The 59,594-nt window shown below is 47.7% G+C and overlaps 1 protein-coding gene, 1 long non-coding RNA gene and 1 pseudogene across 6 annotated transcripts; 1 reads left to right on the top strand and 2 right to left on the bottom strand.

The window, feature by feature from the left end:
* The first annotated feature begins 10,257 nt into the window (after positions 1–10,257).
* On the top strand, positions 10,258–24,225 carry LOC142435562 (uncharacterized). Of its 5 annotated transcripts, none has more exons than XM_075539795.1 (6): positions 10,258–10,477; positions 11,836–11,990; positions 13,361–13,593; positions 16,041–16,173; positions 17,152–17,299; positions 17,998–24,223. In XM_075539795.1, exons 3-6 carry the CDS (start codon positions 13,576–13,578, stop codon positions 19,598–19,600), a joined length of 1,902 nt encoding a protein of 633 aa, XP_075395910.1. In that variant the 5' UTR covers positions 10,258–10,477; positions 11,836–11,990; positions 13,361–13,575; the 3' UTR covers positions 19,601–24,223. The 5 variants fall into 5 exon arrangements, with proteins under 5 accessions (XP_075395910.1, XP_075395909.1, XP_075395908.1 ...); XM_075539794.1 differs by lacking the exon at positions 10,258–10,477 and adding an exon at positions 10,614–11,456; XM_075539796.1 differs by lacking the exon at positions 10,258–10,477 and adding an exon at positions 11,476–11,668.
* Positions 24,226–32,781: 8,556 nt separating this feature from the next.
* Positions 32,782–50,496, bottom strand: LOC142435572 (uncharacterized). Its single transcript, XR_012781577.1, has 5 exons — positions 47,922–50,496; positions 41,380–41,506; positions 40,240–40,429; positions 38,609–38,885; positions 32,782–36,702 (listed from the first exon to the last, which is right to left on the bottom strand). It is a non-coding gene; the product is annotated as an uncharacterized LOC142435572 (long non-coding RNA).
* On the bottom strand, positions 36,721–38,571 carry LOC142435571 (uncharacterized; annotated as a pseudogene).
* Positions 50,497–59,594: the final 9,098 nt, after the last annotated feature.

Genomic DNA, 59,594 nt, shown 5'->3' with positions numbered 1-59,594 from the left:
TAAGGCCCCTTCTGACATCTCTTTCTGATACGGATCCTAGATCATTCCCTTGTGGGGGACTAAGGGGGCTTGAGGTCAGCGAGCACTAGGTCAGGAGACCGAGTCAGTTAATGGCCTACTTATGATACAACCTGTGTATGACATTGCTCATTAGTTGTGTTCTGCTTTAATTGAATGGCGTGTGTGCCTTTTGAAAGACCTGTGATGTACACCCATTGGAAAGTACATTCATGCTCTTGGTTCCGGGAAGGATGCCTTGTGCCTCGCTATCTACATATTTTTAAACATTTTATTAGGGACTCATACAACTCTTATCACAATCCACACATATACATACATCAGTTGTGTAAAGCACATCCATACATTCCCTGCCCCAATCATTCTCAAAGCATTTGCTCTCCACGTAAGCCCTTTGCATCAGGTCCTCTTTTATTCTGCCCCCCCCCTCCCCACGCTATCTATTGTTTTGCACAAACCCTAAGTCGCTCTGGAAGACCTGTTTGAGTTTGGGACCTGTTTGAGTTTGAGACGTGTTTGAGTTTGGGACGTGTTTGAGTTTGGGACGTGTTTGAGTTTGGGACGTGTTTGAGTTTGGGACGTGTTTGAGTTTGGGACGTGTTTGAGTTTGGGACGTGTTTGGGTTTGGGACCTGTTTGAGTTTGGGACGTGTTTGAGTTTGGGACGTGTTTGAGTTTGGGACCTGTTTGAGTTTGGGACGTGTTTGAGTTTGGGACGTGTTTGAGTTTGGGACGTGTTTGAGTTTGGGACGTGTTTGAGAAATTCTACCATGTTCTTAGCGAGAGACTGTGCTCCTTGTATACGTCTTTCCCCGTCTTACAGAACGTTGAACTCTCTGGATGGCCTTTGTTAAGTGGTTTGTCACCTCTTGCGTCTCTGGTCTTGTTCTCGATGCGGAAGGTACAGGCTGTGCTGACCCAGTCTTGTAAGCTAACGTAGGGACAAGCCCTTATCTAACGAATCTCAAACGGGTTCGAGAGGGTACCATCTGCAAGGGAAAACATCGATACAAAGAGAAATGAAATATACAAAGAGATACAAGAGAGATAGACAAGAATTAGGGCACCTGGGTCCCTGCAGAAAGTCACTCCAGGGCCCAGAGGTGGGGGCTGATTTTAGGAATTTTAAGAGCTGCTTTTCAGGAGAAAGAGCTCATATTTATTCGTGAAAATTCAGAAGAAAACATGGGGCTTGCCAGGAGGGGGTTGGACTAAGTCAAGATGCAATTACCTTGATAATGGGTTATGTCAGAGCTGAACATGTGCACTTAAAAAAATCATTTTATTGGGGTTACATGTGGCCGTTTGTGGGACATCTCCAGGATCTGCCTTCAAGTGCCTCTAGGGACGGTGGAGCGCTTACCCACCACCCCAAGGAGGTTATGTACCTGTCAAATCTGCCCTTACTGTACATGTATGGGAACTCGTGTTGGGCAACGTAACCTACGCAAAGGATACCAAAATCCAGAAGGTAAACTCACTGCGGCAGGGGATTCAAAGTCCATCCGTACTTGTCTAGCACCAAGTTCCTTAGGCGTCATTGCTAAAAAACTCTCTGATTATGAATCGATTCCGACTCCTTGCTACCGTGTTGGGCACAGACCTGTCCCTGTGGGTTTGTAAGATTGTAAAATTTTCACCAGAGAAGAAAACCTCCTTTAACTAAGGGTGGTTAAAACCCCTCAAGTCAGATGCAGCTTTTAGCCCCATCCCTGCCTTCCTCAATATAAGTGGGATGTGATGGTTGAGTGTGTCAACTTGGCAGGGCGAGGAATCTCAGTGGTGTTTGCATGGACTCTATAGTCGCCCCCCATGATGACCACCTGCCTAATGGAATCACTCTCCTGATGAGATCTTCCCCGAGGAGGAAATGAAAGGTGGCCTCCTCACGCTTGTGACCTATATCTAACATATCCAGGCATTCTAGCGAATCTCTCCTGCAATTTTCCGAACCTGGGTCTTACATCTGGACATCACCTGATCTCATTTTTAGGGCCTTGAGCCTGGGCCTTCTGGTTTGGGAGCCTTAGACTCTAGGACATCAGTCAGCTGTCTGCAATCTTACCTGCCGACCCTGGGTCCATCCACATGCACATCCTGCAGCCTGTCATTTGATTGGTTGATTATGACTTCGTGCACATGGAAACCTAGCAGCATGACATCTGATTGGTTGATTTTGGCTTCATGCATAAATCTAAGCAAGTCTCCAACTTTACACCTCACTCAAGGAACAGAAAACTGATCAGACTCTACAACTGTAAATCCATTTCTTTCTGCAGACACATAAGCTTCTGTTAATTTGTTCATCTAGAGAATCTACCCTAAGACACGGGATGTCACAGTATTTTTCCTGTTGTTACTGAATATTATCTCTTGGAAGTTTCCTAGCACAGCGCATAATGTGACCAAGCAGAACACTTTAGTGAGAGATGTAGCTGCCGTCAATCAAAAGCAGAACCAGCTTTATGGTAGGGGCATAATTGGTCGTCTTGAGGATGTAAAAGTGTAGGCTGGCATCAAGCCTGTCAATCATCTCATTGCCTGAGGGGGCCTTCTGGTCTGGGAACCTCATCCCCTCTCTCAGCTGTCACCTTCCTGCTGTTGAGTCACAGCGACACCTACCAGAGCCTGAAGATGCTTCCACCACCATGGAGTCCACAAGACTCTGCACCCACTGGCCGGTGAACTTCCTGCATTTTGAATCATTTCATTTGACTGCATGAGTCTGTACAGGGATTTATGGACTCGCCTTAGACTTGGGGATTGTAATCGGACTGAACTGGGATGCTGTCTTGATACACCATTTTTCTTGATAGAAAGCTCTTTCTGATACATGAGCGTCACCTGATTACATAGGTGAGGAACCTGCTCTGTATGAGACAGGTATACACTGGCGGGTATTGTGGAGAAGACATTGCCCCTGAGAATGTGCATCTGGGCAGGGTGCACCATCTCGGGGCTGTGGAGGAGCTCCCCATCACTCGTGGTCGTGTGCCAAGTACAGTTGGCATGACTGGACAGATCAGCACCACATACACTGTCTTCCAGGTCCTGAGTTCCTGTGTGAGTCCAGGTTAAGGAGAGAAACACATCCAGAGACACTCATATGTGTATAAGAAAGAACTTTATAGACGAGAGCAATTGAATATTGAAGAAACATCACAGACCGGTCCAGATCAACCCTTAAGTCTGATATTAGATCATATGTCCAATATCAATCTATAAAAGTCTTGTTCAGGCTCAAGAAACACATGCAATGACGCCGGATGCAGGAAGATCACAGGCCAGTCGGTGGGAAGTCTTGTGGATGCAGTGGCGGTGTAAACATCTGAGCACGGACAGGGGTCTCCATGTGGCTCTTCCAGGCCAGGGCACTGGTGTAGCTCCATGTGTTTGTCAGCTGCAATGTCTCCCAGGGAGTGAGCCTGTGCCCCACCTCCAGTGAGCTCTTTGTCTCCATGACGCCTCCAAATGAGGTCATCAAGCTGCAACCTGATTGACAGGCTAGACTCCACCCCTTCACTCCTAAGAATCAAAGCAACAACAGATGATGTAACTATCACAGTTCCCCAAAGAAACCTAACACAAAAGTTGATTGCATGAGAAGAAGCATCCATTAAAATCTTAAATAAAAAACAGCAGTTTATAAAGGCTACTTCAAAAAATTTTTATGGAATTGTCAGATTTTATTCTTTAATAGTTAATTGGCAGGATGTGGGAAATAGATTTCTCCCAAGTCGTCTCCCCCACAAATATATTAGATTTAAGACACTGCTTGCAGCTAATGGTAAATGGTTGTCAAATTACCTCCCTGAAGGCAGTCAGCTGCCAGACTACTGTCTGGTCCCACCACAGGTAGGCCCCACTCCCTGATGTTAATGACAATGGACTATTTCCCCCTAAAGGCTTAAGGCCCTTAGTCTGGTTCCTGTAGGTGGGATTTACACCCTACTGGTAATGGTTTCTATAGTGAGCCAGAGAACCGGTCAAACCAGCTCAGTTATATCCAAAATTAAGCCACGTCCTTGAATCTAGAATGCGCCCATCTTGTCACATGTATAACCCCAATCCCTCCTCTTGCTATAGTGTGTGCACCCCTAGGTTGTCCCCCTCCCATTACTGCATTACCTATAGCACAAGCCTTTCCTGTGATGTGTCTTCACCTGTAACTAGGTGGCTTGCACATCCCCAGAGAATATAAAAGCCTTGGTTAGCAATAAATTTCTCTCTCTCCCCACATGGGCCACCAAGCGGGGCTGAGGTGAGCATGCTACCATGAGATGTGTCTCACTCCATTATTTCAATCTTTCCTCTCTCTCTCATGCTCTCTACGATTTTACTGTCATCTTTACCTATTATCGCTGTGCAATTGCACCTACCAGACCCGTGACGATGTGTTAGGGGCTGGTCTTCCCTGACAGCATGACTCAGATACAATGCAATTAAGCGTTTAATAGTATTAAGAAGAGTTGTGCAAGCACCAGCACAACCTATCTCAGGACATTTTCGTCTTGTCCTTATTATTAGTTCCCAATGTACCCCCTAACCTAGGTGTCCCCTGCCATGGGCCCAGGTAATTATTCATATTCATGCAGTCTTTATAGATTTTCCTATCCTGGGATTTCACATACAAAAATCGCACCAAACACAACAACAACAATAAACAAAACTAACCATGACGATTCAAAACAGAGAAACACTTCAAACAAAGAAGTAAAAATATTTAGAGACCGCTTCTGAATGAATCAAAAGGTGGATCATGTGATTCGGTGCTGTGTCTTATGCGAGCAACATCTGCCCTCACCGACCTGACAATGTTCTCTGTTTGATGGCAAGGCTCATCCCTAGACTGCGGCTAGAGGGGATCCACTGGAGGCCTCATCTATGTGGGGACCCTACATTTCGGGTTTCCACTACCACTTATAGCCCTCCGCACATTTGGTGATCACAATTTATCTTGGAAGGAGAAAGCACCAAAGCCTATCGAGGCGAGCACTGCAGTCAAAACAAAAATCACTTCTCCCAAAGATACAGAGCAGGTCTCCTGATCCCTGTTGTATCAGTCTCAGTACTTTAGAGAAATAAATCCACAGCAACTCGTGTATAAGAGCGAGTTTTATATAAAGGTTAAGTGCATCAAGAAAACATCCCAACCCAGCGCTGCCCAAGCCCACAAGTCCAACATTAACACACAAAGTCCTCCTCCATCTCACAAAACAGACACAGTGACGTCGACTGCAGGAGGAAAGCTGAGTCAGTGAATGTGTAAGCATCTCAGCGCTGGCAGGGGTCTCCACACGGCTGCTCCAGCACCCAGGGCTGCATCAGGGTAGGTCCATGTGGCTTCTCCTTGGGGATGTCTTGCAGGAAGTCAGCCTTGCCAGCTGAAGCAGGGAACTGGCTAAGGCAGCTGCACCCTGGTCTGACCATCACAAAGCAAGAGACCCAAGAACTAGAAAGGTGAGGCTCAGTGAGCCGTTTATCCCTCTGCCCTTCAATTAGCCCCACCTGTGTTTATCGGCCAGGTTGGCACAAACAATTAACTACCTCCACAGTGAAGAAGTAGCAACGAAAATAATGTTATGGTTGGGGGGTCACCACAACAAGAGGGACTGTATGAAAGCGTCGCAGCGTGAGGAAGGTTGTATTTCACTAGGAGACAGGGCCAGCTTGAACGATCCAGGGAAACTCTGCAGCTAAGTAAACAAAATTCGGGAGAGTGGTTTGTGTAAGTCCCATGGGAGGAGCCTGTGGCCGTGGGTCAAGTCAGACCTGACCAACTATTCTAATTTCTTTGAAGGGGCGAAGACACCCAGTAGCCGGCTAGCTTAAGTTTCTGGGCTAGAAAGGGACTTGGAAATGAGAACTGTGTGCCAAGTACTGTGCTCACTGCAGCTCCCGTTCACAAAAAGACACCGCTGGGCAGGGATCTGTGGCCTTTTATAAAACTAAAGGTCTGTCTGCAGTGAAAGACCTTGACCTGGACCAGGCCTATGGCAACGGATTGGTGAGAATGCCTGAGTTAGTCTGCGTAGACTAGAGAAACAAATCCAGAGACGCTCGTGTGTGTAAGAGAAAACTTTACATCAAAGAGCAATTGTTTCAGCTTCAATCGGTGATGTGACAAAATAAAAAATAATAAAAATTAAAAAAGAAAGAGCAATTGTACATTGAGAAAATATTGCAGCCCAGTCCGGATCAAGTCCATCAGTCTGATTTTAGCCCATCTGTTTGATACCAGTCTATACAGTCCTCTTCAGACTCAGGCAGCTCATGCAATGACACGGATGCAGGAGGATCACAGGCCGGCGGGTGCAGAGTCTTGTGGATCCAGTGGCCGTGGAAGCATCTCAGCGCCGGCGTGGCCTCCACGTGGCTCCTCCAGCTCCAGGGCTCGGGCTCATCAGCCTGTCTCCATGCGTCTTGTCCACAGGCATGTCTTGCAGGGAGAGAGTGTGTTCTGCCTCCAGTGACTGATGTATCTCCTTAGTGCTTCCAAATGAGGTCATCAAGCTGCAACCTGATTGACAGGCTGGACTCCACCCCTTCATTCTTAATATTCTCAAGTTGACGCCAAAATGATGAAACTACGATCATTCAAAACAGGACAAACATTCAAGCGAAGATTCTGAGAATGAAGCGTTTGTGAGTGGTGTGCATGGCCGGGCTGATAGCACGAGGTGTGAGGTAGCTGTAAGTAGGGATTTCAGTTGGAAGATATTCTTCAACCCTCAAAGAGCCATGGGTCAGCCACCTCGAAGAAAGTCCGAGATGACTGAAGCTGAGAAAACAAAATGTGGGTGATGGCTTCTGTGATAGCCCCACCTCTGCCCCCTTGGAGGAAGCAACTGCAGGTCATTGAAAACCATGCCGACCAATTTACCAAGCAAGTAATAAGAGAGTCCACCAACTAGGAGAACATCTTTAGCAATGACACATCAGACAAAGGCCTTATCATTAAAATCTTCAGTACTCTGCTAACCTACAATAAGAAAGAAACTAATTGCCTACTGAGGAGGTGGGCAAAGGACCTGAACAGAAGTTTCACAGACTCTGATAACCAAATGGCCAATGTACATATGAGAAAATGTCCTGATTGACTAGAGGAAAGTCAAAGGAAATAGAGGAAAGAACTGGGAGGCAAAGGGCATTTACAGAGGTGTAAATATAGGCATGTACACATGTAAATGTATTTTATATGATGGTGGGGAAATGGATCTATGTGCATATATTTATAGGTTTAGAATTAAGGTAGGTGATGGATATTGGGCCTCCACTCAAGTACTCACTCAATGCAAGAACACTTTGTTCTATTAAACTGGCATTCCATGATGCTCACCTTCCCGACACGATCACTGAAGACAAATGGGTTCATAAGCAAATGTGGTAAAGAAAGCAGTTGGCGCCCAGCTATCAAAAATTACAACATCTGGGGTCTTAAAGCTTGAAGGTAAACAAGCGGCCATCTAGGTCAGAAGCAACAAAGCCCACATGGAAGAAGCACACCAGCCTGTGTGATCATGAGGTGTCAAAGGGATCAGGCATCAAAGAACAAAGAATCATATCATTGTGAATGAGGGGGAGTGTGGAGTGGGGACCCAAAGCCCATCTGTCAGCAACTGGACATCCCCTTACAGAAGGGTCATGGGGAGGAGATGAGCCAGTCAAGGTGCAGGGTAGCAACAAGGAAATGTCCAACTTTCCTCTAGTTCCTAAATACTTTCCCCCCCACTATCATGATCCCAATTCTACCTTGCAAATCTGGCTAGACCAGAGGATGCACACTGGTACAGACAGGAACTGGAAACACAGGTAATTAAAGACGGATGATCCTTTCAGGACCAGTGGTGAGAGTGGTGATACTGGGAGGGTGGGGTGGGAATGGGAAACCAATTACAAGGAGCTACATGTGGCCTCCTCCCTAGGGGACAGACAACAGAAAAGTGGGCGAAGGGAGACGTCGGACAATGTAGGATATGACAAAATGACAATAATTTATAAATTATCAAGGGCTCATGAGGGAGGGGGGAACAGAGAGCGAAAGGAAAAATGAGGAGCTGATACAAAGTGCTCAGTAGAAAGAAAGTGTTTTGAGAATGATGAGGGCAACATATGTCCAAATGTGCTTGACACAGTGGATGGATGTATGTTTTGTGATAAGAATTGTACGAGCCCCCAATAAAATGATTAAAAAGAAAAATAAAGAGAATGTCCCCGATCATTAGCCATGACATAAATGCAAATTAAAATAACTCTGAGATACCCCCCACAACACCCTCAAAGATGTCCCAATTCAAAAATTCAGAAAGCAACAATTGTTGGAGGGGCTGTGGTGAGACAGGACGTCTCATCCACGGCTGGTGGACCTGCAGGTATGTACAGCCACTATGGAAATCGATTTGGCGATTTATAAAACAGATGGAAATGGAGCTACCATACAACCCTGCAATCCCTCCACTGGGCATATACCCAGAAGAGGCAAGAAACAAACCAGGGCCAGACATCTGTGCTCCAATGTCCATCGCGGCACAGGTCACAATTGCAAGGAGTTGGAAACAACCCAAATTTCCACGTATGGACAAACGGATAAAAAACTGTGACAAAAGCATGCTGACTGTTGTGGGCCATGGAGACCAGTGGCTAAGGTTGGTCATGAACCTGTGATTCAAACGGGTTCGGGAAGTGACAACCACGAATCCGCGGTGTCAGGAGATAGCAGCTTGTCTGGAACAAGGTACGGAAGGTTTTGAGGATTTTTAGACATAGAGTTTGCTGTGCTTGAGGAAGTCCCTGCAAGCCTGTGATACAGATGACCCGCAGGGCATCTATCTATAGGTAGATCTTTCAGCAAATCCGGTGTTTGTGCGAAGTGCCAGTGTCCCTGGGGGGGAGACTGCTGTAAAACCCACCACATATTCCTGAGACGTCCCTCTGTCAACCGCACAAGAGCAAGCAGCTTTGTACGTGAAAAGCGGTGCATTGCGTCCAATTCATGGCGTCTGCTACTGCGGACAGACAAGAAGCTCAGGGTCAGCAGGTGCATGTGCAAGTCGAAACGGAAGAGAAATGTGATTTCTTCCAGCAAGCGGCCATCTAAGTCCCTCATCAACTAAGCCCACGTGGAAAAAGGCTGCAAGCAGATGGCACCAGGATCGTAAATGAGAAAATCCAAATGCAAAGGAGGGAACGGAGTCAAGGGTTTACATTCTTATGGCTCTTTGTGCAGAAGGCTGTGGATGACAGCGGAAGGCCCAGATCCAAGTTCAGGGTCGTCATATGGAATAAATCTTCAATGTGTCTGCTCTGACTCCCCCCAGGGATGAGTCGCCTTGCTACCCGAGGGAGAGCAATGTAAAGGTGATGTTGGCAGATGTGATCAGGTGGAAATGCAGCATGGCATCATTTGATCTCACTTTTTAAAAAATTGTTTTATTCGAGGCTCACACAACTCTTATCACAATCCGTCCATCCATCCATCGTGTCAAGCACACTTGTACATTCATTGCCCTCATCATTCTCAAAACATTTGCTCTCCACCTAAGCTGATTTCATCTTTTCTAACCACTTAAAGGTTGTTTCAGTTTCCAATATGTTGGGGTTTTTTTTAAATTGAAGTTTTCCTCTGTATTGTCCATTTAAAAACGGTTTGTTCGCTTCCTGCTCCTTTTGTATGATTTTCTGAGTATGAAATCCGGGATCGGCCAATGTCGAGAGAGCAATTGGATGGATCATGACCTTGGGGCGATGGGAAGGGGGTCCAGCAAAGAAAACCTTCTGAAATCGCCGCTGGCGATGCCGGCTGCACACTTCTTCGTAGGACTGCACGATTGCATTTGGCTTCCATCGCCATTTGAACGAGAAGCAGATAGCAACCGAATGCACCGCTGTGTCCTGCATTGCAACTCACGGTGGCTCTGCGGGGGCCGGGGTGGAACTGCGCCTGCGACCTGGGAGCCGGTGACTCCTTGCTGGAGGCGCCCTGGGGTGCGCAGGTGAATTCTGACCTGGGATCCAAACGGCCTGCAGTTTGAAAGGCGCAGCGTCTCCGAGGAAGAACCAAGGGCAGCAGCCCGCTGCGGGGAGTGGGCACCACTCAATGGCAGCGACTTGGTCACCTCTGAGCAAGACGGTCCAGAGTTACAGCGCTCCGTTTGCCGCACGGAAGCCGGAAGTGAGGCACCGAAGGGGGCGTGGCCAGCGAAACCGGAAGCGGAAGTCGCTCTCGTCCGCGCTCATTTCTTTCCCCGCGGAGGCCCCGGTCGCAGCGGCGATTCCGACGCGCTCCTAGTGCGCGGGGCAGCGCCCCACAAACCCCGCGCGGGGCCCGGAACGCGCCCCCCGACCCTGCCAGCCCCCCCGCCGCCGCCGAGGGCGCCCAGGAGCCGGGTGGCAGCGGCGTTGCTCGGCGCGCGGGCCGGGGACCCCCTGCAGACTGGGTTTCGGGGTGCGCCGTGGTGCGAGTGCGTGCATCGGGCGGGGTGCAGATCCGCGGGGTGCGGGGCGCCGGGTGCGGCCTGCTGACCCCGCGCCTCCTTTTTAATCGCAGTCGGTGCCCGCGGGTGGGAGCGGGGCGGGTGGGTGAGGGGAGGGCTTTTCCGTAGGAATCGGGGTGCTCGCAGGGGCGCCATCTGCCCGTGCACCTGGCTGAGGTGGGGGCGCGTCCGATTGCCGTGATTTCAATGCACATTTAGGCCCTTCCTGCGCCCTGGGCCGCTTGCAGGTCTGATAAGCTTTGGGGGGTGCTTATGGGGTATCTCCCCAGGGGCAAGGGGGTGTACGCCCCCCGGGACCCCAGAGAACCTTTGCAGCCGAGAAAACAACAAATGGGGGAGTGGTTTGTGGGAGGCCTGCCCTACGTAGCCCACTGATGTCTTTGCAGGGAGAAGACACGCACTGGGCACCTCTCATTTCTGCCCTGGAAAGGGGTCTTGCAAATGACAGGCACTGTGACCCACGGACTGTGCTCCCTGCATCTCCCAGTCCCACAAAAAACGGCTCCTCTGGGCAGGGGCCTGGTGCTTGTGGCCTTTTGCAAACCTGCAGGTCAGGATGCAGTGAAGTAGCCTGTGGCCATGCACCGGTGGGAATGCCGCCCGGGCAGAGATTCAAGGGGAGATGGAGAGAATGAAGTGTTTGTGAGCTGCGTGCACGGCCGGGCTGATAGCACGTGGGGTGAGGCAGCTGTAAGTGGGGATTCCAGTTGGAACAGATTCTTCTGCTCTCAGAGAGCCACAAGTCAGCCACCTCGATAAAGCCGGTGTCTGGCCTGACGAGCCTGTTAGGAACAGGTTAAGGAAGCGTTTGAAGATGTTTGCATATAGCTTGGTTGTGCATAAAGACCCTCGTGCAAGCGTGTGATCTACCTGGCCCCAGCGGCATCCGTTGGTAAATCTCCCCTTGCAGGATCTCCAGAACCGGGAATGCTGCTTCCGCTTGCATGTAAGTCTGGATTACCTGGGAAGGCTTGAGATGTGAGTTTTGACTCAGGAAGAGTGAGGCTTTCAAAATCACTACAGTAAGCAAGGTCCTGGTAGTTTTTTGGTTTTTTGTTCAGGAAAACAGTAAAGGTGAAAATTCATGACACTTGACCTGATCCTTGAATTTATTTTTTTGAGAAAGTCGTCAAAGAAGAGATGGGCACTGGGGTCAAGGTGAGGAGAGAGAGGGAATCCGCACACTCAGACCGAGAAGTGAAAGCCGAGGAGTCAGCTGGCAAGGGGAGCAGGGTGGAAAGAAATGGGAATTCAGGCATGAGTTGTGCTTTCGGGAAAACCGTAAAACCAAACTCACTGCCTGGTGTGTTGCCCCCTACTTCTAGCGAGCCCATGTGATGGTACAACGTCCCCGTGAGTTCTTGATGTGCCCTGTTTCCGAGCAACCACGGCTACAGTGACTACTGAGAGTTAGTGACCGGGAGTCAGCTCTACATGAAGTCTCCCCGGCCCCCAATACCGCACAGACTTGGCTTGTAAGGTATAAAACCACAAGCAGGGGGAGCCGATCAATCACTGACTTGGTCACTCACACAAGGTGGGAAGACTTGGAGGGGAATTTCCAAGGTTGGCACACCTGGCCACTGTTGATGTCAAAACTGGTCGCTGTGATGGGAGGTGTGGGGGTCAGGGTCTCAGTCAAGCTCAAGCAAGTTACACCGGCCAAGCTCAGCTGGCGAGGCATTAAACACGAGGGTATTTACCGAGGCTAACTCTTAACAGGAGGGAAAAAGCCTTGTCTTTCTCCTGAAGAGCTGGCTGGTGGTTTCGAACTGCTGGCCTTGTGGTTTGCAGCCCAGTTTGAGAGCACCATCCCCCTCCCCCCTTAGGGAAAGCGTGATGTGTGTTCAGGTTTGTTCTAGCCGCACATCGTGCTCAGGGGTCCCTCCCAGATTTCTCAAAAACCTAGGGAGCGAACTAAAAACCACATCATTGTGAATGAGGGGGAGTGCAGACTGGAGACCCAATGCCCATCTGTAGGCAACTGGACATCCCCTTACAGAAGGGTCTCCTGGAGGAGACGAGCCAGTCAGGGTGCAGTGTAGCAACGATGAAACATACAACCTTCCTCTAGTTCTTTAATGCTTCCCCCCCCCACCCACCCGCACTATCATGATCCCAATTCTATCTTACAAATCCAGCTAGACCAGAGCATGTACACGGGTAGAGATAAGAGCTGGAAACACAGAGAATCCAGGACAGATAAACCCCTCAGGACCAATATTGAGAGTAGCAATACCAGGAGGATATGGGGAAGGTGGGGGTCGAAAGGGGGGACCAATCACAAGGATCTACATATAATCTCCATGCTGGGGGACAGATAACAGAAAATTGGTTAAAGGGAGACATCAGTCAGTGTAAGACAAGAAAAAATAATAATTTATAAATTACCAAGGGTTCAGGCGGGAGGGAGGAGAAAAAATGAGAAGCTGATACCAAGGGCTCAAGTAGACAGAAAATGTGTTGGGAATGATGATGGAAACATGTGCTTGACACGATGGATGGATGTACGGATTGTGAAAAGAGCTGTACGAGCCCCCAATAGAATGATTTTTAAAGCAACAAAACTTACGATGTGTGTACAGTGCATGGCGGGAGAAGGAATGTGCGTGGCAAAAAAAGAGAGCATGCAGTCATGGATGTATTGCTGCGGAATCAGTGGCATGGAAGGTCATTAAAGCTCAGTGGAGGCTTCTAACTTCATGGAATGAGCGCTGGAGGCTGTAGCTTGTACGCTGGCTGCTGGAGCCTCCTCTGCCTCCCCTGCAGTCGCCTTGGGTTGCAGCCTGAGCCTGAATCAAAGACGGCCATGCTGTGTTTTCTCAACACTGCTTCCTGTCCGTCCCTCAGGATCTCCAGGGCTTTGCTGCGACACCAGCCTGGTCCAGTCAGCTGGGGATCTCACGCCACCATCTTGCACATCCGTGATCCGAGGAAGGATTCCCATCTCAGAGAGGGGTGTGAACCAGGTGTAATTCATCCTCCGAACGGCTCCCATGCTCTGTGTCCGCTCCAGTTCCTCTTCCTGACCTGGCTTCTTGGGCTCGGAGACTACATCCCACAGGATGTGCAGCCATAGAATGGTGAGTTCTTACCAACAGGGATGCTCAGCATAAGTGGGGACGCTGGCCTGATGGGCACCGGGGGAGGAGCCGTGCTTTCTCAAAGAGGGGAAGCGGCCAGTCGTTGGCAAGGACCTGAGCCCTGGGAGGGATCCCGAGTTCCTGCTCCCTGGTCTCTAGAACCGTCTTTGTAAACACGTGGCATTAAGATTCGGGTGCCTGGGTTCCCCTCTCTCGGACTCAGACCCGGCTGCCTGTGGTGGCTTCATCCCCACTCAGGACTGGGTGCTCTGTGCTGAGTGTCAGAGTCTGTTCCAGACTCTGAAGGTGCAGGAGCTCTGTCTGTGGAGACTGAGACCAGCCATCCTGAGACTACCTACAGTCTTCTTGACTTTCCCCCGGCACTGGAGCATTTTCTGTGTAGCTTGAAACGGCACTTCCATCTCTCCCATGGTGTGACAAGCTAGTGAAGTGGGGCGGGAGGCTTAGTTGAGCATCCGGCTGATGAGGTCTTTCATGGGGCTGCTTCTCTTGGTATTAACAAAGGTGTGGTGTGATGGACAGTGAGTTCACGTGGATCTTTAGTGTGTGTGGGATCTCCCGGCAATATCTTCTTTTTCCCCGTGGTGATTGCTTTGCCTTTTAGACTTCCTGTGTGTGGAAAGCAGAGATTCCCACCTCTGAGTCGTGGTCCTTTTATCTATGTCTGGATCTAGTATTTAATCCATGTCGTTATTGATACTATTTATTTTTGTCCTCTAGAGGGTTGAAGAAGAGCATAAAGTAAAAAATAGAATTATTTTGGTAGAGAAATTCTACTAAGAGATGTCGGTATTTAACTTCTTGGGCTTACAGTTTCCTTTGCAAGAAGACTTGTAAAGACGTTGGTGTCTTGCCACTGAGAATGTTAATGGACTGGAGATCAGTGTCTCAAATTGCGTTGAAATCCTGGTTTTAAGTCATATAAAAATTGACTCTAAAGCTTCACGAAGAAGGTCCTTAAAGATTTCTCTTAACACTTAGTGAGTCGTACTAGAGCTAGTAACCCCTTAAACATTCTTAACTATTTACAAGTATTCTCCTGCATAAACTAAAATATTATTCCTGGGTACTGTGTTTAGAAAGAGAGCCCAAGTTTTATACTTCTGTGATTTTTTAAAAGGTATCACACCATTTAACAATGGTTTTAGATGTTTGCATTGCGTGGTTTCATTATAAGAAAAGCGAATCTTTCATGGTAACTTTCAACATCTGTTCATTTTCATCGTGTCTTTAAAATTAGCATGTTTATTGAAAAAAAATTTTTTTCCCAGCAAGTAGTTCTCTCCAAGTTTGAAACTCAGTATAAACCACACTCATGGCCTGTGAGCTGCAGATGAGTGTTGTGTCCCTTTTACCAGCTTAGGGTCCAGAAGCTCGTGATTTCTAAAGTGATTATTGTGCCTCCTTTGAGATTTTCTGAAGTATGAATTTGCCTGTATTCTTGGCTGGCTTTCCCCTTAACGTGCTGAGCTTACCTGATGTGTTAATCCGGGCACACAAGAGAAACAGATCCAGGAGACTCTCATGTGCATAAGAAAGAGGTTTATGTACAAGAGCAATTGAATATTGAGAAAACGTCCCAGCCTGATCCAGATCAAGTCCATAGTCTGATATTAGCTCATATGTCCAACACCAATCTATAAAGTCCTCTTCAGACTCATGCAGCTCATGCAATGACGCTGAATGCAGGAGGGTCACAGGCCAGTGGGTGGAAAGTCTTGTGGATCCAGTGGTGGTGGAAGCACCTCAGCGCTGGCGTGGCCTCCACGTGGCTCCTCCAGCTCCCGAGTGCTAGTGTAGCTCCATGTGGCTCATCAGCAGGAATGTGTCACAAGAAGTGAGCATGTGTCCCACCTCCAGTGAGCTGTTTATCTCCTTAGTGCTTCCAAACGAGGTCATCGAGCTCCAACCTGATTGACAGGCTAAACTCCACCCCTTCCCTCTTCAATCTCAAATTGACAGCAGATTATGTACCTACCATGCTTGATATTTTAAAAGTGTAGCTTCGAGTTTTGTGGAAGAATTCCCTTTCAATTTTATTTAAATGTACCCTCTATGCTCAGAGCACCTGCAGCCGCTGCTCATGCATCTCTTTCTGTGAGCAGCCCGACAGCAGGGGCTCTCAGCCGAACTGTGCAGAGACCATCTATGTGTGTGTGTGTGTGTGTGTGTGTGTGTGTGTGTGTGTGTGTGTGTGTGTTAAGCCTTGAGGAGGAGATAGAAGCCATGAGGGAGTCAGTGTGGGCAGTGAATGCAGGAGACTGACGTCGGTGCCCTGCAGTAGACCTTGACCTAAGTAGAACCCAGAGCATGCTGTCAGGTCCCTCTAAATTCTGACCTCCCCAAGGTCTGAGCCTCTGCATTTGTTCCTGCGCACCCTGGGGTGCCTGGAGCCTCGCTGACCCAGGATGTGTGGGATGTTTCAGGACTCTCAGTCGCAGTTGATTGCGGATGTGGCCGTGGTTTTTACCCAGGAGGAGTGGGCGTTGCTGGATCTTCCTCAGAAGAAACTCTACAGCGATGTAATGATGGAGACACTGAGAAACTTGACGTTTGTGGGTAAGATCGACATCCTGGTGTGTGTTTGTGCGTGCGTGTGCGTGTATGTGTTTAAATGGTTTTACTGAACAAAAAAAAAGTCTTCATTAACCGTGCCTCAATATTTGTGAAGAAGGTTGGAGTGCGCAGTGTTTGGTAAAACGGGCCTGGTCTCTTTTACTTGGACCTGAAATAACCTGATTTCACGAGGAACATAGAACTGTGTTAATACAGTGAACTCTCAGGTGTCTTGTGACGAGAAACTGAGTCTCTTTAACTGTGTTCAGTAGCGGCATTTGCTCCACACTCACTAGGATTCTCTAAGAGGATGATTTGGATCTTGTAGAGAATTTACTGTGTTGATCCCAAGTTGGACAATCTCATTTCATTGGAAATAATTCTTACCCTGATTCAACCTAGGAGGTTCCTAAATGGAAAATACTGGTTTGGCATGAGGGACATGTGTATTCTCTGCCGTGCCTTTTGCTGTGCCTATTTCTCCGGGGATCACTTCAGTTTTTCCCATTTGTATTCCCAGAGGAACAAGAGAACACTCTTAGGACAGGGAACAGAAGTGTATTCCCAAGACAACTGTGTTGAGAAACACCCGGAGCAAGATTTATATGAAAGATCCTTCATCCGTGGAAGGATTTGCATTTGATTCGATCCATTTGAGTACTTTCTTTGTCTTGAAAACACAGCCAAAGATACCTGAGCTTGCTTAGATATTGGGGAAGACACACCTGTGATCAGGGAGACCCGCTTTCAAAGCCTCCTGCCTGTCACGTTCCGGATCTTTCAGTTCACCTCTCCCAGTGACAGCTATTTAACTCATCATTGATCTCGGCCCTGATGGAAATACAGCATCGAAAATAACTGGTCATCCATGGCAGAAAGTAGTTGAAACCGTGACATGCGGCTCGCTTTGTGCCCTTGCCCCTAATAATTCCTTTACTTTTTGTTTCAAATTTCGAACCCTAACTTGGATTCTTGGGTCAGTCTCTGAAAACGTGAAGGACGGTGTACAAGTATCGAGTGAACAAATCGTGCATTTCTTCACGGAAAACACCTGGTCCTCCCTGTCAGCGGAAAGCTCGGAATTCCATGTCAGTGATGCCCGGCGTAGAAACCAGGGCAGACACGGGAGGTGAGTGTCATTTGTAAAAAAGTATCAGTTCCTTCAAGAGAACATCCTAAAGCGTCTTGACATTAAAATAAAAACACTGGAACCTACTGGGCGTCCATTCCGCATCCCATGGAAACCTGCTTATAACAGTTCAGGAATTGTTCGCGGAAGGAGGGCAAGTGGAAACATTACGTATGTGTCTCCCTTCAGATTTTGACTCCAGCTCAGGCAGCCGTCAGTGTCCGCTGAAATCATCGAACATCTGCACCTCTCACCAGGTGCGCTACTTCCAAACGCTGCCTGTAATCACCAGTCTTTACGGATCCCGAAACCTCCGGGAGCCATCTGCCTGCATTAGCCTTCTTTCCATTGGCAATTCCTGAACTGCTGTGAGCTCAGTCCAAGCTTGGCCGCATACTAATATGTGTTCCTGTGTGTGTGTGTCCGTATGTGCATCATCTCAGCTGTAAGGTGTTTACGGAATTTCCTCAGGACAACGTTTTCATAACTGATTTCCTAACTATTTAAAAAACTACTCAGACACAATAATCAAGAAGTCCTCTATTTGATAAATTAAAAAACGACAATAACGCTGTTAATGGATAAATCCAATGGAACGTGAGACATGTTAGGGCAAAGAGCAGGTAAGTCTGCTGTGTTCGCTAATCTTGAAAAACAAGTGGATTTATTTACAACAGCATTTCGCTTGTTTTTCACAGAAATCCTCGAATGGAAAAACTCTGGGAAACGATTGAACGCTGCGGGAAAACCTCCCTCCAGGCTCCAGATCTGACTGAGACACAAAGCAGCCTTCCAGAAGGAAATCCGTTTCAGTGCGGTGCGTGTGGAACACTCTTCCTGGATCCCTCATCGTACCATCACCGTGTCGGATCTCGCCCAGGATGCAATACCTGCGGCTGGGATCTGTGTGGAGAAGCCAGCAGTTGTCACTTTAATGAAGCCGCCCCGGTCAGGACTCTTAAAAGACAGGAATCCCATATCCAGGAGCTACGTGAGAGGAAGGAATTCGGTTGCTTGACAACCCTTAAGAATCCCGGGAGGACAGCCTCTGGTGAGAGGCGCTCTGAATGCCGGAAATCAGGAGACGTTGTCTTTAATTTCTCAGCCCGTTGGACACACCTGAGAGATGACCACTGTGATGGTCAAGGATTTACCAAGTCCAACGGTGACCCGCCACCCCTAGTTTTACGTAAAACACCCGACGGCTTGGACAAGCCTTGTGTCGGCCAGGAATGTGGGAAGGACTTTAGACCTTCCTCCTCCCTCTCCCAGCCTGTGCAAACTCAGCAGGGAATGGGGCCTTACGCGTGCAAGGAATGCGGCAAAGCTTTCACGAGTTCCTCGTACCTTACCATCCACGGAAGACTTCACAGTGGAGAGAAGCCGTACCCGTGTCAGGAATGTGGGAAAGCCTTTCGGCATTCCTCCAACTTCATTAAACACCTAAGGATTCACAGCGGAGAAAGACCGTACGAGTGTAAGGAATGCGGGAAGACCTTCAGTGTGTCCGATACCCTTCACAAGCACACGCGGACTCACACCGGGGAGAAGCCGTACGCGTGTACGGAGTGCGGGAAAACGTTCATCACTGCCTCCTACCTTACCCGGCACGTGAGAATTCACCACGGAGAGAGGCCTTATGAATGCACGGAATGCGGGAAAACTTTCTCTAGTTCCTCGTACCTTACTCTCCATGGAAAACTTCACCGGGGAGAAAAGCCTTACGGATGTAAGGAGTGCGGGAAAGCCTTCGGACACCCCTCCAATCTCACGAAGCATCTAAGAAATCACAGCGGGGAGAGGCCTTACGCGTGCAAGGAATGCGGCAAAGCCTTCACCAGCTCCTCCGCCCTCGCGCTGCATCTGAGAGTCCACCGCGGGGAGAAGCCGTACGGATGTAAGGAATGTGGGAAGAGCTTCACGAGCTCCTCGTACCTGTTCATGCATATCCGACTGCACCGCGGGGAGAAGCCCTACGCTTGTAAGGAATGTGGGAAAGTGTTCGGACTGCCGTCCAACCTTACCAAGCATCAGAGGATTCATACTGGGGAGAGGCCCTACCCTTGCAAGGAATGTGGCAAAGCCTTCAGTCGTTCCGATAACCTGAGTAAACACAGGCGGACGCACACTGGAGAGAATTCCTATGAAAGTAAGCAGTGTGGGAAAGCCTTCCGTCAGCTCACGAAGCTCATGGAGCATAACTGGGCTCACAGTGGGAGCGGAGCTGTTCATGCAAACCGGGTGGGAGAGCCTTTGGGGATCCCTCCCAGCTTGCTGTACACAGAACACACTGTGGAGTAAGGTCCCGGAGAATGTAAGCTACGTGGGAATGTATCGTATCCTCCCTGCACATCTATTCACTCGCGGTGGAGAGGGGCGTTGGGAATATAAGCACTGCACTATAAATACTCCAGGAAATATAAGTACTCCAGGTTCTCCGTGGTTGCCTGTCCCATCACATCCAAACCCACGTGGAAGAGACAGAGAGGCATCATGAAATGTTAAAGAATGTTGCCGGGCCTTCAGCTGGGCTCCGTACGTAGTTGAATTCCCAGTGGAGAGACTGTGAATGTGGGCAGTGTGGGCAAGCTTTCACGTCTTCCTCACACCTTGCGGTGCGCAGAAGACCTCACACTTTGCAGTGCGTAGAAGGTTTTCCACTTGTGAGGTGCGGCAGAAAGGTTTTCCGGCAGGTCCTCAGCCCTCTCAGCGTAACGGGATTCACGGTGACTGGGGTCTTTTAGGTGTGAGGAAGGTGGGCGAGCCTCTGTGACACAGCGCCCCGCACTTAACATGGGTACACCCACAGTGGAGCGAGACGTCAGGCGTGTCGAGAACGCGGGAGACCGTGTAAGGATTCCTTCCATCCCTGTAGGCATGAAACGACTCACCGTGGGCAGTTGTCTTCTGAATGAAAGCCGCGTGGGAACGCTTGTAAAATATCCTCACACCTTACGACAAAACTACGTATCCACAACAGAGGGGCGGGAGCAGGGTGTCTTACAAGGGTCAGGAAGAAAGGACAGCTTCCCAGGCGGAGAAACCCCGTCTCTTATCGAGAAGAACGCCAGGAATGCAGGAGGTGCCGAAAGCCTCTGGTCACTCTTCACCCCATTTTACGTCCTGGAACTCGCAGCGAAGAGATGGTTGTACGTTAATAACTTTTTTGTAGGAAGGGTGTGAATTCAAGGGATAAGTATCTTCAGGAGAAATGACTCTTATTTTAACGACGCCGCTACAATCTTGGACCCTTTCTCATTCCAAGATAAATTGTGATCAGCGGAGATTCTGAAGGCCCAGGTCCTCGCATGGATTAAGCCCCCGCCGAATCCCCTCTGACCGTGGTCTAGGAAGGTGCAATGTGACCAGACAGAGGACGCTTGTCAAGTTGATGATGGCAGATGTAGTTCGGTGAATGGGTAACACCTTGCCATTTGATCTCCCTTGTGACCCATTTAATTAACTTGATTCCAGCTAATATTTTTAGCTTTTTGTTGGAGGCACTTCTGTTTTGAATGGCCACCGCTGTGTTTTTTGGGTGTGTATGAGATTTTCCTGTGCATCCAGGCCAGGATCAGGAACAGCTTTAGGAATTGCACGCATAATTCCCTAGTGCCGTGGAAGGAAGGGGAAGTCGTGGGGCAATTGGCCGTTACTAACGAGGCCGGAGAGGAGGTGTTCTGAAATCGGTTCTGGGGAAGGCGATGGTACAACTCTTCTTGATTTGATTAAGCACTTAATCGTACGGTGTGTGAGGTCTACGCCGATAAAGCTGTTCTTAAAAAGCCCGTGACCATTTCAAATAAAGCTTCGTGAAATCGCCTGTAGCAAATTCTGTGCGATGTGTTTCAGGGTTTCGATGGATGTTATTTTTCCCGCAGTCAGCTTTGGTTTCTAGGTTTCTGTGGGAAACTGAGGACCTGGTAGAACGTTTATGGAAGCCCTGCTCTCTACTCTCCTGACTACAGAGCTAGGCACGCCAGCCCTCGTGTGGAGGCATAAGGCTGAACTCGGCAGTGGGATCCCCCAAATCCAGGGTCCCCACGTGGATTAAGCTTCTGGTGAATCCCCCTATCCATCGTCTGGGGATGTGGCGAAGACAGCACTGTCGACCAGATGCCAGGTGTCGTCGTAGTAAAAGGTAGCACCTTATCATCTCGTCTCCCTCTTGACCCATTTAAGATTTGTGTTGATACTTTCTACTTTGGGTTTGAGGGTCTTCTTGGTTTTTGACTTGTCGTTTTTTGTTGCGTGTGCGTATATTTCGTGTGGTTTCCCTGTATGTAATCCAGGAGAGGAGGATCGATGGAGCATGCACTGATAATTACCTAGGCCAATGGCAGGGAAGGTTGGGGGTACATTGGGAGCTAACGAATACAGGGAAGAACATCATCTGAAATTGATTGTGGTGAGGGTTACATAATTTGTACTAATTATTATTTTTTAATATTTTATCGTACTAATTAGTAAGCGTGTTTTACGGTGTGTGAGTTACATTCCAATGAAACTTTTCTTTTAAAAGGCTGGGGCAATTCCATGTAAAGCTTCACGCTATAGCCTTTAGCCAATGCTGTTTTCTATGTCCTAAGTGTTTGATGGATGCTATTTTTCGTGCAACTAAATTTTGCATTAGGCTTCCGAGTAGTTTATTTATGTTTTTTGAGTATTGTTGACATTCACAAATCCAACAGTTAAATAGCGCAGTCACATCAAGAGGAGCTGTACGATCATCACCACAATTTTGGGATGTTCTCTTCGTTCTTAGACTCTTGGTCATTCACGCCCCAGTTTATGTTCACATTTCAGTGCACTTTCTTATTTCAAAGATTGCAGTTTCGCCTTTTAGACTTGGAATGTTGCTCAGAAGGCAGTAATTTCAGACTGTCGAAATACTTAATATTTTGTTTTTCTTACACATAATTACGACTCGCCGTTATTATCACTGTGGTGTCTGCCTCACAAAATAGAGGCCACTTGTCATGACAGACTGTTTTCCCACAAACTTTTTGAATCCCCTGTTAAGTCCCTCAGTGTTTAATAGGCTTTGCAGGGCTTGATTTGTACTTTGGATTGTATATGTGCGTGATGTCGCAACCTGTAGACTTAGATGTTATGCTGAACAAATATTATATTTTGTTATCTAGCATCTAATGCATTTAAAACTTAGCGATATAAAGTACAAAACATTATAGCAACATTATATTGTAATACAATATGTTGCATGCTATTTTCTATAACTTACAGCATAATATAAACTATATGACCTATATCTGAAACATAATATAGCGTATTAGTAAGGGTGATAATGTGTTATTATGTTAATTATACAATAGCATATGTGTTAGTCTGAGTAGACTAGAGAAACAAATTCACAGAAACTCATATGTATATGAGACTGACTTTAATATAAAGGGTAATTGCACATTAAGAAAGCATCCCAGCCCAGTGCTGTCCAAGCCCATAAGTCTAACATTGGACCGTATGTCTGACACCAATCCACAAAGTCCGCCTCCATCTCACAAAGCACATGCAATGATGCCGACTGCAGGAAGAAAGCCGAATCAGTGAGTGTGTATGCATCTCAGTGCTGGCAGGGGTCTCCACACAGCTGCTCCAGCATCCAAGGCTGCAGTGGGGTAGGTCCATGTGGCTTCTCCTCAGGGATGTCTTGCGGGAAGTGAGCCTTGCCAGCTGAAGCAGGGAACTGGCTAAGGCAGCTGCACCCTGGTCCGACCATCACAAAGCAAGGTGAGGCTCACCGAGCCATTTATCTCTCTGCCTTCAATTAATCCCACATGTGTTTATCGGCCAGGTGGTCACAATAAACCTTAACTATCTCAGCATATTATATAGCCTACACTGTACAACAAACAATTTCTTAAACTATTATATTAAAAGGGATAATATTCTATCGGATAGAGCAGTATGTGAGGGATTTCATTAGGTTTATTTAAAGTTCTTTCTCCGTGAGCTTTTGATGCCCGTACACTGTATGTTGTCATATGACTCTCATGTCCTTAATGCGTTGAAGATATTGCTGGATCCGTTCTAGACTTTCGCAATAAAGCTAATGTCACAATAAAACGAGTCTCACGGGTTTGTTTTATTTTACACCACAGTTCATCCCTTCCAAACCAGAACTCCATTCTCTCCCATCCTGATACATTTTCCAACCCTCTTAAATCCTGGGTTCTTATGATACAGGTTTTTAAAAGATGTTATTAGCGAGTCAATAAAATTTTCTGCAGTAACCGAGGGGACAAGTTGGTTTTGAAATAGTTTCCATTTTGCTTGATTCCTCTGCATTCTTTGGGACAGCACGGGTTCCTGTGTGCAGAGGCTCCCCGTGGCTGTGTGTTTTACAGGAGCTCATTAGTCTGAATTATTTGGTTAGTGGCTTTGTGCTTAAACACTTCCTCCGCCCCGGGGACCCAGTCGCATCTACGTGGCTGTGCATGTTGATGAGCTTATGAGAATGTGAACTGGGCAGAGAACAACCAGGCAGATTGATTTCGCAAATCAAGTCATTTTGAATCAGGGACGTGTATGATTGGTTCAGGTCCCTTTACTTTTCAAGGTGACTGGCCAACAGTGGTTGAAGCTCTGCGATTAGCTTAAAGGTTGGGGTTTCAAGTCCACGTAGTAGGATCGTGTAGAAAAGGCCGTGCCCATGAACATCACAGCCTGGAAAACCCTCAGGAACCCGCTTCTACTCTGCCAGGATCCACTCTGTGTCATTGGGTTTTCTTTTGTTTGGGGCTTAGGGTTCCTTTGACTTGTTTTTAATGGATGCCAGTGTTCTTGGATTTACTGGGACCATGTCTCAGAATATGTGGGCTTTCACAGTAACTTTAATAAGACTCATAGGTAGGCAAGATATGACAAAATAACAATCTATAAATTATCAAGGGCTCATGAGGGAGGGGGGAGCGGGGAAGGAGGGGAAAAAAGAGGACCTGATGCAAAGGGTTTAAGTGGAGAGCAAATGCTTTGAAAATGATTAGGGCAGGGAATGTATGGATGTGCTTTATACAATTGATGTATGTATATGTATGGGTTGTGATAAGAGTTGTATGAGCCCCTAATAAAATGTTTTTTTAAAAGCTGTAAGAGGCCCCAATAAAATGATTTTTAAAAAATAAATGAATAAAATAAAACAAAAAAAGACTCATAGGTAGAAGCATCTGTGGTACTTAGATAATCTGGTATCAATTTACAAAGGGTTGGAGTCCAGCCTGTCAATCAGGTCGCAGCTTGATGACGTCACTGGGAGGCACCATGGAGATAAATAGCTCGCTGGAGGCAGAGACAGGCAGACACTCTGCTTGTCTTCCTGCTGACAAGTCACATGGAGACTCGTGATGGAACCAGAGCCCTGGAGCTGGAGGAGCCACATAGAGACCACACCAGCACCGAGATGCTTTCACCACCACTGGATCCACAAGACCTTCCACCCACTGGCCTGTGATTGTCCTGCATTCAGCGTTATTGCATGTATTCCGTGAGTCTGAAGAGGAAATTATAGATTGATATTGGACACATGGGCTAAGATCAGACTTAAGGGCTTGATCTGGACTGGGATGTTTTCTCCATATTCAATTGCTGTTTTAGGTAAAGTACTTTCTTACACACACATGAGTGTCTAAGAATTTGTTTCTCTCGTCCACCCAGACAGGCAGGAACCCTGGTCCACTGTGAGGTGGGAGATGGTCAAGGAATTGGTTGCTAAGCAAAAGGTCATCTGTTCTAACCCCCAGTCTGTGGGCGGAAAAGGAGATGCTTTGTTTCCTTGGAGGTTTGCAGCCTAGGATTAGTCTGGGCTCCTTGACTCTCTGACAGGATTTCTGCAAATCCCCATCCACTCAGCAGTAACAGTGTGCTTTTTGGTCACTCTTATTTTGGAATGCCACTGGGAGTGAGCTCATGGATGATTTCTTTTCCCCACAGCATATTTTTTACAGTTTCATTTGTACGGAATGCACGTATCCAATAATTCAATAGTTTGGTCATATCAAAAATGGTATTGCAAAAAAAGGGAATAAACTGATTACTGTAAAAAATTGGGTTTGCAATCATCAGCACAATTGATTGTAGAACATTTTCTTCTTTCTTGTTCTCATGATTTTTAGCTCCCCATTGCTCCCTATCCTCACCTGACACCATTAATGTGGATACTGTCTCTACAGATTTACCTACCCTGGATTTGATAGACACAAAAACGTACTGAAACACACACACACAGACACACACACACACACACACACACACACACACAGAGACTGGCCATCGCTAACCTCACAGAAAGAACGTGAGTAAAAAAAAAAGGAACAGGTGAGTGATCAGTATTTTAAAAAATAAATAAAAATTCACGTTCAAAACTCACTCTTACCTACAACAATACTCCATCCCCTGCCAAGTGGATCATGTTCAATATGTTTAATTTAAGGGAGAAGATGTGATTAAAATGAATACCTGGCATGGAAAGAATCCTTCCCAATACGCTTGGCTTCCGTCTTGCACAAACTACCCTGGCAAGCGTCGGATCTCCATGGTGACCAGGTGTGTGGATTTCAGAACATCACTGGCGACGTGACACGTTAGGAAGCCCTGGGGGAGTTGCATGGCCGTCAGTTTTACTTCTTCACGGAATTTGTCTTTGCAGGGACTCTTATTTAATGCTCCCCAAACTGGGTATGCCTTAAGTAAGCAGGTGTTTCCCACATAATCCTCGGGTCTGGTTGGAAACACCCTCCCCACAGGCTGCCTGAGTAGAGAACAGCTACACCAGAGATTCTCAACCTGTGGGTCTCAGCCCCTTTGGGGAGTCAACTGAGCATTTCACAGGGGTCGCCGTGGGAAAACACAAACATATCACAATATATAATGACCTGTTGTTTTGTGATGAATCACTAGGCCTTAATGATGTTCAATTTGTAACAAAGAACATACATCCTGCCTATCAGCTATTGACATAACGATTCATAACAGTTGCAAACTGACAGTGTTGAAGTAGCAATGAAAATAATGTTCTGTTGTGATAACAGTTGTATGAGCCCCAATTTTAAAAATAATGTTATGGTTGGGGGTTCACCACAACAAGAGGAGCTGTATTAAAGGGCCACGGCCTTAGGAAGGTTGAGAACCAGTGAGCTAGACCCATGGTGACTGCTTCCTTTTATCACAAAGACACCCGACCAGCACACTTCAAAGCCTCAGTCGCCCACCGCACTCAAAGTTGTTCAGGGATTCAAAAAGCACACACACAGCTCCCTCCCCTGTGGATACTTCCCTGTCTGCCTGTGGGCTTCTGGAAGCAGAGCCACCTCCCTCCCACGTCTAAAAACAAATGGATTCTCTCCAACCTGAGTCCAGTTTCTAAGTGACCATACTACAGAGAGTCGGCCTCTTTGAGGACAATTCTGACTTCAGTGCGGACATGAAGGCCGTGGACGATGTGAGATAAAATTTAGAGGGTTCAGGAATGACCTGGAGAAATCAGACCCCTTTCCATTCACAAACAATCCCACTAAAAGAAATCTGTTTTGTGCATACAGAGAGGGTTGGTTAGCGTAAGAGACGGTTCAGATTCATCGTAAGCATTGAGTTTTTATTCTGCTGATGAAAATTATCCACGGCTCCTGGTGAGAGCGGCTTAACATAATGCAATCAGTGTTACCAAAGTGGACGTGTGAAATTTAACAGGAAAATGTTCTGCTGTGTACACTTTTACAAAGACTAACATTGGCATAGAAGGGAAGCGTGAATTGTGATTTTAAAACTTGGGTTATAGGAGACTCAAGAATAAACAAATCTTTTTATTATTATTATGCATCACTTTATTGGGCAGCTCTTACAAATCTTATAACCAATGCCAATATTGGAGTTACGCACACTTGCACATACGTTGCCACCAACATTTCCAAAACAATTTCTTTCTACTTGAGCCCTTGGTATCAGCTCCTGTTTTTTCCTCCCTCTGTCACCCTGGAGTGAACAAGTCTTATCTCAGTCAGGACACTACTTAATTAGTCATGAATTGAACATCAACTGTGTACAAGGAAGCCGCCTGTGTGCCAGATCCATTCCCTTTTGTGAGCCTGTACCTAGGTGTAAGGACCCACGTAGTGATTCGCACCCACAAGCTGTCGGCTCCCGTGCAGATTTATGATCGTGAAATCCTATATAACATGCTCGCAACCCCTTTGGGGGTCGAACGACCCTTTCACGGTGACTGCGTGATTCATCACAGTAGCAAAATGACAGTGATGAAGTAGCAACAAAAATAATTTTCTGGTTGGGGGTCCCCACCACACGAACTGTATGAAAGGGTTGAGGCATTAGGAAGGTTGAGAACCACTGATATATATAGGGTCATTATGCATCTGAATTAACTTGATACCCAGCATTGAGTTTAAAAAAAGTTGAAAATAATTGTGAATTTTGCACACGCAGCCACTTTATTATGTGTTTTTATGAGAGCGCTTCAAAACGATCAGATAAAACTGCCTTTATATTTCATCCCCCCCCCACATCTTTCTGATGTATAAGAGGAACCAAAAAAAGGTTTTTTTAATATAAATTATCAAAGGTTCATGGGGGTGGGGAGGTGGGTTGTAGAGGCTCAAGTAGAGAGAAATGTTTTGAAAATGATGATGGCAACATATGCACAACTGTGCTTGACGTAATGGATGGATTGTGATAAGAGCTATAAAAGCCCCAATAACATGATCTATTTTTAAAAAGAGGAGGCCTTGTTTTGCAGCGGTGAAAGCCCTTGGTGGGGATAAGTCAAATGGAGAGAGTCGAGCTTCACCAGCTGCTGTGCTGGGGAAATCATCTGGAAGTTGACGTCCATAAAGATAAATCCTTAGAAATCCCAAGTCCTGGTCCTAGATCCTGGGAGGTGACTGACTATCCCCGAAAACCTACCTTTAGGGTATGAGATGCTGTCACAGGGTGTTGGAATATATATCCCATATTTTGCCTCTAATTAAACTACATTCTCAATGGATAAACTGTCTCTTTTTAGCTGTTTTCATGCTGGGAAAATAGACCCCATCACAGCAGGGAAGTATCAGTGTTAACCAGACCTGGCCCACCTGACATGCAAAGAAAGGGCAGCCACTGTCTTCAAGGAACCCGAGCAGAAAAGTGCTTTGATCGCGGAACTAGAAGTTTCCAGAAAGACATCCCTAGGTAAACTTAGAAGACATTGGAAAGCAAAGGGTCCAATAAGTCATAGGCCGGCAAGGACCATATCCCGCCCTAATCCATACTTGTGACCGCTACTGGGAAACGTGTGACATATTTACACCCCCCAGTTTACTTTCCGGTATGCATATCTAAATCGATAAACTCCTCTTTTGCAAGAGCTAGCCTTGGGGGCTCTCAGGGCTGGCTTCTTGCTTGATGAACCAAATTAAAGCTTTCTCCTGTCACTTTCATCCCATCTCTGACTTTGTTTCTCAGCCATGCTCAGCAAGACCTGGGTTGGTAACGTTTCTGGTGAGCCAGCCCGGTCTGCCCCCTGGAATGGAGGGGCTGGCTCAGGGCCCTTCTACAACGGTTCCAAGTCAGCACCCAGGATTTCCTGGAGGAGTATTGCAGGCCTGAGACACACGCATCAGCACCAATGCAGATTTCTGAAATAGAGCCATGGGAATTTTCTCCTAATGCGTACTGTCTTTGGGAGGATGGTCATCCCTTGTGCATTGAAGACTAATAGTCCAGGCCTAGAGGGACTGAGCCTGGGATTCTGAGCCCGTCTGTGATACTTTTGGCTGTACCCTCGTAGTTAAAGAGGCGGTAATTGTGCACGGAGCATCCAGGATTAGAACACCAGACCTACGTTCTTCGAGGGTTGACACTTGTACATCAGCCTGGTACCAGAGTCTCATTTTGAATCTATTTGAATTTTGGTTGAACCTACGCATGGGAAATTAGCAGCAAATCCCCCAAGGGTTCTCATCTTGGATGCAGCCTTAAAAATTGGATATACTTTGGTAATGACCTTGTGAAAAATAAGAAAATCGTTCCTTCTGATAAATGGTTGCAGTGTGAATTACAGGGACCTTGATGGCCCTCAAATGGAATTTTAGGGATGAAACCATTTTACCATTAGACTGTCCTGCGCACGGAGGGTGTGCATCAGGATGTGGATTCTTACAGATGGAGTTAGGGTAAAATTTAATGTCTCATCAGTTGCTATATTTTTAGCCCACCGTAAACTTTTCCTTGTTTTGTTACATTCTCCCACCTTCTGCATTAATGTCTTTTATTGTTTAGTTGCTGGTTTTGTTTCATTAAAAAAAAACTTTACTTTCTTTATATGTAACTCAGGAGAGAGAAATCTGTATGGCCAGCAACTACATGATGACTTTCTTAGGGTTATGACTAGGGAGTTGGGAGAAAATGGAGAGTTACTAATAGATATAAGAATGAATGCTCGGATGTGAGGGCAATCTAGCTGTGACATCTGTCACCCCATTGATTGCCAGGGTTGATTCAGCTGATCTGGCTGGCTAGGGCGGGTGTCCCCGTCCTCCCTCACCTCTCCATGTGCGTCCCTCCCAAAGCTGCGTGCTCGGTTGAAGAGGACGACCTTCCCCAATAGGAAGGCCGTCGTTTGGTCAAGGGTATACGAGTAGCTGCGCTCCCCTGCTAGGACCTCCAAACAAGTCTCAAGAATGAATGCTCTAAAATTGATTGGCATGATGGATAGTCCAACTCTCTTTAATATAAATACTGAATTTCAGGAAACATGAATTATGCCAGTGAACGTATACAACAAAAACTCACCTTTGAGTCCAAAACATGCTTAGATAGGTTTATAGAGGAGGGTAGGGAAATAGATCTATGTGTTTAGCATTAAGGCAGCAGATCAACATTGGGCCTCCACTCAAGTCCTTACTCAATGCAAGAACACCTTGCTCTATTAAACTGGCATTCCAAGATGCACACCTTCCTGAGACAATCGCTGAAGACAAAGCGGGTGCATAAGCAAATGTGGTGAAGAAAGCTGATGGTGCCCGGCTATCAAAAGATATAGCATCTGGGGTCTTAAAGGCTTGAAGGTAAACAAGCGGCCATCTAGCTCAGAAGCAATAAAGCCCACATGGAAGAAGCACACCAGCCTGTGTGATCACGAGGTGTCAAAGGGATTAGGTATCAGGCATCATCAGAATAAACCATATCATTGTAAATGAGGGTGAATGCAGAGTGGAGACCCAAAGCCCATCTCTAGGCAACTGGACATCCTCTTATAGAAGGGTCTTGTGGAGGAGACGAGCCAGTCAGGGTGCAGTGTAGCAACGATAAAACATACAACTTTCCTCTAGTTCCTAAATGCTTCCTCCCCCCACTATCATGATCCCAATTCTACCTTACAAGTCTGGCTAGACCAGAGGATGTACACTGACTGGTACAGATAAGAACTGGAAACACAGGGAATCCAGGGTGGATGAACCCTTCAGGACCAGTGGTGAGACTGGAGATATTGGGAGGGTGGAGGGAAGGTTGGATAAAAAGTGGGAACTCATTACAAGGGATCTACATATAACGTCATCCCTGGGGGAAGGACAACAGAAAAGTAGATGCAGGGAGACGTCAGACAGTGTAAGATATGACAAAATAATAATTATGAATTAGGAAGGGTTCATGAGGGAGGGGGTATTGGTGAGGGAGGGGGTATTGGGGAGAGAGGGGGAAAATGAGGAGCTGATATTAAGGGCTCAAGTAGAAGGCAAATGTTTTGAGAATGAGGATGGCAACAAATGTACAAATGTGACTGACACCATGGATGGATGGATTGTGATAAGAATTATATGAGCGAGACCCCAATAAAATGATTAAAAAAAAACATAAACCTCCATACCCTTAGCTGACCATTCTTCCTTGGATGTGGCTGGCCCAGCAGATCCCAACAAAAATTTTTAGCTGAACCTACTTTTGAAGGCACCCTGAGGGGTCTAGGACAAGCTATTACTGAGAACTAGCCTGCACCTTGCACAGGTCAGAGACATATCTAAACAGGCGTGTGCTTTCTTTTGAAGACATCATCGGTGCCTGTGTGAACCGGACCACTAGCAGCAATACTTTTGGACGCAGCCTCTCAAACCATTAGCTGTTAAGAAGCTGGGCTAATCCCTGCGTGCTGTGCTTGAAGAGTCACCTGACACGTAAGTAAAAATCAGGGAAGTACAATGCAAACCATCGCTAATTTGCATAGAAAAAGCTGAAGGTTTTGTTGTTGTTTTGTAGAATCCTGCAGGTTACATGAGAACGCCATGACAAGAATTCCTCTGGAGATGACACTGAGGTCATGAGAGGCACAAAAAACCTTTTTACTGCATAGCTTGCATTATCTGAACATGCATTTTTAAATCACTGTTATCTATTTCCCTTTGTAAACATACAACAAAATATGCGGGATTTTCTTACAGTACAGTACACAATTGAGGATATGTACTGTTGTTAAATGCCCCAGACAGACAGATGACTGAGTCTCAATACGTTAAAGATGTTTCAGTATATCTGGAATGGTTACTAGATATTCATGAAGTTTCAAAAAGTACACTCTACATCACAGGTAACCACACTTATTTGGCCACCTGCCCTGTTTTGGAAAAAAAAAATCTGATTGCTCTAACTGTAGCGACCTGAGATGACCTGCCAAAATGGTTCACTATCACTTGACCCAGAAAACCCTACAAAATCCTGCAAATCAAGAGGTTCGGCCCTCTGGGTCCACTTCAAGAACCGCCGTGAAACTGCTCAAGCCATCAAAGGCATGCACATCCGGAAAGCCACCAAATATGTGAAAGACGTCACTCTGCAGAAGCATTGTGTGCCTTTCTGACGGTACAATGGTGGTGTTGGTAGGTGTGTCCAGGCCAAACAGTGGGATTGGACCAGGGTCGGTGGCCCAAAGAGAGTGCTGAATTTTTTCTTCACATGCTTAAAAATGCAGAAAGTCATGCTAAACTGAAGGGTTCAGACGTGGATTCTCTGGCCATTGAGCACATCCAGGTGAACAAAGCCCCCAAGATGCGCTGCCGGACTCACAGAGCTCAAGGTCGGATCAACCCACACAGGAGCTCCCCTGCCACACTGACATGATCCTGACTGAGAAGGAACAGATCATTCCCAAAGCAGAAGAGGAGGTTGCACAGAAGAAAAAGATCTCCCAGAAGAAACTGAAGAAGCAAAAACTCATGGCTCGGGAATAAATTAAGCTTAAAATAATAGCTAAAGCAGTAAAAAAAAAAATCTGATCACGCCTTTGTAATTAAAAACTTTTAAGCTGTAGCCCATAATCTGAAATAAAGTGTCGGTATCTGCTCTTACAGCTCCTTGGAAGGGGTGGTATGACCCACTGTGTTAGTCTGGGTAGACTAGAAAAACAAATTCATAGACACTCGTATGTGTGTAAAAAAAGAGCTTTTTATACAAGAACAGCTGAATATTGAGAAAACATCCCAGCTCAGATCAAGTCCATAAGTCCGATATTAGCCCATATGTCCAATAACAATCTGTAAATTCCTCTTCAGACTCATGCACCACATGCGATGATGTCAAATGCAGGATGACCACAGGGCAGTGGGTGGAAAGTCTTGTGGATCCAGTGGTGGTAGAAGCATCTCAGCACTGGCGTGGCCTCCACGTGGCTCCTCCAGCTCCGTCAGTGTTGCTCCGTGTGTCTTGCCAACAGGAAGATGAAGCAGTGTGTGTATGGCCTCTAGTGAACTATTTATCTCCTTAGTGGCCCCCAAATAAGATTAAGCTGTGATTTGATTGACAGGCTAAACTCCACCCCTTCACATTTAACAGTCTCAAGTGGACACTAGATTATGTAACATTGGAGTATGTAATATCTGATAACTGATTTTAGAATATAAAATGTGCCTAACGGTATGGCTAACATACCCATTTGATTTAAACACAGATTTAAGAAAAGAACTCCTTCGTAATCCAAGGATCGGATGAGACAAGAGCAGTTGAAGTCCTTGCCCGTGAATGGAGCAAGCCAAGGGCCTAGAGACTTGAGGCTACCTAGCAGAACGCACTGTCAGCGGGAGCTTAACTGGGGCAGCTAGGTTTGCTAACCCCATAGCTCGAGTGGGGAGTGTTCAAGCTGAGACTTCTCACACAGTGGAGTGCTCTCTGGGCATTTACAAGCAGTGCGTAAGCAGCTCTGGAATGCTGCTTTGTGCCAGGCTGAGAGTCTGTGCGTGAAGAAGGCAAGACAGCGGGCATGGCTAGAAGATGTATGTGGTCTAAACCCCAAGGGGTGTCATGAAATCAAAGAATTGACCTAGAATTAATCCCAGAGATAGTATTTTATTTGTATCTGGGGGCTCAGAGATAGGGATGTAGTCTGCTTCTTTCTGCACGTGGCCAGCTTAACAGGAAACTTTCTGATGAAGGGGATCCTTCTGGCTTCTCATGGATTGGTAGTGAGCTGGGCTACCAAGACCATCAACACTGAGAAACTAGCACACCCGAAACTCCCCAAACCCACATACGGCGGAAGGAGCATTCACAATGCCTCAGCCCAGGCTGGAAGACCCTAGCTATGTGTGGAAGCAGGGTGTCATTTACACGGGCAAAAGAACACCCGGGGAATGCTTGTTGAAGCTGCAGCCAAGGCATTTACGGAGTGTGTATCTCCTGTTCCCATGGAGACAGTTCTGACCAAATAGCTGTTTCCTGAGCACTGCTGATGCTTCATCGTAACATGTTAACTTCTGTAACAAACCCTGTAAGCTTCAGTTTTGCCTGTGAGTTGTTTGTAGACATGCCATCAGTTATAAAACCCAAAAGGGAGGCAGGGAGTGCTATGGAAAGGGCAGTTGGTATTAAAATTGGTAAAAGAAAGTCGCTAGGAGAGGCAGGTACAAGGTCTACATCATAGAAATCAGACACGGTCAATGATGAGTTTAATTCTCCTTTCAAACTGAGAGGTCAGAATCCACCCCCACATGCTTACAACTAGGAAAATGATAGCGGGAAATACATTAACACTGAAATAAAACAAAACCGTTTTCCACCACATGCAAGGTGGGTGTATTTCATTTTATGAACAATAATGTCAACAAAGATTTCCAAAATTCCAAAGTCACGTTTATTCAAGACTCTTTCCTAGAACCTTGTTACAAACAAAATCTGAAAAAGCAACGCGCAAACACGGATGTGGACAACCCCATGGTCACAACGAGAATGTCCTTTGGTCAAAGCACAAACATTAAACCCTTTTCCCTTTAGACGGCACTGCTGTTATAGACAGCAGAATCCCGCACCTCGACGCCCATCCGTTGCAGAAGGAGCGTTAACACGCGATGCGGTCACGTTCCGAATCCGTTTTTCCCAGAAGAAATAACTGAAAACGGATTCATCTGTTCTCAACTCTGCCTTTTTATACCCCAGCCTCGCCTATTTTTATACAAAACGTGACACATAAAATTTCAAAGTAAAGACGTTCAGCATTAAATACTGTAATTTAAATGAGAAACACGACATTAACAAAGTTTTTAACAACTGCAGGATGGCACACACATTCAGATGGGTGGCGATCTGGATCTCTGGACACAGGAATGGGAGAGTCATTGTTTGGAAGGGGAATCCGCCTCCATAAAATCAACTGGCAGCTGCTTTGCAGTTTTTCCCCTTCTTTGCCTTTTTTCCCTCGCACGTGGCTGGGTTTCTCTGAAAAACAAAAATCTGTCCGCTGTGGTCTGCTGTTGGTTTCTCCTTAGCTGTTTTCTGAAAGGGTTTACTAAATTATCCTCAACAATGTCAGTGACACGGTTAACCAGCTCCTTATCATAGTGATTCTTTTCAAAAAATTCTTGGACTCTCTCCCAATGAAGCAACATTTCTCTGATTTCTGACTCCCTCTGGGTCTCCTCCTCTCCAGACGGCTCCTCAGCCAACACCTGCTGCTGCTGAAGCTCCTGGAGTTCCTCCGTTGTGAGTTCAGGGCTGTGATCTTCAATCAGCTCCTCAACGTCATCAGCACTGACCTCCAAGCCCATGCACTTGGCCACAGAAACAATGTCCTCCACATCTGGGTCAGGCAGAGAAAGGGGCTCAGCTTCAGGGTCATCTTGTAGCAGACTAGGGGCACCGTGACCTTCAAAGTCCCCAAGAAGAACCCCGCCAGGCCACAGGTTTCTCCACGCTGCTCTCAGAGTCCTCTTGGACACATCTGCCCATGCTTTGTTTATCAGCCGAACACAGCTCAAAATATGAAGATGCTCCTTCCAGAAATCAGCCACGGTTAGGCCAGTTTCACTGGTCACTTCGAAACACCTCTGGAGCAATGCCTTCGTGTACAATTTTTTGAAATTAGAAATGACCTGCTGGCCCATGGGCTGTATGAGTGAGGTGGTTCTGGGGGGCAAAAATTTTATTTTCAGCCAGCTAAATTCGTCTGCTAACCCACATTCCATGTCTGGGGGATGCGCAGGGGCACAGTCTAACACGAGAACTGCCCGGAGGGGCCAATCGTGTTCTGCAAGGTACTTTTTTACACTGGGGGCAAACACTTCACAAACCCATTCCCTGAAAATACGCCTGGTGACCCAAGCCCTGGCATTCGCCCTCCACATCACATGTAACTCGCTCTTCGCAACGTCATGCTTCTTAAAAACCCGAGGATTTTCAGAGTGGTAGACCAACAGAGGCTTTATTTTCAAATCGCCACTTGCATTTGCACACAGTAACAAAGTGAGCCTGTCTTTGAACGGTTTGTGGCCTGGTAATTTCCTTTCCTCCCTTGCAACACAGGTCCTCTTTGGCATTCTCTTCCAAAAGAGCCCGGTCTCATCGCAATTAAAGATTTGATTTGGCATAAAGCCATTTCTGTCGATGAAATGCTGGAATTCCTTCACGTACCTTTCCGCAGCTTTTCCGTCAGCATTTCCTGCCTCTCTCCGCCGTGCAACAATAGGAATGCCACTTCTTCTCTTAAACCTATCAAACCAGCCCCTACTGGCCAAAAACCCGTGTTCGGGACCAGTGTTTGACCCGGGCTTGATTTTCAGAAGATCAGCATGCAAGGTTCTAGCTTTAGCACAAATAGCAGCCTCGGAAATACTCTCCCCAGTGAGTTGTTTCTCATTGATCCAAACCAACAGCAGTTTTTCCACTTCATCGATTAAGGGGGGCCTCTGTTTCGTCAAACTTGTAACTCCCTTAGCAACGCTGGCACTTTTTATTGCCTCCTTATGCTTTAAAAACGTACTGATGGTGGATCTCGGCAAGTTAAACCGGGACGCTAAATCAGTCACACGGATGCCTCTTTCGTACTTTTGAATAATCTCTTTCTTCAGTTCAATTGTGGTTCTTACCGTTTTCCTTTTGTGCGTGTCTGCAACGGCTTTCTTAGGACCCATGTTTTTAATCTAAAAACAGTACAAAAAGTCACAAAAAACTAAGAAGATGATAGCAAAACGCTTGGAACACAGCCGCAAAAGGTTTAAACAACCCGTACTAATACGCCAACGAATGCCCAGTGACAGAAACGTAAACTGCTTTTGTTTGCAAAAACCACGCGCGTGTGTTCCTGTTTTGTTTGCGCTCCGATGCAAAATTTCCTCGACATTTTGCCTCAAGTTCTGATGCAGTTGAGCACCGGGGTTCTACTGTAAAAATCTCTGAAAGTATGAAACCACCTTTGTTCAAGACGGTTCCCTACAACCTTCTTTGTTACAGCCAAACTCTGAGAAGGCAACGAACACACACGCATGTGGACAACCCCATGGTCGCAACGAGACGGTCATTTGGCCAAAAAGGCAAAAAGTAAGCATCTTTTCCTCTCAAAGGTATATCAAACTCCCAGAAAAAACTCTTTTTAACCAGAAATTTTCATAATTTGAATTTTGATAGTACAGCACACACACGTTCAATACCTTCCAACTCAGAGGGGCCTTGTAGGTCAGAGCAGAAACGCTCGAGGCTTTGAGGCTGCACATTTAGACTAGGACAGTCTCAATGAACTGCCAATCGTGTGGTTAATATCCTCAGAGCTTAGAAAAAAATTGGAGAACCCATTTCTTCAAAATTATCACAGTAATGGCGTTGTAAAATCTCACTTTTGACTTAATCTCCCCGTTGTCAATCTTTACTACGCACAGTGAAGCTGGGGAAATTCCTAGCCTTTCTCGTGGTCCGTACATTCACAAAGCATCTACAGCATGAGATCTTGAATGCACAGAGATCTGAGTTAGGCCCGCCAAAGGCTTTCCCACTTTCCCCTGCATAATACCTCCCTTTGTTGTGAATTCTTTTATGTGTGCTGAGGGTTTTGGACTGACTAAAGGCTTTCCCACATTCATAAGGCTTCTCCACACTGTGTCTCCCCACTGTGAGTCTTATGTGCCCAGAGAGACAGTAGGGACTGCTGAAGGCCTTCCCACATTCCCGACATTCATGAGGCCTCTCTCCGGTGTGACTTCTGCTGTGAGTGGTCAGGTGTAGCAAACGACTAAACACTTTCCCACAAACCTCACATCCATAAGGCCGCTCACCGGTGTGAGTCTTCCTGTGCGCACTCAGGGTGGCAGCGTGTCTAAACACTTTCTCACACTCTTTGCATTTATCAGGCCTCTCTCCACTGTGAGTTCGGATGTGGCCGGAGAGGGAACTCCTGAAGGTTTTCCCACACTCCTTACATTCGTAAGGCTTCTCTCCGCTGTGGATTCTCCTGTGCGTCGTCAGGTTTAACAAACGACGGAAAGCTTTCCCACACTCCTCACATTCAAAAGGTCGCTCCCCGGTGTGAGTTTTCCTATGGGCACTTAGGTTTGAGGAATGCCTGAAGCTTTTCCCACATTCCTTACACATCTAAGGCCTCTCTCCAGTGTGCGTCTTTATATGCGTAGGGAGGTGGGACAAGCGACTGAAGCCTTTCCCACACGTCTTACATTCGTAAGGCCTCTCTCCAGTGTGTGCTCTTATATGCTTAGTACGAGCAGAAGAATCACTGAAGGCTTTCCCACACTGGCTACATACATAAGGCCTCTCTCCACTGTGAGTTCTTCTGTGCTTAGTAAGGCCCGAGGAATCACTAAGGGCTTTCCCACATACCCCACATTTACAAGGCTTAGCCCTCTTGCTAAACATTTTCCGTAAAATAAGGCATGAAGAGCTACCGGTTTTACAATAATCTTTATATGCACACTTCCGACCGCTGAGCTCCGTCCAAAAGGAGGAGAAACTATAGGTACCTTTCATTCCATCAATACATCGACAGCATTTCTCACCAGTGAATGTTGTCACAGAATCCCAAATGCAGTTCTTACCACATACCTGACATGGACTGGATGTCTCTGTATTAAGAGTTTTACAGGGACCACTGCATCTTTCTCCACATCCATCACACCGACAGAGACGGCATCCGGCGTGAGCTAAGGTTGGATGCTTGTGTGTAGAGCCATCCAGGAACTCTGCTGCTGATTCCCAACTTTCAAAAGTACTTTCTTCTGCAGGATTTCTTTGCAGGACAGTGAAGTCTGGAATTTGACCAGGTATTTTCCCAAACAGGTTGACTTCATTACTTACGCAAAGGTTCTCGACTGCGTGATTTCTGTTAAAAATACGCAACATGCTGTTAGTTCTGAACCTAACCAGTCTCACGGTTCACAATATCAGCCATCTGGCAAAAATACTGGCATCACGTTTGCTGTTCTCTGAGGTTACCTGGTCACTGTGTTCAAGGGAAACATGTTTTCACCACTCAATTGTTTTACTCCTAATTATGAAAATCATGTAAGGCCAAAATTCTCGTAATTCATAACGAAACATTTCCAAACCAAACTCACTGCCATTAAATTGGTGATGACTTATAGCTAGCACTGCCCCCTGTGAGTTTCTGAGTCTGTAAATCTTATTTCTGAGACTGTAAATCTTTATGGGAGTACAAAGCCTCATCTTTTTCCCTTAGAGAGGCTAGTGATTTTGAACTGTGGTCCTTGTGGTTAGCAGCCCAACACGTTGCCACCATGCTAGTAGAGAGCCTGATTTTACACCTATGTTTATTCTTATAAAAATACAAAGCAGCTTCAAAGAGATTATGGAAAAATAGAATTAAAAGACAATGGGAAATTTTTAACTTTTCGAAACCTCTAATAAATAGACTGGTGGAGATCTTACTATTCAGCAGGCATTTCGGCCAGTTTGTAATAGTTCAGCTCTTGACATCGTAAATGAGGGCAGCGAAGGTAACACGTTGTAAATAAGTCTCTGCCCTGACATAGTTACGCCCAGGTAGGAAACAGAGGCGAACTGCTCACAGATGGCAGAAGACCGAATCATTTTGAATACGATTCTTTCCAGAATCCTAATCGCAAACTTGAAACTTTCAGAATCCACGCAGGAAACGGATAATCAGAAGAAAATACTGGACGTGGCGCATTCCACTGCTAACTTCAAGTGTGGACACAGCTTCAGTGTTTCTTTCTTACACAGGTGAGACTAGCACTAGAATATTGGTTTCTGTTAAACATATGCAGCACACTGTTAATTAACCCTATTGTAACATTTCCAAGATTGTACACTGACCAGTCTCACGTTTCAGAGGATGCAATACGTAAACCTTATTTAGTTCAGCAAATCCTAGTTCCACACCAACCATTTCAAAGTCCAAGTATGTATAGATATATGTGTGCGCGTGTTATCGTCACAGAAACTTAGCACTATTTTTAAAATTAAAAGATCATTTTATTGAATAATTAAAAATTTTAAATATTGCATTTAATTATAGTCCAATACATTTATGGTTAAAAATGTTTAAAAAATCATCTTATTGGGGGCTCTGACAATGCTTAAAACAACCCATACATCAATTGTATCAGGCATATTTGTACATATGTTGACAAAATTACTTTCTATTGTGCCCTTGGAATCTGCTCCCCACCCCACCCCACCTGTTAGCCACTCACCTGAAACCTATCCCCTCACTTTTACGTTGCTCCTTAATACCACGTGATTCCCAGGTTTCTCCCAATACGGGGGACCAGGTGTTAGTCTCCACGGACTGGCCCATGACATGTTCACTGGACGACATGGCTCCTTCTTTACGGTTTTGGGAGGCTTGACCCAGTGATTCAAGGTGAGGCATACAACACGAAACTAGGAGGAACACAATGAGTAGGGAACTGACGGTCATTGAACCGGAGAAAGACTTGACGAAACTTCCCAGTGTCAGCACTTTGGGAAGGGCTGAAAAGCTAGTCAGAAATACTTTAAGGACTGAGAGAGATCATAACACGCACAGGTGAGGTAGGAGAACCAATGAAAACACTAGCTATAAAGTACATATAACATAAAAAAGGAAGGGAGGCCCCATGGCCACGGGTGAGAGAGGCCTTGCCCAAATCAGGACAGCAATAAGCTCAGGTATCTGTGAGGTTGTAACTTCAACCCACAAGAGGCCTTTCCTAGCTAATTCCAAAGTCATTTCGTCCATGCCGTCTTCAAAGAATTCTTGCTTCCCTAGTGCTTCTTGACACAGTTTTCCTGGATAGGTTCTATCTCCACTGTGCTCAGGAAGGGAATTCCCATGACGACAGGTGTGAGAGGAACTTGCCCAAATCAGGAAAGTCAACTTTTCCCTGGTTCGTCTGGGAAAACAAGGGGTGGAACTGAAAGGTGGGTCACGATGGATGGCAGCAGGGAAGACAGGGTAGAACAGTGAACATTATTTTGACCCTGAACCAATACTGCCCTCTTCCGGGTCTCTGCAGACAGACAGGTGTGAGTTACTTTCAGCAAGATAAGCACTTAAAACCTTCAGTCAGATAGTACAGCTCTGTTCAAAGTCTCAAACCAACAAACCTCTCTGGGCCCCCAAGCGATCACTGGAGGAGCCAATGAATATTCTAGCAAACATTAAACCGTTACGGGAGCTTTAAGTTCAGAAAAAAACATGAAGACGCCAGGACCCATGAGCTCTGAAAGACTAAGGGGCCACACCACGTTAACAGTGTGTTCTCAATTCTTTCACACAAATTGTAGTGCAACGTCGATGAGGGAAATCCTTTCGCTCAGTAAACACCTTTTAAAAGGACAGGCATTCGTACCTACTGACGCCAGGTTTGCCAGAGTCTCCATCATGACATCTCTGTAGAGTTTCCTCTCTGCAGGGTCCAGCAGAGCCCACTCTTCCTGGCTGAAGACGATGGAAACATCTTCAACAACCACTGAGTCCTAAAACAACCCACAGAGTCGGATCAGCGAGGTAGCATGTGCCTTCATGAGGCTGGAGGTCGACGTACACGAGGCTCAGTATTCAACCAAGGTCTACCCTAAGGCAGAGCCTTCAGCCATACCCATTCTTCAAACACCACTGACTCCCTCGTGCATTCTATTGTCTCTCCCAGATTTCCAACAACCATTAAAATATATGTTCTCCACGATCGGGCTGCAAACAACTTCAATCTCAGGACTCTCAGTGGGTGGACAGAGCTGGTTCTTGGATCCTGCAGACAGCAGCATGAAACACTGTATTGACACCCACTTTGTCAAGGGCATCCCCACCCACCCCCTTTTTTTTTAATACTCATTTCAATAGAAGAGCCTTCCTGCTGGCCCTCTACTTCACCAAGCACGACGTCTTCCCCCAAAGACTGGCATCTCCAAAGCACGCGAGACGGAATCTTGCCATCCTTGCCCCTCGGGGGCTGTGGTTTCCCCGAAGCAGAGTTGTTTGTTCTTTCAGCACTTGATGACGCTTTCCACAGTCCCACTCACACCATCAATTGTTACAGGTCAACTAACCTTCAGAGTCAAGGTTCTGTCTCTTTCGTAGAGAAGAAGGAGGAGGCCAATCGTGACCGGGAACATGCAAACCCTAATCAACCCCTCAACGCTCGCTATTTCGAAACATCAAGCAAACTGTACAGCAATCAGCCCTCTCCCCCTTTCTCCCCCTTTCTCTCTCTCTCTCTCTGTCTCTCTCTCCCTCTCTCTCTCTCTCTCTCTCTCTCTCTCTCTCTCTCTCTCTCTCTCTCGATAAGACTACAAAGAACAGTACCTTTCGGAAACCAGAACGGGAAACCCTTACACCTTTACTGACTGAAACAGGTAGCACATCTATCCTACCCTGACCACGTAACACAACAGAAGTACCATCGTTATACACGGACGTTTCACTGCTTTGGCAAATGGTTTGCAACATACACATTTTTGTCCACAAATATTTTAATTTGTGAAGTTGAAGGAGAAAGGGTTATCTGCTAAATTGGCCCAGGAAGCCTACAAAGCAGATCGGCACACCAGCCCTTTAGAGCAGTGGTTCTCAACCTTCCTTGTGCCGAGACCCTTGAACACAGTTCCTCATGTGGTGACCCACCCGCTCAACCATCAAAATTACTTTCGTTGCAACTCCATCACTGTCATTTTCCTACTGTTATGAATCACCATGTAAATATCTGATAGGCAGGATGTGTTTTCATTGCTACAAACGGAAAATACTTAAAAGCAGTGATTCGTTGCAAAAACAATGTCATGATAGACCGAGAAATATTTATTTCATATTCATTGTAAAATCAATATTTCATGATAGACTGTGAAATATTTATTTCTAATGACAAATAAATGAGATTTTGTCTTGAAGCATGGTGTCGCCTGGGTAACGGTCTCCTATGTGGGTGGACCTGCCTGGAGACGGACACAGAAGTAGTGTCTCGGGGAAGTAGGTGATTTCTGATGGTCCTAGGCGGCCCCTATGAAAGGGTCGTTTGGCCCCCAAAGGGGTCGTGACCCTCAGGTTGAGAACCACTGTTCTACAGGCTCCTCTCCCCACATTCCCTCACACCTGGAGGCACACACGGCTACCTGAGCCCGTGGAGAGTCCTGGCCAGGAAGAGTGGACGCTGTGCAGGCTGTTGCTGAGAGGTTCCACCTGGTCGGTTCTGACCCACAGGTGCTCTGCACCCAACAGAACCGGACACCGCCGGGTCCTGTGCCACCGTCACCATCTCCGACGTCTGAGAGCACGTTTGCAGCCACTGTGTTGCTCCATTTCATTCCGCTCCGTCCTCTTTCCCCGTTGTTGCCTATCTTACCAAGCATGCTCTCTTCCCTCACAAACTGGTCTCTTCGGAGAAGATGCTCCAAGACAGGACAGGAAGCCTTGCCTTCCTGGATTCTAAGGATCATTGTGGCTGTACTTCTCCCAAGACAGATGTGTCTGTGCCTCTGACGGACCCTGGTGCTTCCAACGTTCTTTGCCAATTTATCACAATTCAAAAGACTCGGTTATTCCCTGGACTTCCTCACTCAATGCCCAGTTTACGGATGCGCGTGAGGCGATGGCACGGGTCGGCTGCACCTCAGTCTTGGAAGTGACGTCCATGCTTTTCAACGCTGTACAGAGGTCTTGTGCAGCAGCAGACGTTCCCAAGGCAACGTGCCGTTGGATCCCTCGACTGCTGCTTCCGCGTGAGGGGTGCGTGTGGATCTAAGAAAGCCCAGACCTTGACGAATTCGATCTTTATCTATCGTGTGAGTAGGAGCAGGCTATTAGCTTCCTCTTGAGTCGGGAGACCACGGGTGGTCAAGTGCACTGTGGCGTGCCAAAACACACAGTTTGCACATAGGAAACTGTCACCTCTCAGGGACACGGTGAAGCCAGCTGTCTCTGTCGTCTCTTATTCGTCCTGGCGGCTCAGCAAACTCTGAGTTTAAGAGCCAGAACAGGTGCTTTTCACCGGAGAGGCCAGATTACATATTTTCACACCATCACCGATGCTCCCATTCATTCCACCAGGCAGCACACAAAGAAGAGGGCCCCTGTCCTGAGCGGCTGTGCTTTGTAAACGGCTGTGCCAAGGTTTCCACACCCACGAGCTCGTGTGTGTTTGGAGATTCCCCAGAGTCCCTTGATTTTAACAAGTTCCCACAGGAGCCCGTGGGCTCTACGAGGCTCATGCGCAGGACAGACGGCTGATACTCAGCACACAAGTGGACCGCAGCAGAGTAAGCAGGCATGTTTGGGAAAGTAGAAAAACAAAAGTAGCATCGGAAATGCACGGAAGAAAATATGAAAATAAGGTCACCGAGAGGAATTACTGAAACCCAAATGAAGGCTGAGCATGATAGTGGGACAGGAGGAAAGTTGAAGGAAATAGAGGAAAGAGCCAGGAGGCAAAGGACATTTATAGAGGTCTAGATAAGGGCATGTCCATATGCAAATATATTTATAGATGATGATGGGGAAATAGCTCTATGTGCACATATTTATAGGTTTAGTATTAAGGTGGCAGATGGACATTGGGCCTCAGCTCAAGTACTCCCTCAATGCAAGAACACTTGGTTCTAAAAAAACAAAAAAAAAACTTGGTTCTATTAAACTGGCATTCCATGATGCTCACCTTCCCAACAAGATCACAGAAGACAAAGTGGGTGAACAAGCAAATGTGGTGAAGAAAGCTGATGGTGCCCGGCTATCAAAAGAGATAGCGTCTGGGGTCTTAAAGGCTTGAAGGTGAACAAGCGGCCATCTAGCTCAGAAGCAACAGAGCCCACATGGAAGAAGCACACCGGCCAGTGCGATCACGAGGTGTTGAAGGGACCAGGTATCAGGCATCATGCAAAAAAAAATCATGTCATTGTGAATGAGGGGGAGTGAAGAGTGGGGACCAAAGACCATCTGAAGGCAACTGGACATCCCATTATGGAAAGGTCACGGGGAGGAGACAAGCCGGTCAGGGTGCAGTGTAGCAACGATGAAACATACAACTTTCCTCCAGTTCCTAAATGCTTGCCCCCTGTCTGCCCCGCCCCCCACTATCATGATCCCAGTTCTACCTTACAAATCTGGCTAGACCAGAGGATGCACACTGGCACAGATAGGAACTGGGAACACAGGAAATCCAGGGCGGATGATCCTTCAGGACCAAGGGTGAGAGTGGCGATGCTGGGAGAGTGGAGGGTGAGTGGGTTGGAAAGAGGGAACCGATTACAAGGATCTACATGTGACCTCCCCTCTGGAGGACGGACAACAGAGAAGGGGGTGAAGGGAGACGCCAGACGGGGCAAGATATGACAAAATAACAATTTATAAATTATGAAGGGCTCAGCTTGAAGGTAAACAAGTGGCCATCTAGCTCAGAAGCAACAAATCCCAAATGGAAGAAGCACACCGGCCTGTGTGATCATGAAGTGCTGAAGGGATCAGGTATAAGGCATCATCAGAACAAAAAAATATATACCATAGTGAATGAAGGGGGAAGTGCAGAGTGGAGACCCAAGGCCCAAGTGTCGGCCAATGGAGATCCCCTCATAGACGGGTTTAGGAGAGGAGATGGGTTAATTAGGGTGTGAGGTAGTATCGATGAAGAACACAGCTTTCCCCCGGATCCTGGATGCTTCCTCCCCCCAACTACCATGATCCGAATTCTACCTTGCAGGACTGGATAGGGCAGAGGCTGTACACTGGTACATATGAGGGTTGGAGGTACAGGGAATCCAGGGTGGATGATACTTTCAGGACCAAGGGTGTGAGGGACGATGCTGGGAGAGTGGAGGGCGAGTGGGTTGGAAAGGGGGAACTGATTACAAGGAGCCACATGTGACCTCTTCCCTGGGAGAGGGACAGCAGAGAAGGGGGGGGAAGGGAGACTCCGGATAGGGCAAGATATGACAAAATAACGAGGTATAAATTACCAAGGGCATACGAGGGAGGGGGGAAAGGGGAGGGAGGGGGAAAAAAAGAGGACCTGATGCAAGGGGCTTAAGTGGAGAGCAAATGCCTTGAGAATGATGAGAGCAATGATTGTACAAACGTTCTTTACACAGTTGATGTATGTATGGATTGTGATAAGAGTTGTAGGAGCCCCTAATAAAATAAAAAAACAAAAAATAAAATATGAAAATAAACACCGCAGTAAGGCCACGACATACAAATTAAGGCTTCTACCTATTGGCTTGCTCCAGCACAGCAGTTTCTCAGCCTGTGGGTCGAGACCCCTCAGGGACTTGAACGACCCTTTCACAGGGGTCGACCAATTCACCACAGTAGCAACATGACAGAGATGAAGTAGCAACGAAAACAATGTGATGGTTGGGGGTCCCCTCCCCTTGAGGAACTGTGTGAAAGGGCCGCGGCGTTAGGAAGGTGGAGAACCGCTGGTACAGAGTCTTTTAAGTTGCCACTCCGAACCTCACGGGAAACACGCGAACGCACACGCACGGGCAGTGAGTATTTGAGGCTCTTTCAGCCCCAAGTCTCTAACTTCCACCCAAGGACCTTTCCCTGCCTGGGTCTGGGAAAAAGGTAGGGGAGACACTGGCAGGATCCACCTGAGAGTAATTGCAAGCAGGATTCCCAGGAGTGTTATCCTGCTGTGCAGTAAGGGAGCCAGACCCCTGAGAAGTGTCCTCTGGACGCAGGATGCTTGGCCAGAGACCCTCTTAGATGCCGACCATCTGGGGAGCAGCAACAGAGCCCGGATCCCGAGCGTGGAGATTCCCAAGCGCAGAGCAAGGAGAGGCCTTCATGCAGGAGGGCGGCTTGGGGAGTGCCATGCTTGTGGGCACTTAGTTGCAGAAGCTGGACTTGGGGAGCCGTAGAGGAGCTGAGACGGGGTTGCTGATTCCGAAGCTGGTTTGCTGACTCACGAGCTTGAGCGCAGGGCATTGAAGTGAGAGCTCACAGCGGGGGTGGGCATTCCTCTGTGGGCACGGTTTAGCGGACCTAACTTTGTAAGGCCGTCCTGGTACAGCACAGTCCGAGGCAGTTCTTAGCAGCATTACAGCTCGTGAGCACTCCCAGGAAGCCCTGTCCTCTGGAGTTTTCCCTGTGAGTTCCTGTGTTGCCATCACAATGGACTAGTAGGTAGACGCCACACACTAGGTGAGTCGTGCCAGCTCTGAGCTCAGGAAATTAGGTGACAGGACAAACTGCTGAGCCCTCACGGCCAAGATTCCACAGCAACAGTTCTCCGCCTTCCTGACGCCGCGGCCCCTTCATGCACCTCCTCAAGGCTGGAGACCACCCCCACCCCATAACATTATCTTCGTTGCTGCTTCATCGCTGTCATTTTGCTAATTTTATGAATCGGGCGACTCCTGTGAAAGGGTCCTTTGACCCCCTAAGGGGTCAAGACCCACAGGTTGAGAACCGCTGAGCTACAGAGAATTATTCCCAGAGCAAAAGCCAAGGACTGAAACCAACCTCTGGGTCCGGCCTAGGGAAAGCTGGCAGTGCCCTGGTGCACGCACCGGGCTACGAATGCAAAGGCCAGCAGTTCAAACCCTGCTGCCGCCTGGCCAGAGGAAGCATTAAGCTGCCTCCAGGAACAAAGATGTCAAAGCCTGGAATCCCACAGGGGCAGCTCTGCCCGGCTAGAGGGTCAGGGTGAATCAGAATGGACTTGCTATTCATGCACCTTTTAGAGACGGTTTACAGGATACGAAGCAAAGGTGAAATCTGTCTTCCGTGTAGGACACAAAGGTTTATTTAAATGTTCTATTTCTGTAGGCTTTTGCGTAAAAGGCGGTTTCAGACGGTTACATACACTAGTCATTTAGCGGAAGCTGGGGAAGGAGGCCTGGGGCGAGAATAGGTGCAGACCTGCCCACCGAGCGTAAGAAAAACGGAGTTCTCTGTAAGACTCACCATGTCCCGTGTCTTGGGGGCGGCCGGGAATGCAGTCTCTAAGCCCAGGAAGCCGCTTCCGGATGAGGGATGAGAGTACCTACGGGGAGAGCACAGGGCAGTCTGCAGGCAGGTGCGTCCTGTGGGATCCAGACAGCACTCAGGAGCGTTGTGAAGTCTTTCCTTGAAGTTTACGGACGTGCAGTTGGCCGTGGTGCCCAGCCCGGAGTGGGCTAGTTCTCCTGCATCACAGGAGAGCTCTGCACACAGAGGAAGGAGGTGGGGCTGAGGAAGAAAGCAGTCGCCTAAGCCGGCTTCTTCCCAGGCTCACGGAGCTGCTGCACCCTGACAGAATGTGTAATACAGGGGGGAGCAGTGTCAATGCACCTCCTGTGTTCGCACACAGCTCATGGCCTCTTCTTTCCGGCTACGAGATCCCACGCGAAGGGATTTACCTTTCCCACCGCAGGAGAAGCCACCAGGCCTGATGAGGCTCGAAAATGGAACCTGACGTCTTGCAGAAAGCTGGGGTCTAATATCAAACGTGTGTGTTCCGCGTGAATCACGCTGTACTGCTTGGGGACTAACACAAGGGAACGATCAGGAATAATGCGTCTATGAGCTCCGCGTGGTTCTTTTTCCGTGCGGCTAAAATCCTCGTTACTGTGTGCTTAATCTTTGCACTGTGCACCCGGTAATATGTGATCGGTAACGTTCCCATTGATTTTGGAATGAATATCGCTTTCTTTCCCTTTCCCGAGCGACCGCTGGTAACGCAAATGAAACGGTGACACCACCGAATACGAAGCTGTGAAGTGTCGGGGCGAGGGGTTCCCCAACGCTCGAACGGGCCCTCAGGAGCAACTCTGGGATTCTGGAAAATATTAAAGACAGACAGACAGGCAGCGAGGCACCGGGGGCTCCTCGTCCCGTGTCAGGACTGAGAGGGAGCCTAGAGGGGGGCTTACAGATCTCCCATAAGCCGTGCACATCATACAGATACCATATGACACAGTTAGTAGGTAATATCATAAGCAGGTAACACAATAAACCAGCTATGACGTGAGTCTGCATCTTGACCTAGTGCTAGTTGATCTCTAAACCCCCTGAGCCCTCCCCCGGGGGAGTCATCTCTGATCAGTATCAACAAGAGATGTCAAATCTGTTTGGGCCGAGTCAGGACCGGGCAGCCTCCACCGCCTTTCCAGCTCCTTGGGAAGATGAAACCTCAAAGCCCCCGTTCCCAGTCTCTCCGGAGGATGGACGACCTATTGAACTGTGCAGCTCCTGCTCCAACACCCCAAAGAGCCGGGTTTGTACAGCCCCTTCTCCAGCACCCCAGAGAGCAGGTTTGTAAACAACAAGATGACTTCCCAGGGTCAAGGCCCTGCAGCTGCAAGCGATAAAAATTCTCCATTCGCTCTGTCCCACCGCCTCATCGGCAAGGTGGGACTTCCCTGACCTAACTCGTTGGGTTGCCGAACTCGCCCGGGAGTTTTCCCTCGCCTCAATAAAGCCTCCCTCTACTTCCCATTCCTGATGGAGCCCTGCCTCCTTCTGCACCTCGTCTCCAACCTCTCAAAGACAGAGTCTGCTGCATTTGACGGTGGGTGGGCTACCGAACCTGCTTGCTTTTATCTGCAGATAACCCTCAGGCATTGTGAAGTCGCCAGACGCAGACATGATGCATCTCACAAGGTAGCTCCTTCATGGGGGTTAGTGGAGGAGCTGGGTCCAGCCCTGAGAATGGAGGTGAAGATTCACTTATGTCTCATCGCCGAAAAATTCTTCGCTGACCAGAGTCAGCTTTTTTTGGAGCACGAAGGCTTAGCTGCACGACCTGCTGGCTCATCCAGCCCCTCAGCTGACCACGGTACAGACACCGGAAAGGGTGCCCACATGCTTGGTTTTCCCACCTTCCAGCAAATCACCCATGATGCAAACGCAGCAGAAAAGCAAGTTCCTCTAAAGAGGCGTCTCCCTCTTCCACACCTGCTTCTCTCTCTCCCTCCCTCCTCATCTCCAAACTGGGTCTGAGAAGTGCTCCAAGGCCCTGAATGCAAATACATGTAAATGAAGCCACTTCACTCTCTTCCTCAACGACCAGCAACCCCTGCTCCTAGGCCACCTCCCAGTCTCCTTAACCTGCTCCTAACAGGATCAACCACGGGGGTTTTTAGCAACAAAACCAACCCATTAGCAATTGCTGGAATTGCTTCCTGCACATCACGCTTTTGTCTCCAAAAGGGCCCCACAGGCGGCACGATGTTAAAAGACCTGATCCCACTGCACCTCCCTACCCCCTTGCTGTGGCGCCCACGACCCCACTCACCCACCGTTTTCTCCGCTCCACTCCGCTCTCCCATCAAAGAATGAATTCCCCGTTTCTCAGCTGCCTGGGGGAGCAACGCACTCATGTTTTCCCAACTGGAAGGCCCTCTGCACCCCACGCGCCATCTGTCAGCACAGTCCTGCAGCCGCGGACGCCACGCGCTTGGTAATCACGCTCACGCTGGGCCTCGCTGGGCCTGGGCGGGCTCTTTGCAGGCAGCCAGCCCGTTGTTCCCTTTGTAAAGGGGCCTCCACCCGCACCCACACTGTCTGGGAATAAAACAAAGCGCGGGTCCTGCAGCCACCAGCCAGGAGCGATCAGCGTGCACACGCACGCACACACCAGCGTGCACGCACACACACACAGCAGCGTGCACGCACACACACCCCAGCGTGCACACACACACCCCAGCGTGCACACACACACACCCCAGCGTGCACACACCAGCGTGCACACACATACCAGCGTGCACACACACACCCCAGCGTGCACACACCAGCGTGCACACACCAGCGTGCACACACACCCCAGCGTGCACACACACCAGCATGCACACACACCCCAGCATGCACACACACAGCGTGCACACACGCACACGCCAGCACGCGCACACACACCAGCGTGCACACACCCCAGCGTGCACACACACACCCCAGCGTGCACACACACACCCCAGCATGCACACACACAGCGTGCACACACGCACACGCCAGCACGCGCACACACACCAGCATGCACACACCCCAGTGTGCACACACACACCCCAGCGTGCACACACACACCCCAGCGTAAACACACACCCCAGCATGCACACACGCACACGCCAGCACGCGCACACACACCAGCGTGCACACACCCCAGCGTGCACACACACACCCCAGCGTGCACACACACCCCAGCGTGCACACACCCCAGCGTGCACACACACCAGCGTGCACACACACCAGCATACACACAGCGTGCACACACACACAGAGACCAGCGTGCACACACACACCAGCGTGCACACACACACCAGCGTGCACACACACCAGCGTGCACACACACACCCCAGCGTGCACACACACACCCCAGCGTGCACACACACCAGCGTGCAGACACACACCAGCGTGCACACAAACCAGCGTGCACACACACCAGCGTGCACACACACACACCAGCGTGCACACACACAGACCCGCGTGCACACACACCAGCGTGCACACACACAGACCAGCGTGCACACACGCACACCAGCGTGCACGCACACCAGCGTGCACACACACACACCAGCGTGCACACACACAGACCCGCGTGCACACACACCAGGGTGCACACACACAGACCAGCGTGCACACACGCACACCAGCGTGCACACACACACACCAGCGTGCACACACGCACACCAGCGTGCACACACACACAGCGTGCACACACACACACCAGCGTGCACACACACAGACCAGCGTGCACACACACACACGCACCAGCGTGCACACACACACACCAGCGTGCACACACACAGACCAGCGTGCACACACACACACACCCACACCAGCGTGCACACACACACACCAGCGTGCACACACACAGACCCGCGTGCACACACACCAGCGTGCACACACACAGACCAGCGTGCACACACGCACACCAGCGTGCACACACACAGCGTGCACACACACACACCAGCGTGCACACACACAGACCAGCGTGCACACGCACACACACACACACACACACACACGCACGCACAGCCCGGCGTCCCCGACTCTGCACGAGTCCCCACCCCCGGGGTCCCGGCGGGGACGCTGTAACCTGTGACGTCACCGAGGTCCAGAGCTCCGGCCGCGGGCGGGGGTCGCGCGGACGATCCGGAAGGGCCGGGGGCGCGGGGCGCGGGGCGCGGGCGCGGACAGCGCCTCGGACCCGGGGCAGCAGCGCGGGAACCGGGCCCGCTGCGGACACCCGGAAGGTCCGCCGAACGCGGGAGCCGCGAGCCCGGTCGCCTACTGAGGATGCACACTTCCGGTTTGTCGGGCGGTGGGTGCGTCGCCGAAAGGCTGCCGTGTGGGAAACACTAACGCACGAACTGGGGACCGGTGAGCTCGGTGACCCTTGACTCTGCTCGTTTCCTTTATAGAAGCATAAGCGGATAATAATTATACAATAATAAGTCTAAATTATCTTCAATGACTGTATGACCGGACACGCGGATTTCAAGCATCAATAATGCCCTTGGGGAACCGAGTAAGTCTTTCTCTGCATATTTGGCCGTTTGAGAACATTTTCTCATGTTCCCTAGAAAGCAAATTCTTTCGCTCCGCATCAATATTCCCTCTTGGGGATGGTTTAAGTCTCTCTTCTGTGTTCCGTTTCCGGTCTGTTAGCAGTTGCATGTCAGGAATCTCTCCCTGGGAGCAGCACACACTGCTCAAATCCACGGTGAAGCTCCTCAGGGTCATGCCACCACCCTGCAGAGAGTTTTCCCAGGTGAGAGGCAGGAACAGAGTAGTGATTCTGAAAGGCAGTGGATAAAAAGTGGGGTCCCTTGGAAAATAAAAGTGTAGCCATCCTAAGTGCATAATATGATGAATATTTCCCTGTGGATGAATACTCTCTCACCTCCATCAGTCAGTGCTGACTCACAGAGCCCCCGGGGGGATTCTGCACCTGTAACTGATTTAGGAGAGTAGAAAGCCCCGCCTTTCTTCCACGGAGCTGCTGGTGGTTTTGAACCGCTGACCATGCAGATTACAGCCCAGGACACCATCAGTGCTGCCTATCTGGACATATAGTGTCCTCATAGAACTGCCTCTGAGATCAACAGGGAAATTTCCCAGACCATTAAAAAAAAATCCTCACCTGTGCTTTTGCATCCCCAAGGTTTGGCTGTTATTGACAGAAGTAGGTTTGGGGCATTTGTGGTCCTTGGATGTTGTGTCGAGTTAAATTTGAATGACAGGACAGGGTGTCCTTGAATCCAATACCAATTTTAATCGTTGTTTTTGGTGTCTCGTTTGCCAGCTTGTTTTTATTTTTCATATCGTTCAACTTCTAACAATCCAGTCAGTGCCCTTGGATGCCTCTTTAAAGGAGAGAGACCAGGAGCATGTCCTTCTCCTGCGCCCTTCACCTTCATCCTCGCTGGGTCTCTGTATGGACCCTGAGAGGGTCTTTGATCCTGCAGCCAGCCTCCACGTGTGTGCACACTGCCATGTTCTGCCCCCTCCCACTTGTACTCTGCCTGCTTCCCACGCCAACCCCAGGGCCATGCACCTGCGGCTAGGTGACTATGGAGATCGCTCCAGCCAGCGTTGCACGCAGACAATTGAGTTGGACCGGGCGGGAAGAGTTCCTTGCTACTGTTACTTTTTGCTATAATGTTCTTTCTCCAACATGTATGAGTGTCCGTGGTTTTGTTTCTCTCGACCACCCAGCTTAACACAGCTATCCGTGGACTTTATGTACTCAGCACCTACCTGTATGAACTATCCGGCGTGACTTCATCTCGCCAGCAAAATGCCTGTGAGATTTTATGTGTGTTTTTTTTGCTCATAAAAGTGATGTCACTTTGTTGTTGTTTGCTGTGTTTTATGCTAATAGATAAATATACCATAGTTTTTCTTACTCCTTTTTTAAAAACATTTTATTAGGGGCTCATACAACTCTTATCACAATCCATGCATATTTCTTACTCCTTTTATTATGCTTTTAAAGTTCGTATTAACCCCCAGCACATGCTCTCCGCGGCTGAATATTCAGTGAGCATTTGGAAAGATTATGTCTTTTGGTGCACAAAAAAGCCACTATGTCAAGATGATTGACAGCTTTTCTCAGGTCTCTTATGTATTTGTGGAGTTCTACAGGCTTGTAGAGGTGAGCGGAGGTTGGTTCTTACCAACAAAATTACAGAAATATGAGGGAGGGGGGAGCGGGGAGGGAGGGGAAATAAAAAAGAGGACCTGATGCAAAGGGCTTAAGTGGAGAGCAAATGCTTTGAGAATGATTGGGGCAGGGAATGTATGGATGTGCTTTATACAATTGATGTATGTATATGTATGGATTGTGATAAGAGTTGTATGAGCCCCTAATAAAATGTTTACCAAAAAAAGAATACAGTATTACCCGATTACAAGGAAATACCATATTCTTTAATCAAATTTCTGTCATGTTGACATCTTGCATGTCAACAGTAAGAAATTTAGATAGCTTGAGCATTATTAACTAAACTACAGGCTTTAAATTAAAGAATTACAGAAATATGATGAGATCGAATTCTTGCATGGATTCCTGGGAACAAGAGATTTGATTAAAGGGCTCTCAAATTGATAAGAAATTTCGTTCCATGTTTACATGATTAGTTGGGACAACTACATTTTAGACAGGTGGTTGAATATGCTAATTATTCAAGAACGGACCTTGAATCCAATACCAATTTTAATGGGTTTTTTTAGTGTCTGGTTTGCCAGCTTGTTTTTATTTTTTATATCATTTTATTAGGGGTTCATTCAACTCTTATCACAATCCGTACAGGCATCCATTGTGCCAAGCACATCTGTACATGCATTGCTCTCATCATTCTCAAAACATGCAGAGTGCATGATATCTTACGCAGCTGCCATCTGCTAACTGTCCCTGTGATAAAGGCCAGTGGGGCCAGGATTTCATGAAAGGGATTCCAATGACATAACACACAACTACCTGAGGTTGTGACTGTGACGAAGTCTCAGCCCTGCGGGGTCTCCAAGCTCAAGCTTGAGAGTCTAAGCGCAGCTTTGCTACGTGCCCGTCATGGGAACGTTTGTGACGTCAGTGCACCAGGGACCAGGCTTAGTTTTCTCTTCTGTGAAGTTGGACACACAAGACAGGGCCTTTTCCATTGGGCGGTGAGATTATCAGCTTGTGCTGGGCATCACTTTCCCCCCTTCCTCTTCCTTTTAGTAAAAATATTGTGGTCGCCTTCGCTGATCTTTTAGTTTTAATCCAAATAGCTCAAAGGAGGCCGGCCTCACTTCCTAGCTCTAAGGATCGGCAGGTGACACGTGTCTGGTGTTGAGAGAACCTCCATCAACTCACCAATTCACTGCCATCCATCGACTCAGTTTGAGTTGACAGGGTCAGAAAATTTTATAAGATTTCCCCAAAAGAATCCAGGAACAATAACCCCCCTCAGGACCCACAATGAGAGGAGCGATATCAGGAGAGGGGAGGGAAGGGAGAGTACAAAGGGGGAACTGACCACAAGGATCTACATATATCCTCCTCCCTGGGGGACAGACAACTGAAAAGTGGGTGAAGGGAGACATCGGTCAGTTTAAGACATGACAAAATAATAATAATTTATAAATTCCCAAGGGTTCATGAGGGAAGGAGGAGGGGAGGGAGGGAGAAAATGAGAAGCTGATACTAAGGGCTCAAGTCGAAAGAAAATGTTTTGAGAATGATGATGGCAACAAACGTACAAATGTGCTTGACACCGTGGATGGATGGATGGACGGTGATAAGAGCTGTACGGTCGCCCAATAAAATGATTTATGTAAAATAAAAGCCACGTGTATCACAATGGTGGGGAGCCAATTGAAATGTTTCAACTTGGAATCATCTCTGAAGATGATTATCCGTTTAGGTCAAGAACTTTGTAAGAGAGATACCTGCCCGCTGAGAGACATCTTGGTGCTGATGTCCACCCTCCTCCACACACACCTACGCACGCAAAATGTGATCCAACAGACTAAGAACATCACGTGCGGATACAATTTGATGAGGGCATTTTGTAAGAGCGTTTCAGCAGCAGATCTCTAGACAACGTCAAGTAATTCAAACTGGATTCAGAAGAGCGTCTGTATCTATTATTTTATTGCTGTTTAAATAAAACACCACAAATGGAGAACGTTAACAAACACAAGTATTCTCTCACGGTTTAAGAGAGTAGGCCCACTAATATTGGGCCCTTGACCTTTGAGCGATGTACCCCGATTAATAATCACCCCAAGTAAAGAGAGATAATAACTGAGCCGTTTTTATTAACTGAGCTTTTTTTAAAGATCATTTTATTCGGGGGCTCTTACAACAATCCATACATCAATTGTATCAAGCATATTTGTACATACGTTGCCCTCATTATTTTCTGAACATTTACTTTCTATTTGAGCCCTTGGTATCAGCTCCTCTTTTTTCCCTCCCCCCTCCCCCTCGTGACCCCTTGATAAATTATCATTATATTCATGTCTTACATGACTGCTGAGTCCCTCTTCCCACGGCTTCTGGTGTTTGTTCCCCTGGCGCGGCGGCGGCGGTGTGGTTGTGTGTAGATCATTGCTGTAGGTTCCTCCTTCCTCCCCTGCATCTGCTTACCCACCTGGTCTCACTACTCCCATCTCTGTTCCTGAGAGGTTTACTGACCTGGATTCTGTGTGTCCTGAGCTCTTATCTGTACCTGTGCACCTGCTCCGGTCTATCCTGCAGTGAAAGGCAGGACTGGGGTCTTGATATTTGGGGGGGGGGTGCGAGGAAGCTTCAAGGAACCAGAGGAATATTGTGTGTTTCATCAGTGCTATATTGTGTCCTGGTTGACTCATCCCTTCCTTGTGACTCTCCTGTGAGGGGATGTCCCATTGTCGACATATGGGTTTGCTCCGATGGGGTCTCTGTTCCAACCTCCCTCATTCTCAACCACATATTTTGTTTGTTTGTTTGTGGTCTTCTGATGCCTGTTATCTGATCCTATTGGCACCTCGTGACCGCACAGGCTGGTGTGCTTCTTCCATGTGGGCTTGTTGCTTCTGAGCTAGATGGCCGCTTGTTCACCTTCAAGCCTTTAAGACCCCAGACACTATCTTTTGATAGCCGGGCACCATCAGCTTTCTTCACCACATTTGCTTATGCACACATTTGTCTTCAGCAATCACGTGGGGAAGGTGAGCATCACAGAATGCCAGGTTCTTAGAACAAAGTGTTCTTGCATTGAGGGAGGGCTTGAGCAGAGAGAGGCCCAAAGTCTGTCCAGTGTCTCAATGTATTGCCATATAAATATATGTACCTAGGCCAATACGTGTATTTTGATGAATTAATGTATTTGCATATGTACACACCTGTGCTTATACCTCTATCCATAGCGTTGCTTCCTAGATCTTTCCTCTGTTTCCTTTTACCTTCCTCCTGACCCATCATCACCCTCATCCTTCTGCCTCTTAGTACTTCCTCTCAGCTAGATTGCTGTTGCTCCAACATCACCAGGACTGCTATGTCCTCTTTGTTTTGGGAACAAGAGTTCCCAGAATCCTCAGATGAAGGCCATGCCCACACTGAGGCCTCATTGGCTATACAATGACCGATTGACAGCTTAGACTCCACCCCTTCACTCATTTGTCAATTTGCCAGTTCCTCCTCCCTCCCCCACCCCAGTCAATGGAGTAGTTTGCTCACCCCTCCCTCCCCCGCAGCCTCTTCCTTCCCCCAAGTCCCTCTGGAGCCCTGGTCCCATTGCTTCCTCCCACGGTTTGCTTCCCATGCCTTTCTCTTCATTTTTCCGTCTCACAGCAGGAGCGCCGGGTGGGTGATTGTACCTGGATGCCATCTTGACTCCTCCATAACTGAGCTATTTCGTGAGTTCTTAAATTATTCCAGTTTTAACTCTCCACCTGATAATTATTCAGCTTTCCTCTACAAATAACCATCAATTGTATGCATTCAAACGGTAATTCTGGCCGTACATCGCAGGTCACGAAATACCATGAGGTGCGAGGTGGAAGATGCTGAAGAATCCTACCACCTGTTAAATCGACATTGAACCTTCAACGGTTCCAGATACATTGTACACAGTGACTGTGAAGGGTGGGGTGGGGGGGCCAACTTGAACCCCCTACAAGGATGCAACAGGAATTAACATCTCAAGCCGTAGACAAGCTGACAGAAATTGGCCAAGGGACGATTGATTCAACAAATAACGAATCAACAACAAGATTAATGAGGCCTGTTGGGTGCCATGGAGTCGGTGAGAATTTGTAGGAACTCAATGTGTAAACAGGAGACACTGCCCAGTCGTAAACCATTTTACTTTGGGGCTCATTGTTGCAGCCACTTGTGGTTGTTATGTACTCTGTTTTCCATTTGAGAGGATTATGAATGGGGTGGAGCCTAACCTGATAATCAATCATTGTATAGCCAATGAGGCCTCTGTGTGGGCATGGTCTTCCCCTGAGGATTTGGGGAATTCCTGTATTTTCCTCCTTGGAAGCAGGAGACCCACTCTCTCTCTGCTCACTCCCTGCGAGACATTGCAGTGGCAAGACACCTGGAGCTACGCTAGAGCCCTGGAGCTGGAGGAGCCACGTGGAGGCCACGCCAGCGCTGAGATGCTTCCACGGCCACTGGATCCACAAGACTTCCCACCCGCCGGCCTGTGATCCTCTTGCATTCGGCGTCATTGCAGGTGCTGCATGAGTCTGAAGAGGACTTTGTATCTGGCACATAGGGTAATATCAGACTTGTGGACTTGATCTGGACTTGGCTGGGTTGTTTTCTCAATATTCAATTGCTCTTACATATAAACCTCTTTTTTTATACGCAGGTTCATGTCTATGAATGTTTCTCTAGTCTACTCAGACTAACACACCATGGTGTCAATTCAGCTTAAGGGACGTCCTCTTTTCCGCTGCATTTAAATTTTACCAAGCACACTGTCCATGAAGGACGGATCTCCCCTGACAACATATCTAAAACATGTTAGATGAAGCCTTGCCGTCCTTGCCTCTAAGGAGCATTCTGGCCGTACTTCTTCCCTGACAGAAATGCTTGTTCTTTCAGCAGTCCGTAGTAATTTCCATATTCTTTGCCAGCACCTCAATTCAATGCATGGATTCTCCTTCAGTCTACGTCCTTCAGTGCCCATCTTTCACCTGCATATGATACTACTGAAATTACTGCGACTTGGGTCAGACACATGTTAGTCCTCAAAGTAACCTCCTTGCTTTCAACACTTCAAAAAGCTCTTATACAGAAGCTCACCCAATGCCATATGTCACTCGATCTCTTGACGGCTGCCTCCGTCAGCCCTGATTGTGGAATCAAGCAAGACTAAATTCTCGACAACCTCATCCTTTTCTCCAATGATCCTGATGTGACCTATTGATCTAGTTGTGAGGATTTGGGTCTTCTTGACATCGAGTTGTCATCCATACTGCTGGCTGCCACCCTTGACCTTCATTAGAAAGTGCTTCATTTCCTCACTGTGAGCAAGGTTGTGTCACCTGCAAACCACAGGTTGTTAAAAAGCCTTCCTCCGGTCCTGAGGCCAAATCCTTCTTCGCGTGAGCCAGATTCTCTGATGATTTGCTCAGCACACAGATCGAATACACGTGGGGAGAGGATACAACCCTGAAGTG

This window comes from Tenrec ecaudatus, chromosome Y (assembly GCF_050624435.1).
Source record: "Tenrec ecaudatus isolate mTenEca1 chromosome Y, mTenEca1.hap1, whole genome shotgun sequence".
NCBI classification, from domain to species: Eukaryota; Metazoa; Chordata; class Mammalia; order Afrosoricida; family Tenrecidae; genus Tenrec; species Tenrec ecaudatus.
This window is presented reverse-complemented; position numbering and strand designations above follow the sequence as displayed.

Coding starts and splice junctions, on each gene's coding strand:
- LOC142435562 (XM_075539795.1), top strand. Junction 16,174..17,151: donor GAGAAACTTGACGTTTGTGG/GTAAGATCGACA, acceptor TTCTTGGGTCAG/TCTCTGAAAACGTGAAGGAC. Junction 17,300..17,997: donor AACCAGGGCAGACACGGGAG/GTGAGTGTCATT, acceptor TGTTTTTCACAG/AAATCCTCGAATGGAAAAAC.